Here is a 60948-nt window from a genome sequence, read left to right on the forward strand (position 1 = left end):
TTTCCCCTAGCTTTGGCTTCAAATAGTTGATAAGGCCATGCTCACTAACTGTACAGCAGAGTGATGAAAAATGAGGAAGGAAGAATTCTTTTGTTCATGAAGCCCCCTCAAAAATGTATATCCATGTGTAAAAACTAAAAATGTGTTCAGCATCTCCAAAATAGGGCAGTTCCCTAGGAAAGATGGAAGCAATGATAATAAGCAGTATAGAAGGAGGATTTCTGGGAGGTAATGTACAGTGAAATCAACAGGCAAAATATTAACTATCCCATCTTGGAACAGTCGCACCTTTTCACACCAACTGTAACTTCAACACAAGAACATGGTATCATCCAGTTTGCCTTTCATTTCTAAAGTTTCAGGCTTTCAAATACAGTTTATAAAAATGAGTTTCTAGTTGTCATGACAGTTTTCACTTAATATGAACAGTAAATTTGAGGGATCTGCCTGTTCAGGCTATCCATATTCCAGTAAACATTATGAAAGAGTTTAAGATTTATAAGTGGCAGCAGAAATCAAAGAGCCAGATGACAGCAGGAGGTGGTTAATTTTGGTGAATTGCAAAATAGGCATGAGGCTTTCTAAGTTGGTATTTCAAAGGTAAGGTGGGAGAAGAAATGTAAAGAAAATGTAGGAGGCATTTTAAACCAAACCAAAACAAAAAAGCCAGAAATAGCTCTGAAAATAAATCCAAATTCTTTTTGTCCAGTAAGAGATAAGATGTAACATGCTGTTACAAGGCAGACAAATAACATCTGCCTTGCTGTTGGAGAGGAATGGACTGAGGAAGAGGGTACATCCTCCCCTTTCTGCTGTTTGCAACTGCACTGTGCAGTTAAGGAGTGCATGGATGCATTCTGAGGATGACAGAGTTTTAACAGATCTTTGGTGCTGGTCATTAAGTCTGGTGGGTTTTGTCACTTAAAACATGACCAGCCTTCAGCACTAGGAGTAACGTTGGCTTATTGCTGGTTATTTTCTGATATTGCTTTGGAGGAGAGAGGAAGGTAAGTTCCCACATGGCCTCTTACGTACAGTGCAATTCAGTGGTCTGCATGTCTCAGGTTTGGTTTTGTATTTGGTTTTGTTTTTTTTTTTTTTTTAATATTGTTTACGAGCTGGATATGAGCACAGGAAACACCATGTTCTTAAAACACACTTCTGTGGAGCCTATCACTTGTAATCTGCTACCCTTACTTGTGCCCTTATATTCACAGAAAGATAAGGTGGCAGCAGGGAATACAACACTATTGGGTTCTGACCACTTGGTGTACAGTGTCTGTTCTGCAAGGAGGAGGCCTGGGATGTACTGTACTCTGCATAGTCGATAGCGACAAACCCCATCTCAAGGCAGAAAGGATGATTCAACCACTCTTGATTAAAGCAACTGTCTAACTTCCTGGGATGCAAACCAAGGTTCACAGTGGTGCGCTCTTTCTCTGCTTGTCTTATGTCTTCAGTGAAACTCCAACTTCGGTATTAATTTTAAGATTTTGAATCTGAGATTATCTTATCACCTTTACAATGCATGCAGCAGTGGAAGAAAAAAATCCAAGTGTTTTTTTCTGGAATATTACAGATGTGCCCTTCCATAGAGACCACTCAACTTTTTTTGCACTTGTTACTTGACAAGTGGCTGGCAGCTTGTCCACATGGCTCTTCTGTGGCTATGCAAATACAAGGATTGTTGCTTGCGGTGTGTACTTTAACTTCCTGGACTACTGTATCTCTACTGAAATCAAGACATCTTGGGTCTTACATGATAACAGATTTCTTAAAAAAAAATAGAGTAAAAATAAATATATTGCTGTATGATACAATAAACAGAATCTGAAAATCAGCTCAGAATATCTGTCTGGATTTCAAGCAAATAAAAAACTGGTAGCTCCATATGAGGAAAGGAGAAAGAAGGGACATTAGCTGTGCTTGATGGAGTTTTTCCACCATAGAAAGAGATGCCATAGTGCTATGATCTTTGTTGAAATAAGAAGCTTAGCCACAAGCAGCAAGTAAGTCTTGTACCTACTGCAAGCTTTTTAGGAGTACTTTTAGAATATTATTAAAAGTTAAGAGGATGGTCACTGTGACTCTCCCAACACCTGGAAAGCATTTAGGTTTGTATGGTAGGTGTTTCAAGAGACAGGAGTCTTAAGTCCTGATCAGAAGACTTGCTCATCGCTTCCGTTAATATAAGATGTTTGATTGCTTTTTTTTTTTTTTTTTAAATATTCTCAAGTTATGGCACGCTTGTATTATGGCCTTATAAAGCTGCTGTGTTGATCAGCATAATCAGAGAGACTGTGAGGATGATGACACACCTTCATTTGTACTTGCCTATTTGGCTTGTCAGCATGAATGAAAAGTTTCGTGGAGTGGCTGAGGTGGCCTGGTAGCTACTTTCATTTCCAGCCTGTCCTGGGCTGCTCAGTAACTTCCTCCTCCTCTGTGGCATCTCTGCTCCTTTACATCTACTCACTGCACGGGTAGATGATTTGTGTTACACAATCTTCATGCAGAGACTGGCCTTTCCAAGGCGAGAGGCAAGGCTTGTGTAAGGGAAGCAGCACGTGTCTTTGGATTGGTGGTGTGGGAATGTTCCTCTTGCTCAGTCATCATGTGAAACCATTCCCTAGAGAGTATTAACCTTTTCATGTAGAAGAACTTGAAGTTTTTCTGAGAGAAGAACTTGAAGTAATTCTGACAATATATTTGAGAGCCATTTGAGTGTCAGTGTTCATGTCAATCTTCAAGAAATGGCTTTCCAGAAAAGATTATTTGGATCTATTAATTAAGATTTTTGCACTAAGTAAAATATTAAAGAATATTAAAACACATTAGCTATATGCCTAGGTGGTTTCTGATACTGCAGTGAAGGAAATGAAAAAGTGTGTGTCATATCATGCATTCAGACTTGCTTTCTGAGATTTTTACTTGGAAGAGACTGAGGAAATATTAACAAGAAATGGGTAGAAAAGATGATGGGTATGGTTAGCCCTTAAATTACCTGAGAAAGAGTGGTATTTTTAAACCTCTTCTGGCTATTTAGGTAGAGACTAAAGCAGAATCTTAATATGCATATTGAGCAGGAGTTTTTTCGCTTCCATCTAGTGCTATCACTGTTGATGCTGCACTTTAAATTGCTTTACATGGCCTGCCAGTTTTTCTTTGCTCAGGAATGAAGCTGGTGCAAAACTTAATGAAGCCTGTGGAATACAGTATAAATCAATACTTAAATTAGAGCAGTGTCTATCAGCCCCACTCTGGTGAGTTTGTATGAAACATGAAGTGATTTAAACTGGCTGGTAGGATCTATGGCAAACGGCTTTCAAATGCACATAGTTGAGACTGACATTTTGGGGAGCGTAGGGAAGGTGCTCTAGCCACTAGCACAACTGCTTTACTTCTGCTTTATTAACAACTCAAATAATTTCAGCCTGTGTTTGCTTCACTTCTGAAATCCATGTAACTAACAGTGACAACGATTTTCACATTCTTCAATGAGCTTGTGTTGCATAGTGAAATGTCTTAATATCTTCACAAAGTCTGATTTCAGACATTTTGGTAACAGGTTGATCTGGCTGTGGTGACTGCAGATCTAGTGGTTTGTTTCTAAGCTGGAGCCTGTATTTCTAAAGCAAGTTGAAAGAGATTTCATAATAAAGCACTACATTATCTAGGATTTGAGAAAAGCATAGTCTCTTACCTTTTAATTTTTTTTGTTTTGTTTTTGTGTGTGTGTGTTAGTTGGTTTCTATTAGTGGAGGCAAACATAGTGGAGCTATCCTTCAGATGGAGATGCTGCTCATGGTGTATATTAGGTTACAGGGACCTTTTGAAAGAGCTTTAGTACAAACATGCACTTTCAAAAATGAAATCCCAGTATATAAAGCAGTGGTACATACAAAGGATATTGTCTGCTTGTGAGTGAGCAATTCACATGTGGCTTTCTTTTTTCCTTGTAGATCCTAGTGTTTCTGGGCACTGGAGAGCAGCACCTCAAACTGTATTACCAAAACTGTTCAGAAAAGATTGTCTTGGTTATGCAAAGTCTGACACCCTAAAGCTGTGGTGTGAACTTAAGCTACCTCAAAGCATAGGAAATCAGTTTACCACATGGTAAAATAAAAGCAGTGGATGCTTGAGGGCAATACTTCATATTTTCTGGGAAGATACTATAGTAACATTTTTGGTAAGTGGACTGCTTACTCCAAAACTGAAATGCTGAATTTGCTTAGGCTCAAAAATATATGTTCTCATTCTACTGTCGAATCTAAAGCTAGAGAAGTGAATATGGAGGATAAGGCTATGTATATGAATCACAGAATCATTTTGGTTGGAAGAGACCCTCAAAATCATCAGGTCCAGCCATTGACCTAACACTGGCACTAAACCATGTCCCTAAGAATCTCATCTATGCATCTTTTAAACACCTCCAGGGTTGCTGACTCCACTGCTTCCCTAGGCAGCCTGTTCCAATGCCTGACAACACTTTCCATGAAGAAATTTTTCCTAATATCCAATCTAAACCTCCCCTGGCACATCTTTAGGCCATTTCCTCTTGTCCTGTCACTTGTTCTTGGGAAAAGACACCCACCTCACTACAACTTCTTTTCAGGTAGTTGTAGAGAGCGGTAAGATATCCCCTCAGCCTCCTTTTCTCCAGGCTAAACAGCCCCAGTTCCTTCAGCTGCTCCTTATAAGACTTGTACTCCAGACCCTTCACCAGCTTCATTGCCCCCTGAACGTCCCTCATTGCCTCCCTCAGTGTCCTCTAGCCCCTCAATGTCTTTCTTGTAGTTAGGGGCAAATATAACCATGGGCAATATGCTTTGAACTGGACAGAATAAATACAAGTTACTTTGAGACACAGATCATAAAACAGGCCTGTTTTATTGGCAGCTCCTGATGGCAGCTGCCAAAGATCCCTCCTGTGTATTGCTGAGCCAGCAAAGTGAAATCACTCCCGAAGGGCTTTTCACTGGAACAGTTGGGAGTACCTGGAAATGGCAATGTGTGACCAGTGTTGGGCTGTGGTGCTGGAGCTGTGGGTGGTCTGGATCCCTGGGGCTGAGGGCAAACAGAGAAGCTGGGGTTGCCTGTTGCCAGTCCACCTGCAGTGGGACTAGAGGAAGAGGCCACTAGGAAAGGTGTTGCTATCTGCCTGGGTAGAGGAGCCTCAGTCAGCAATGGGGGTTCTCCTGTGCTGGTGAGGTCTAGCCCATGCTGAGCTGATTTAGCAAGAGCATGGCCAGCTAGTTGTTGTCCTCCATCGTGCTTGTGAGGCCACATCCAAAATGTTGTCCTGTTTTGCCCCTCTTCTGATGGAGAGGGGCCAGCAGAGAGTCACTAAGCTGTTTAAGGGCCATCCTGTGATATGTGGAGAGAGACTGGGCAAGGTGGCTTTACTTAGCTTGGGAGAGAGAAGGCTAAAGAGGGACTCTGGTGATGATCTTCAGTGGGGCTGCACAGAGGAGGTGCAGCCAGGCTCTTCTTTTTCCCAGGGTGGACATGGGGGTGAGGAGAAGAGCTTTCATGATTGACTTGAGCTGGTGAGGCCTGTGCAGCACTGGAAGGGGCTTATCCCCATCACCTGTGTGACCTTCGAAAGGAAGTGGCGGTGTTGCCAATGTCTTCCTTGTCACCAATTCTCATCTGAGGCTTGTCCCCTAACCTCAGGTGAACGTCCATGCTGGTGCTGGTCAGGGCATAGGAGTGGACCTCCTGGCAGTAGCGTAGGTTTGGATCATCCTACATTAACTGTGAAACCACATCCTTCCTCTTGTGTGTGCCTGCTCTGCCATGGTAGTGCAGCTGCTTGATGTGTGAGTTCAGCCCACCTGACTGCGCTTAGTTTCAGCACAGCAGTCCTGACCATTTCTATAAACATCTTAAAAACTGAAACTAGTCACTCTGGGCCCTCTTCTGTTGTTGAAGAGACACAAGTGTGTCTAAGGTGAGATTCATGTGACTATTTTAGATTGTGTCCTAGGTATCTAAATCTAATCTTTTGGCAGAGAAGTTGTAATTCATCCATTGCCTATTAAAAACAAAACAAAACCAAAACAAACCTAAAGTACCTACCTTAGATATAGATGTTACCTATTTGGTCAGGCGAATCTTGCATGTGATGGGAGGAGTGTGAACTTTAAACCTGTGGAATGCAAACAGGCTTCAGAACTTCAGATCAGACCTGCAGATGGTGAGAGGAGAAAGGGGATGGGGAAGAGCGCAACTTCAGCATTGGCTTCTAAAAATGTTCTTGCATCTGCTGCATGCAGTCTGTTACTAACCATTGAAGTACTAAACTCAGGGACTGATAAATACTGGAATCAGTAATTGCTCAGCTGTGTACTAAGTGTAAGATCTTCAGTTTTTCAGGTTAAAAACTGAGATAACAACAGACCTCCCTCGATCCTTGAAGGCAGCTGTAGTAATTCTAAAGTGTAAAATTCTGTGGAATTTGCCATTGAAACTTATCCAAGAGGAAAAGTGCTCCAAGCATACTCATGTTTCAAGGGGCTTTTCAGTGCTTTTCCCCACCCTACCTATTCCATATAAATGGATCACGTTTTAACTCGCTTATTAGAAGTCTAATGTCAGTGTTTCAAATGTAAAGGGTATTATAAACATAATTATTTAGGAGCTTAATGAGGCTCTAGTTGCAGGATGAATTAGAGTTGTGATATCATACTCAACCAATAAATTGCTATGTGATTTTTTTGCATTCAGTTTGCTTATACCACCTGCTTATTACTTTGTAGTCATAAATTCAGTCATGTCTCTTGAAAAATGCATCTTTCTTGCAAGCACGGTTTCACATTTGACTCAAGCAGGTTCAATGTAGTTCTGTGCCCTGTGTTGATTTGGCACTGGTAATGGATTATGTATGTGGCAAGGCTGGTTAGATAACCAGCTTTCCCAAGAAACAGCAATTTTCCTATCTCATCAGCTTCTTATGTATCTATAGAAACTTAACTGATGTCACAAGAGACAGCAATGACTTGGGGAAGGGCAGAAGAATCAGAATGGTTGGGGCACATTCTGATACTTGGGTATCACCATGTTCGTGATGGAAGAGACAGGGCTTTTTCTGCTGCAGTTGCCTCACAAAAAAATATGGAATAGCCTGAGTGGAGTCCTGGGAACCAACCAGGCACAGCACACAAATAAGGAATGCTGCTGGAGCCCTGAATTTCAACAGCAAAACTGTGAGGTGGTCTCATTCTGTGCTAGAGGAGAAACTTTAGTCAGCTGTACCATGTTCAACCACAAGCTCTGTAAGATTGGAACCAGTATGGCTAACTGTGACTTATTCATTTAGTGAATCTACTATATGAAAATGAAGCTGAGAAGTGAACGCCACTTCCCTGTAGAAAGCAGGGAGCAGAAGTGGCCATTGAACTTCCCAAAGAGTGGTTCTATTGTCAAAACTTGAAACAAGTGAAGGCTAGATTCTGTGGCTATAGGCACATTCTTCTTGGGTAGGTAGTAATCAAAATTAATGATTTGAGCTGTCAAATCTTCTTAAAGTTCATGTAAAGTTTAATATGATAGAAATTTATCTTTTCTTTTGCCGGAGGAGAGTGTTTTGCTCTTCATTTAGAGGAAATTTTGAGACTAAGGAGCCCATTATATTTGTGTAAGCTTTTTGTATACAAACTTCTAAATGGTGAAACTTATAAAATAGCCACCCAATAAAATAATTTGATAAATGAGTAAGATTGGCAAGAATTTTGTATTAGTTTAGCTTCTTCCTAACAAGTTGGGAGATACTGACTATTTGAAAAAAAAAAAAAAAAGTCTTGTCAAAATTTTGCAGTCTGAACAAGCAAGGAGTGTCTGTTTGTGGAGTTTTTGTCAGAAAGGTATGTTGTCTCATGGTGGCCTAGAGCTTAGTGTTCACCTCCACAAGATGGCAAAAAGCTATCAATCTGCCTGCCTCAAGCCTGTTCCTCTTTAAACTTCTTTCAAACTGTTTCCACAGCCGTTGCTGTGTCAACACTGTTCAGTTGTAATTGCCAACTCCAAAGCAGGCTGATCAATGGAAATGCTAAATAAAGCAGGAGAGCTCTTGCCTCAGAGGATGTGTAAAACCAGATTTGCCAGTAGAAGCATGCCTCTGCAGATGCCAGCAGAAACGTTATCTGTTACCTTCCAGTCCAACACCACTCCATCCATACCTTCCTGGCTCCTTTGCTAGTGGGCTGTCTTCAACTCTGTGTTTCTCAAATTTTCTTCCAGGTGAAGTTGCTTCTTAAGAAATGAACGCTCAAATGGGTTTAGCTTTTCTGAAACTGAAAACCAGCAGAATCCATAGGAATAAAAACTGTTGACTAGCTTGAACTGTACTTGTAATTTTTTTTTTTTTTTTTGACATGTGAATCATCAGGCTTATGGTACTTGTTAGTACTGTTAGAGTTGATCCTGCTGTTTTTGTCAGATACTAGACTTTGAGATATGACTGCTGGTTGGGAATCAGAAACAAAACATCAGCTCTGCTGGCCAGTGACATACATGTCAGTGAAAGCCTGAAGAAGTTCTTGGCGTGTTTTAAACTGACTGCATTACGTTTGCAGGCACAGCTCTTTTAGTGCTTTCTTACTAGGTATCTTTTCCACAGCTTATAAGTAAAATGATGTCTGTACTCCCTCTGCTGGCTCTGCAAAAACAGCTTTCATGAGTTTAAATAGTCGAGTAGCAACTCTTACAAATATGCCTGTGAGAAATTCTGAGATAAGAATAGTTTAATTAATGGAAGAAGGATTTTCCTGAAAAATGGGTCAACAAATAGTCACTGAAAGGTAATCAGGTGTCTCAGATGCTATCTCCTGCTATAATGGTAAACATTGGTGTTGTATATACCTTTGTAATTGTAGTCTGGGCTGTTTTAGTGTATCAACGATTGGATGGGCCTGTCCAAATTAAGATAACAAATACTTGTACATATAGTCATATGTCTGAGCCCTATTTTTATAGGTATTGTGTGCTATATGTACATAAAGAGGTATGATATCTGGAAATCTTCCATGGGGGAATAGAACTTATCTTTCTATAACTTGCAGTGCTCTGTGCATTTATTTGATTATTCTGAGACTACATGTTTCTTCCTTTGTGAAGCGATATTGAACATAAAAAATCTCAGCCAGAATGGAAGAAGTTCAGGTCTTGAATGAGGTCTTGGTATAGATAAGTATTATGTCGGTAATCAAAACAATTGCTCTGGAAAGTCAGCAGACATATCTACATGCTAATGCAGTTCATTGTGTTTCCTTGTTTTCTGATACTATTACTTGATTATGCACCTATTCTAGTTATTTTTGCTTTCTGAAATTTAGGAATGGCTTAACAGTTTTGGAGGACTGAGAGAATACCTTACCCTCCTATAATGAGTCTGAAGCTGGATAAGTGGTATAACAAGCCAAACTGCATTTTTAGCATTTACTAGTTCAGGATATCCCTGAACAAGAACCCCTGAGCCTTGTGATGTGGAAAGCCTGAGGATGTTCTCTGGCTTTTCATGCCCATAAGGTGCATTTCCTGGGAAGTGCAGTCTTTTGTCCAGATGTTTGCTTATAATTCATTTGACACTGTGTAATGAACGCATTTGACACTGTCCCTGCCACCGTTCACTGCAGGGCGACAATAAACCATGGCAGATGCTCTCTGTTAACCCCCTGCCCTCCCCACTAAGGAAATGGAATAGGAGGAAAAGGGAGAGAGGCTTGCAAGTTGGAGAAAGTTAAAAATGCTTTACTAATGCTACTAATAGAGAAAACAATACAAAATATACAAAACCAATCTTGAATTTCCCAGGGTAGCGCAGCACTGCCTGTGGTGGAGGTGGTGTGGCCCCAGCACCTGCAGGGCAGGCACCTGAAAGTCCTGGGCTGGACTCCACAGCAAACTGGAACTGGATTGAGGGATACAGGGTCTAGAACCAGGCCTCGGATCACAGGCATGACAGGCAGGATCCTCTTGAGATGCTGGCCATGGTTAAAGAGAGCGAGACCCTCGTGATCTCCCACTTTTATAGGGTGTATGATATGTATGGGATGGAATACTTAGTTGGTCCATTTTAGCCACCTGTTCTGTTCATCGCTTCTTGCAAATACGCCCCTCTCACTTATGGGATGTTCAAAATTTATCAGTAACCTTGGCTACCATAGCAATAAGTCTAAACCTGTGTCTCTTCTGTGTACCATTGCTACTGTTATCAGCTCCAGAGCTAACAGTATCTGAAAAACCATGCAGCCAAATTCAGAAAAGTACAGTTACTTAGAAGAGCTTAGCTGAAAGGAAAATTCACCAAAAGAGAAACTGGTCTTGTTTAAAAAAAAAAAAAACAAAACAAAACAGGACATTTTCACACAACATAATTGTCTCTAAATTGGAGAGACATGGATATTCAGCTAACCCACCACATGTATTCAGCGAATGCCAGCTGGTGTTTTTTGGGTGGGAGTGCTGATCTGCTGGAGGGTAGGAAGGTTCTACAGAAGAATCTGGACTGGCTGGATTGTTGGGCTGGGGCCAATTGTACGAAGTTCAACAAGGCCAAGTGCTGGGTCCTGCACTTGGGTCACAACAAGCCCAGGCAACGCTACGGGCTTGGGGAAGAGTGGCTGGAAAGCTGCCCGGCAGAAAAGGATCTGGGGGTGTTGATCATCAGCCAGCTGAACATGAGCCAGCAGTGTGCCCAGGTGGCCAAAAAGGCCAACGGCATACTGGTGTGTATCAGAATTGCGTGGCCAGCAGGACTAGGGAAGTGATCGTCCCCCTATACGCAGCACTGGTGAGGCTCCACCTCAAATACTGTGTTCAGTTTTGGGCCACTCACTACAAGAAAGACATTGAGGTGCTGGAGCATGTTCAGAGAAAGACAATGAAGCTGATGAAGGGTCTGGAGCACAAGTCTGATGAGGAGCAGCTAAGGGAACCGGAGCTGTGTAGCCTGGAGAAAAGGAAGCTGAACGGAGACCTTATTGCTCTCTACAACTACCTGAAAGGAGGTAAGTTGTGTAGTGAGGTGGGTGTTGGTCTCTTCTCCCAAGTAGCAAGTGATTGAATGAGAGGAAATGGCCTCAAGTTGCACCAGGGGAGGTTTAGATTGGATATTAGGAAAAATTTATTTATGTTGAGGGTTGTCAGGCATTAGAACAGGCTGCCCAGGGAAGTGGTGGAGTCACCACCCCTGGAAGTGTTTAAAAGACATATAGATGTGCTGTTTAGGGGCATGTTTTAGCGGTGAACTTGGCATTGTTAGGCTAACAGTTGGACTTGATGATCTCAAAAGGTTTCTTCCAACCTAAACGATTATATGATTCTAAAAGAAGCATGACCTGCTATGACCAGCAGGTCAAGAGAGGTGATTCTCCCCTATACTCCACTCTTGTGAGACACCACCTGCAGTACTGCACTCAGCTCTGGAGCCCCCAACATAAGGAGTACCTGGACCTGTTGGAGACAGTCCAGAGGAGGGCCACGAAGATGATCACAGGGCTGGAGCACCTCTCCTCTGAAGACAGGCTGAGACAGTTGGGGTTGCTCAGCCCGGAGAAGAGAAGATTCTAGGGGGACCTTATTGAGGCCTTTCAGTACCTAAAGGGGATCTACAAGAAAGCTGGAGAGGGACTTTTTAAAAGGGCATTTAGTGATAGGACCTGGAGTAACGGCTTTAAACTGAGAATAGATTTAGGTGAGATAGAATGAAGAAATTCTTCATCATGAGAGTGCTGAGGCACTGAAACAGGCTGCCCAGAGAAGCTATGGGTGCCCCATCCCTGAGAGTGTTCAAGCCCAGGCTGGATGGGGCTTTGAGCAACCTGGTCTAGTGGAAGATGTTCCTGCTCATGGCAGGGGCATTGAAACTAGGTGATCTTTAAGGTCCTTTCCAACCCAAACCATTCTGTGATTCTACAACTGTCAGATATTTCAGAACAGTAAGATTACTGTGTAAACTCAAATTAAGAATTTGATGCAGCCAAACACTCTGTGGTTTCTCCTGTTCAGTATCTCTTTGGTTATACCTGTGGCAGTCTGCAGAAGTCTTTAGGCATTACTGTACTGGAAAGGCACTGCTTGGCTGTATAAAAACAGCACTTGGCTGTATAAAAACAGCACTGCTTGGCTCCTGGGTTCTTTGGGTGTTGGTTGGTTAATTGTTAGTTGATTGGTTGTTAATTCGCTGTATCATGGAGACATTCCCTGTATCATGAAGACATTCAAAACCTGGCTGGATGCCTTTCTGTGTAACCTCATCTAGGTGTTCCTGCTCTGGCCAGGGGTTTGGACTAGATGATCTTTTGAGGTCCCTTCCAATCCCTAACATTCTGTGATTCTGTGAAAAACAGGCATTTGTCCAGGTATTCACACAAAGTTTAGAACAAGTCTTCCTCTCACAGTGAGTGTGTTTCCCCTACCAAATATCCTGCTCTTCCAGTTTTTCGCTTTGGGGCATGCTACTGTGGATTGAGGTCTTGAAGTTTAGCCCTGTGACTTGGATATCTCCCACTTACTATCAGAATTTATAGAGGTTTACTGCCATGCGCAATAATTTTTGTTTTAATGTCCAAAATTGTATTTTAATAACTTTCACATTAGTTGACAAGTAAACCAAAACTTGCTGACCTGCATAAAATTGGCCATAAAATTTAGCTTAGCAATGCATGCCTTTAACCATAATCTTGTCAAGAACAGCTGAGGATTCTCAGTGCACAGGGAAATGCATCTTTTTTCTAGGAAAGCCTGGTGTATTTTAGAAATGTCCAAGTTAAGGAGTCAGAGACTCCTAATCTTAAAATAGCTTAAAATAATAAAGTAGCTTAAAATAGCTTGGCTTAGGCTTTCTTTGAGCAATTTTGCTGTGAGGCAATTGTTTAAATACTTGAAAATATTTGCACAGTGAAAAATACTTTTTGCTAGCTAATGGCTCATTTTAATAATTGCTCAACAACAAGGTAATCTTTTTGTAAGTACCTACTTTTTGAGTTTTAAGGAAGAAAGGTATCTTGAAAGCTGTTTAGTGTTAATTATATGCATAAAGCACAATTCCTCAAACTAGATTGTGGTTTTGACAGACAGCTGTGTAACTGCCTGAAATTGTTTGATTCTGGATTATGACTGTATACTATTTGATCATATTATGGAGTTCTGTTAATTAGATAACTGGTCTAAACTGTGTTCAAAAACTAGATATTCCATCATTCCCACCCACGCCCCCAAAAAAACCCAAAACAAACAAACAAAACCCCTCCCACCAACTAAAACTAAACAAACACCTCCCCCCCTCAAAACACCACCACCAAACAAAAACCCCCACAAAACCCACCCTCCCCCCAAATGCCAACCAAACAAAACCATCACCACCCCAATTTCATGCTGTTCCTGTTACAGGGAAAGATTTCAGTAGGAATGGATACATGTGCAAAAATCTGATTCCTATAGAAGAAATGTAGCACACCAAGAGTCAACTTGTTATTAACAGTCTAGAGAAAGCTACTAGTTTCTAATATCAAGTCTACACCTGCAAAATGCAAAACTACACATAGAATTTTAAGCTGTGCTGCTGTACCTATGGATGTTAAACACATAAAGGCCATTCAGGATTTTGTTGGTATAAATTTGTGTCTATTTTAAAGCATTCCTTTCCCCCCAGAAAAGGAGGAAACAGAAAACAATGTTGTAAAATATTAGAAGTAGAATCAAACTAATTTAGAATTTAACTAAACATAGATTAGAGACCATGGTAGAACTTGGCTGTCAACCTGCTTGACATGATGTACAGACTTGATTATTGCACATAACTTAAATGAACCAAATTCATAACATAACTTTGAAATGAGATGAATGGTTATTTTTCAATGTGTAGGATTTCTCAGAAGTTTCACATCTTCCTAACCTAAATTATGAAGTCTGAAAGTGTGAAAAAACAAGTCTGCTACTTGTTACCAGCAGACTTCATGCTTGCACCAGTTTTTTCTGTCTTGTCTACTTCAGGTGGGTTTTTTGGAAACACTACTAAACTCATCCTTCATTAAGGTTTACAAATGGCTTCTTCCTGTACTTCCCTTGACAAACTAATTGAAAGAAGTCATTCTTAATGGGACTGAAATAATAAGCAGGTTTTTGGAGAGCAGTCCTAGCACAGTTGCTTCCTAGCAGTCTACTTCCTCTTTTTCATGAGTAATAGAGACAGACTGCTATATGCCTTTCTAGCTAAAGAGTCTATTGAAGGTGCTGAGAAACCAAGTGATGGTATCGTGGGAGGAAGACAGGGATACAGGAGGCTGCTTAGGAAACCGTGGAGCACTAGGAGGCAGAGGGGGAAACTTCTATGCATCTTCTAAAATTACCTTGAGAAAGACTCAGTCCCTAACCTGGAGTTTAGGTAATTCCCGTTATCTTCTGTTCCATGGTGCTGTGTCACTCTTGTTTCATGATACTCTGATGCTGTTCTCAGTCACTTCCCTCCAGTGGGAAAACAGTAATTTCGCTGAGTCTTGCTAGAGGAAGCTTTTGGCTTCTCTACTGTGCTTTACCTGTTTGCTGCATCAAGTGAACCTTGTGAGCTGCAAGGGTTAGATTAAAAAAATGTAATTAGCTTCTGACTTATCATGGCTGGTCTGTGAGCTGTGTGGGGAAAGAAACTCATGCTGAGCTGAGGTGTGCTACAGTCAGACATGCAATTGAAATGGCCCTTTAAGGAAGTTCATTGGAAACCATAAGATGAACATACAAATCTTGGTTCTTAAAAGAGTTTGTGCCTTTAGCAGTGGCCAGTTGGAGTTAGTCTAACATGCATAAATCAACAGTTTAGCAGGTTGCCTACAGTTTGTCATTTGAGTGGAGGAGCTGATACTTGGTGCCCTTCCCAATTCTTTTTCTTCAGAGATACTGTATGCTATTGCTAAAAACAACCTGATTGCAGAAGTTACAGTGCCACTGTGAAATAAACAAACACTTGTGGGAAGTAGCTTTATGTAGAAGGAACAGACTAGGTTTGATTTAGCTGAGTCAGAATGATGAACTGTAGTCTTCATGGATGGACAGACTCTTGTCTCCGAGAATCAGTTGCAGCTGAACTAATGGCAGTACGTTCCCAATTCAGATACTGTCTTTGGAAGGATTGATATTACTCTTATTGAACTAGCCACTAGGAATTGCTGCTGAGGATTCAGAGCTGCCTTAGCAGGAGACTTACACCTTACTGTGTATGCCAATGGTAGTTATGCTTTAGGCACCTGAGTGCCTACTGGGTCACAACATTATTGCTGAAAGCCTTGTGCTTCCATTGGGCAGGGCAGTGAGGGAAATAAGTATCTGACCCTCAGCACTGAATAGGTCCATCTGGTTGCTATGAAGATTTTCAAGGCATGGCCTTTCCCTACCTAGAAGAATAAGCATGATGCCAGAGATAATTGACACCTAGTTCACCTCTTCTTTTTTTTTTTTAACGCCTACTGTTTAGACTGAAAGCATGACCATCTACAAATTGCATTAGTATCCACTGATACTAGTTAAGAATTTTGTTTATGGGAAACTAGGAGAGGGATTTCCTTTACTGGGTGGAATAGGACTTTTAATATTGTCATGGATCCTGGCTGCATTTGCATTATTTTCCCCAGTTACTTTTTTCTAATGAATTAATCATGCAACTGATGTCTTTGTGCTCTCAGAAACCTAAAGAGTTATACACAGTACAGATCTTCACAGCTGAAGACTTGAGAAATGAAGACACAGCTGTTAATTATGCATGGCCAGTTTATACAGCAATTATTAAATAGCCTACCAAAACTGAGGAATGAATTAAGTTTACTAAATCTGCTTAAGCTTCTGTTGAATGGTCTGGTGAATTTGCTGTTCAACTCAAACAATGTCTGGCCTTGGCAGTGAAGCCATGTATCATGTGATTTGTTTGGTGGCATGTCACTTTACCTGAAATAACAGAGTGAAGATGAATCTTTCCTTGAATGGAGACTAATGTTATTTTTAAGGTGGCAGCAACATAGTTAAAGGATGAAGATGCTCCCAGCATTAGCTGAATGAGTGTTAGCACATCCACATTGTCTTTAAGATTTCTACAAATAAATCAGTTATTCTGGCAGCTTGTGGAAAAACTTCTGGGGAATCTGTTGTGATAACTTGTTCAGCCCATAGAAACCCTGATATTTAAATCTTTTGGCTTTATTTTGTGGTTGGGCAGGAAGAAATGCTTTTTTGATTACTGCCTTCTGCCAGGCTGCTGCGAGTAGCCCACTCTTAGACTGTAGAGAAGAGAACTGCATGGCTACGATCGCAGGTGGTGGGAGGGGGGAGGCTTGGGAACATGTGTGGTGTTTTCTGCCTCCTTGGATCTGGAGGGGCAGATAGTACTGCTGTAAAAAAAAAATTGTCTGTTCTTAAAGCTCATGGAAGTGCAGGGAGAAGGCAAGAGGAGTAGAAAAAGAATTAGTAAAGGAATGGGTGCTAAAACTGGCTGGAGTGCTGTGTGTCCCATGATAGACAGACATAGAACAGGACCCAAATTGAAGTGCGGTCTGTCTGTCAGTGGCTGAGGTGCTGTGAAAGCATAGTAAAAAAGCTCACAAGAAGTTACTGTTCTGAGCCCTGAGTTGCCTGTGTGCATGTTGCGACAATGGGCTTTCACATAGTCTATTACTTCATTAACATAGTTGCCAATTAATGTGGGTGGGTTTTCCCAGTGCAAAAGGATGAGGGTGGCAGGTGTAAGTTGCTGTGTTGTTAGAGTCAAATAATGAGACCTGCTTTGGGACCTCTGTGGATGGAAATCTTATGCCTCGACACTTTAGCACAGCCATACCTTTGGTTACCTGAGGATATGAGGATATAACAATGCTGCTTGCATTGTTAGACTTAGAAAATGCTATGATAGGAAGCTCAGCTTTGTGCATCCTATTTACTAGCAGTGCTTATACACTCCTTGTCTATGTCAAAGAAACAAACTGCAAAGAAAAGACTTTATTACCTTATATTGAATGGTGGACCAGGGATTGCCATGTTACTCATACTAATCACACAGCATTTAATTCAGCATCGTTCTGTGGGCTGCTACCAATAGCTATATTGCTTAAATGTATGTCAAAAAACCCCAAACCAGCAATCAACCCTGCATAAATGAGAAAGTTCTTTAAAAGGAGTAGCTAAAAGATCAGGACAGTGCAGGCAGTGTGAGAACTTAGCCTTTAATTGAGGGTCACACTTCAGGAAGATTAAAAAGTATAGTCACAAGGAAGGACCAGTTTTGAAACTGGAGATGTGCCTGAAGGATAAAGCAGCATGTAGCCTCACTAAATGGTAGAATGTACCAGAAAATACCTTGAGGCTCAGCTTCAGATGCTTCTTATGCCATACCTGAAAGAGGAGGCCCACTAGAATGGATTAGCAAGCTAAGCTCTCAAAATTTATCAGAGAGAGCTAAAGGTATGATCAGTATTATCAACTGTGTTTCTTGCAGAGCCATACAGTGGATTCTTAAATTCAAATATTGAGATTAAAAAGCAAACACACTCTAACAAAAAAACACCAAACCCTGAACCTCCTCTTGCCACCACCAGCAGGAACAGCAAACTTGTGCAGTATCTCTAAAAGACCTACTCAAGTATAGACTTGTTATGACATTTGAATTAAAACTTTGGCTGTTTAGAAATAGAAGGTAGCAAACAAAATTGCAAATTTTGAAATGGGTTTTCTCAGCATGACTCTTTAGCCGATTTACTTGGTGTATTTCTGGCAGACAGGGATTAATATGGCATGCAGGGCAAGCTAACATAGCTTTCAAACTACAAATTTTTCAAGAAGTAAAGCTTTTTAAGGGTTTGATGATAAGGATAAACTGTGTTCTTGTATTTCCAAAGAGCTTTTGAAAAATCTAAAGATTCTTAAACTGGCATGTTACAGGACAAGACAGAAGCTTCTTTGGTTACAAGAGAACAAAACAGATATCCAACGTAACATCATAGTGTATTCTTATTGAGATGGATGACCAGAGCTTGGGTTTTTGTTTTATCTTTTATATTCCAAACCATTGCTTGGCAGGGATGATGATTTTGAGGATCATAGATAGGTGAGTTATCACATAAATATTACTATTTATATATTATGTGTTTACAGCTCAATGAACAAACAGTATTTCCTAGTACCGTTTCAACATAGCAGTAAGATATTCCAAGGTAGCAAAAAAAAAAAAAGCCATTAAACTTACCCCACTAAGTTAATTTTATTGCCCTAATAGACAGGAGCCCGTCATATGCAGAGTGACTTCATGGAAGTAATTAGGCTTAATCTCATTAGGCATAAATATTTCCTAGTAGTTCTAAGACTAATTTTAAAATCCTTTCAAGGTTTCCTGAATAGGAGAATCAGGTAGGCATGGCCTTTTGCACTTTGCCTGAAGGCTCATAGCCTTCTTTGATATCAAGAAGAATGGTTACAGTCAAAAGCATACCACTCTGCTTAAGCGGATATTAATATGAAAGAATACTTTCTGGAAGAAAAAAGGAGGAGTGTCCAAATCAGGATGAGATAGTAAATGGATGGTTCTGGCTGAAGTGTTACATGCAGTTTAACTTGAACGTGTTTTAATTCAAATGGCTGCAGCATGTTCTGAATCAAGGTTTCTGGTGTTAAGAATTCTTGAAGTTGATTTGGAGCTTCAGAACAAAAAAAAAGTCCACTAATGCTACTTACTCTCTGACAATAAGGGAAGGCAGAAAATCATTGCTCAAAACTGACTAAAGCAATTTCAGTGCTCTGCGTGTATGGTATTGTGGGAACTGAAAAACGAAAGTAAAAATAGGTGAAATGTGTTGAGCTCAAAAGGTATTGGAAGCAGGGTTAAGGAGAAGCAGCAAAATTTGGAGGTTTTGTAAAAAAAAAAAAAAAAGGTAAAAAGATTTCTCAAGACAAGTAATGTAACTGTGAGAATAACTGTGGTGAGGAAGTGAGCTGCTGTTTTGCTCCAAGTCATAGTTGTCAGAACTGCCCAGCCGGATGCACTGCTTACAGGCACACACTAAGCTTCAAATGCAGCAAGTAACTGAAATCCAGGAATACAATTCCAGCTCTGTTGGATGAAATTTGGTACCATCTCACTTTCCCTTTACTTGAAACTTAGCTGCGTATAATGATGTCATATGCCTCATTTAACATAGGCCTGTCAGCTTTTGTGACTGGAATGCACCTTATAATTTGGAAATGCAAGTAAACTCCGTTGTAGTCTTATGAAGCATAATTTTAGTAAGTAGGATGCCATGCTACCATATCTCTCTTTTTTTTTTTAATGTTCAGCCTTTTGTATTGTAATTTTTGCCAATGTGGTTTTGATAAGTATTGATGAGAAAAGTGCAGTAAGTTGTTCCTGAACTTATTAATGTGAATATTTGACAACGGATAACTTTACTGCAAACACACAAAAAATTATATCTGTCTACTTTTAGGGTTAATATATTAAGTTATTAATATGACAGACCCTGTTAACAGAATTTCCTTTACAGCATAAGTATCCCAAATAAACAATTTTGGCCTGAACTGTGCAGGATTAAGAGACTTTAAATCCTCAGTCATCTTACTTTGGACTCAATGGATCTGAAGCAAAGGAAAATATGAATGGGCATCGGGCAAACTGTTGTTTGTTTTTTTTTTCCCCCTCCATTTTAAACACCAGTAGGTGGAGCTTTTTTGATATCCCAGGTTTGCCTTCAGCCAGCAGCTGCCTTCGTCCAGTTTTTGGCAGCTCCACTCATTTCAAGTTATCTGAGGAAGGTGACGCACACATTAAATGCATCTTAGGTACTTGAACACACTAGGAATGATGCCGAATGGGACAGAGTCATATCTAGAGGTTAAAACTTTTTTTCTTTTGGCATTGTAGTCTTCACCTAGTATTATAAGCAACCTTGTCAAATTTAGCCTTTTTGTGTTAGTTTACAAAGTCATTGGAGAGCAAAAAGTACATGAGCTTAGTAAAAAGAAGTACTGAGAAGGAAGCTTCAAGGCCTGTGGGTGGAGAAAAGACAAGCTGTTTGAGTGCTGGTCAGAGCTGTGGACCATGGGAGACCCATAAAGACGTTGTTCTGTTAATGGCTATCTGGAATTAGTAGCTTCTGCTTCCAGAAAAGCATTTGAAGTAAACTCAACTCTTCTGCATCGGTTTGTCTTAAAGTGTGTGGCTTCTTGTGGACAACTCAGCATTGTAATATGAAATAGAAGAGTATGAAAGCCAGGTATTTTAAATACACGAGACACTTAATGCTTTCTGTAATGATAATCACATTTGTTTTATTCTCTAGGACAGGGGTGTCAAAATCATTTTCACTGAGGACCACGTGTAACTGCTGCTACATTTATGCAGTCCTAAAATTACATTCAGCCCTTTGAAGGCAACTGTGAAGCTGACATGGCCCCCAGTGAAAATGGGCTTGACACCTCTGCTTGAGGGCTTTCTAGTAGGTCTCAAATTCTGATGTTCCTTGAAAGTGTTCAGAGGCTTTTCTGAAGCCCTGCTTGTTGGACCTGTCTCTTGTATCTATTTATAATAGTTCTCCTTCAAGTTTAAATACTTTAAATTCAGAAAGCTAATGATAAGTTTAAACTTCTGAGAAAATATATTTTCCTTCTCAGACTATTCTATACAGCAATTTCCAATCTTGTTTCTTAATCCAGTGTCAGTCAGAGTTGACTTGTTTCATGAGTGTGGAAAGACCATGTCTTGGGAAACTCAGGGCAGTAACAGACCTGCATGGTTGGTTCATGCTATAAGACAATGTCTGATTGCTTGCTGGGCTCCTTGCAGAGGCTGTGGGGTGAGCTGCTTCATAAGAGGTCTTGTTTTTCATGCTGTAATAGCTCACCTTCAAGACTGTTAGATTAAGTGTGGTAAATACCAGTGTTTATACCCACTGCAGTCTAGGAACAGCAGTCAGTTTTTATTTCAATGAAGTGAGTATGTCTGCCTCCCAAGAGTTTAAGCTTCAGAATGAAGTTAAAAGTTTTCTTTCTCAGCAAAACTCTTGACCTTTGATTAATTTACCATTTAGAACACAGGATTTGAAATAAGGAAAACTTGTCATTACAACACTGTTGAGCACATTTAAGGCTGAAGGTGATGTATTGAAAACTGTTTGTCTTCCACAATCGTGCTCTCTCCTTCTTAGCTGTTCAATGTAATTGTCTCTTCATCAGCCAGGCTCTCTGAGATGCTTGCACTGAAACAATAGCATGCTACTGAATGATTTAACTCCTAGTTGTTCAGTTAGGCACTTTTAAACATGAGGGATAGTGACCTGTAAGTGCATACTGTTCTGTATGAACGTTTTTGTTTTATTAGCATTCATTTGTATTTCTTGTGAAGCAGCTGGTGGTTTGCTGTAGCCTTTCAAGTAGGTGCAGAGGTCTGTGTCTTGAAGTAAGAAAAGTTACCCCCCCAGAGCAGTAGACCTCAGACTTTTTCAGTGTGATTTCCAGGTCACTTTCTCAGTTACCAATACTTTCCATTATAACAATGTTACAGACAACTTGATATTAGGAAAGCATTCTTCAGCCAGAAGGTGGTGGAGCACTGGAGCAGCTCCCCAGGAAGGCAGTCATGGCCCCAAACCTGACAGTGTTCAAGAAAAGACTGGACAACACCCTCAAACACATGGTGTGAACTGTGGGGTTTTCCTATGCAGGGACAGGAGTTGGACTTGATGGTCCTTGTGGGTCCCTTGCAACTCAGGACATTCTATGATTCTATGATACCCAGTGCTGCGGGTTTCAAACTGAAGTATGCAAAGGCATATTACATTTTTCAGTATCTTAAAAGCTGTTATTTGAAACAGATTAAAATGGCATGACAGCTGAAACATATGGGGACAGTTTTACCACTACAGCTTCTTGGTATGTAGATCTGTCCAGTCTTCACTGAACTAATTAGATTAAACAAAGGCTTTCCTGAGATAATCACTTTGCAAGCCTTTTCCTATGTTACAGCAACCAGCTTTAGTTGTTGTTGAAGGTCAAATGCTAGTAACAGCTAATGCTTAACATCTGAATGCAGAGTGTTCAAGCAGTTAGATAAATTGAACTGAATGACACAGGATATATAATGACTGGAGCTTTGACTCTTGAGGTGTGAGTTTGCTTAAGTGTTTTAATTTTCTTAATATTAACATGCATTTCCTGTAGGTTGGTGAAGCAAGTATTAAATGCAAATTCAATGACAGGAAAGGCTTGGATAGAGGTCTGAGGCATGCTAGGTCCTGTGCATATGGGCAATAGTAATTATGCCACTCTTAAACTCTGCTGTTATTTGGTTGTCAGTGTGTGGCCATTGCAAGCTATCACTTCAAGGTAACCTTAATTTTAATGAATGTAGAACACAGATTTCTTCCAAATAGAGGGAATTACTAAATTGCTAATTACTAAATACTTTCACCTGTGAAGGGCTATTTCTGGAGTCCTTTTTGAAGCACACTTAAGGTTCAGGGCAGGTGGAGGGGGGAGGAGAGAATTAAGATGGGTTTATATTTAAAGTGTTGTTACAAGAACACTTCAAGAAACATTTTACAATTTCTTCTAGCTTGGTCAAAGCAATATGTTCTGATTGCCCTAAATAAACCTGTAAATTATAGTCTGTTCATGCTTTGGTAAATATCTCTACATGTAATCTTTAGGGTTTGGCCTTTTTCCAGTCCAGCTACAGAGGCTACTGAGGCTTTTGAGCTTATAACACTGATAATCCATGAAACAGAGGTTAGATAATTTTATTATTTTGAATTATTGTCTTGGGTAACTAAGCACACTCAGCCAATCTGATTTGGTTAACTGATTTAAGATGCAGTACTCCTCATAGGCAGCCACGATGATCTTACATGTCAGTGATGATATTAGAGTCATAAAGCAGTAGGGGTTTTGCACAAATAGCTGAATTCTGCCTATGAGAGCGTGTGCTGCTACTGTAAGGTACCTCTACAGGATATTTAGTCACTTGAGTGTGACAGACTTTAACGTATGACAGCTTTAAAGTTGTCCCTAGTCTCAGTGATATGTAAACAATGGATTATCCAAAATGTAATGTGCCTAATGAAAGACAGATTTCTATTAATCTCTTACACAATCATAGAATCAGAGAATAGTTTGGGTTGGAAGACACCTTCAAAGGTCATCTTTCCCAACCCCCCTGCAATGAGCAGGGACATCTTCAACTAGATCAGGTTGCTCAGAGCCCCATCGAGCCTGATCTTGAATGTCTCCAGGGATGGGGCATCTACCACCTCTCTACACAACCTGTGCTAGAGTTTTACCACCTTCATTGTAAAAAATTTCTTCCTTCTGTCTAGCCTGAATCTCCCCTCTTTTAGTTTAGAACCATTGCCCCTTGTCTTATCACAACAGGCCCTGCTAAAAAGTCTGTCCACATCTTTCTTATAGTCCCCTTTTAAGCACTGAAAGGTCACAATAAGGTCTTCCTGGAGCCTTCTCTTCTCCAGGCTGAATTACCACAACTCTCTCAGTCTGTCCTCACAGGAGAGGTGTTCCATTCCTCTGATCATTTTTGTGGCCTCCTCTGGATCCTCCAACAGTTTCATCTCTTTCCTGTACTGAGGGCTCCAGAGCTGGACACAGGACTCCAGGTGGGGTCTCACCAGAGCGGAGCAGAATCACCTCCCTCGACCTGCTGGCCACGCTCCTTCTGATGCAGCCCAAGATACAATTGGCTTTCTGGGCTGCAAGTGCACATTGTCGGCTCATGTCCAATATCTCATCCACCATCTTGTGTGCAGTTTGTTTAAGCTGGACACTAACATAACTTCAGCTGAATTCAACTTTAAATAAGCTGGAACTTTAGTAGAGGTGTATATGTTACCTTAAGCTATAACTATTTCTTGAATTGAAAAAAATTGAGGTATAAGCAGATTGGAAGTTTGAGGCAAGTTGCTTTTAACTATAATGCTTCAGAGCTCATGTTATTTCAATAACAGATTTCAAATGGCTGCTGCATGAATTGAGATGAGAACTGGAACACTGGTCAAAACAAATAAAATATTCCACTAGTTGAAGAGATTAATATTAGATGATCCATGTTGCTCAAAAATATGCTTTCTTATATGATACTTGAATGTCACTGTTTATAGTTATGTTATGCATCACCACTTTGTTACAAAAGTGGACTGTTGGAACTTGCTGTAACAGGAAGCAATTGAATGTTGCAAAGTTTGTCATCAGAACTGCTTTAAGGATACTTGTTAAAGAAATTGTAGCAAGATTTTCCTGTAGTAATCAGCGAAGAAACTCTGTTAAGATAAGTGCATTCTGTTCTTCTGTGCCGAAAGGATTTTGTACTGTCCATTGTAATGCTCGGTAAAAACGGGCTGCTGGAGCAGGTTCTTTCTAGTCTGATTTGGTGTAACAATTGCTAATGCTTAACCAAGGTTTTAAAATTTAGAGCAAAACTGTTCTTGCTCAGTATTCAGAATTTGAAGAATCTTCACACTGTTCTTCTCATTTTTCCAGAGCTATTTCTTAACATGGATGTGCCAAATAGTCTGTAACTACCTGAGCTGATCTGCAGAACCACGCTGCTCTTGTAGCGTTAATTTAAGCTCATTGAACTAGTCTGTGAACCCTAAGGGTCCTTTGGTGTGTAAGGACACCACTGAGGTACTTAAAACATCTATGAATCCCTTCCAGTATAAAGTAATAGTAATAACTAATCCCTGGACTATTACGTCTTAATGAAAATAAATCTAGATGCATCGAGATGATGGAACTGGAGTGCAAAGCACAGTATGAGCTATGATTAAGCAATGTTATTGCTCTTACGATGACTTGCACGTGAAAGCAAGTCTTGCCCTGGCCCTAGTATTCAGCCTCAAAGCCTTTCAGTGCCGAGTGAGCAGTGATGAGAGCTACTGTAGCTTTTCCTAACCTCTGTACTTGGATTTGGGTGTATTTGGGCCTCAAGTGCAGGGCTCCTGCTAAGAGGCTTGAATAGAGCTTTTCTTAATTAAATTTGAATCAAGTTTGATGTAATTAGTTGTGATGCATTCTACTTGGTCTATTTTTTGCCTAGTTAGCTGCTGCAGAGTGTTCTCCATAGCTATACAATCTCATTTATGTGACCTGCTCCTTGTTATACTGTCATAGCTTGTGATCAGATGCCAATTGATAAATCCTTCTAGGTTACTAGTTGGGCAACAGCATCCAGCTTTTGATAATTAGAAAAAGATGCAGTGTGGCTTTAGCACTCTTTTGTACATGATTTGGATGAATTTCTTCACTTACAGGATATTCTATCAGAACATGTTATAATCAGCTGAAGAACGTGTGTTAATGAAAACTGCATCCTAGCATGCAAGTTAGCTCCATCATCATGAACTCTTCAACCCCTGTAATATTTTTTTTTGCAAGTAACAAAGAAAACAATGAAGATTTAAAATAAATTTCTAGCCTTGTTGATGTTATAGGATGTTGAAGTTTTATGCATATGAATAGTGATTGCTTATATTGCTTATGCCTTTTGTCACTCTTCAGAAAAGAGCCATAGACAGTTGTTTTCTCAGAATATCCTAGTGATATGAAGAGAAGAGCAGTCATGGTTCTGCTGGAGGTGAGACTGCCACTTGTGGTTGTGTCACATCACTTCAGGGTCTTTCAGTATTAGTGGTTGTCTTCAGTGCAAGTGCAGTACTGTGGCACGGTGCTGAAAACTGTACATTAACTGTAGCTGAAGCTGCTGGTTTCCAAGGCAGAGAACTGAGACTTTTCTGGAACCAAGGCCTTTTAATTTCTGGCAATGAGGTGCTTACACCTGGACCTCAACATAGACATGATGGTTCACCCAAAGCATCCTCTAACCTGACAGGGCAATAGCCAGAAATCTTTTATTTTCTGTTTGACTCTTCCTTCATAAAGCAATGCAGACAGTGGTGACTGTTTGCCTTTGCTGGGAATTTGACACCTGAGGGTCTTTGTGACCTGGAAGTGTCCAAGTTATTGTTCACCTGAGCCTAACAGTCATAATGATTCATAGGGAGGTTATATTGTTACTTGTGCTCACTGTGCCCCATTGATAAAGCTGACTTACACGATCAGACCTCTGTCTTCTGCACACAGTAGATCTTTTATAGGCATTAAGTGTTTGTTCATTCACACACATGTGTACATGCAAGTTGTGTCAGCTGAGCGGGAATTAAATGTAGAGTGCCTGTTCAGGTTAGGAATCCTGTGGGTAGATGTTAGTTTCTCAGCTATGGTGCTCTGATAATTAGTTGGAAGAGCTACTTTTAGTATCCCTATCCCTTCTGTAGAAAGACAGTTTTGTGCAAGTTTCCCTGTCTTCAAAGAATTAAATGCAGATACTGTGGGAGGATTGAGTTATGATTAAATGGGCTGAAGGGAGGCTAAAAATGTTTGGACATGAAAATGTGTTAAGACATAGGTCTACCTGAAGATAAACTTCTACTTACGCTACAAAAATACTTCAGGTGTGAGCTAACTTACTGTTGAAACTGCTTTCCTTGAGGTTTGCACAAATGAATTCATAGGAATGCACAAAAGCTTGCTCATCCCACACTCTGAGGTGAAAGCTTCTGTGAAAAGTTGGGATTTTTAACTTCAGCAGGTTCTTACCCTATGTGACATCAGTGGTGGATGCTCCAAACTCCATTTCCCTGGAAATGGATTTACTTCTAGGTGTTTTTAAAGGTTTCCTCTTGATGATTATCCAGATGGATATACCAACCAAAATGCAAGACTTAAAGAAAACAGCTGTTTAAGGAAGTTAATGCAAGATTACTTTGGGATGGGAAACATCCATTTTATGCCTTGTCATTCTTGCCAGTTAAATGCTAATTAAAAATACCATAGGAAATAGGAAGAAATTTTCCTTGAGCAGAAATCTGTTCTGTAACCTCAATAGAAAAACTGGGATTGTCTTACAATGTATTCATTATAGCTGTTACGTAACTGAATATATATTTATTCTTTCCCTAGACTGTACATGCCATTTGGCTTGGGGAACAGAACGCGCCATGGGACAACCTCAAAGATATCTCTCCAGACGGGGTCTCTTACTTGGGTGATGTGTCTGCTCTCCTGACTGTCTTCATACCCAAAGGATTTATTTTTCTTTTGGAAATATTTTAAGTTGAAATCTTGTTTCTTACTGGAAACTGTCTACGCTAAAGACTGCACACATCATGGGTGATATGGCAAACAACTCGGTTGCATATAGCGGTGTAAAAAATGCTGTAAAAGAAGCTAATCATGGAGATTTTGGAGTTACTCTTGCAGAGCTCCGTTCTCTTATGGAACTTCGAGCTACAGATGCACTGCATAAAATACAAGAATGTTATGGAGATGTACACGGCATCTGTACAAAATTGAAAACTTCACCAAATGAAGGTAAGTTGATTTTGGCACTGTCATTGAGGAAACTCCATTTAGAAAAAACCTTAGTCAAGGAAACTGCTTCTTTTTTCAATATAACTAATTTTATAAAAGTATTTCAGTTACCATAATGCTTCTTAGTCCTCTAAGAGTTATTCAATAGTAATAAGTAAGCAAGAGCTTTTCCAATTGGTCTAACTGCATGTGAGATGTTTGGTTAGTGGTGAAGTTGCACTTTGGAATAAAGTTCACGGATGTAGGCATCCACATATGAAACAGCAATGCAACATAGCGATATTTAACTCACTGTGGAAGTCTAAGTTTTGTGAGCAGCTTATATGATCTATAGTTCACAACTGAGATCATCCTGTTGTAGAACATGAGTTTTTAATAGTCTAATGCAGAGCTTATTAATGCTTCTGTATTGCTACCTAGCTCTTGCGTTTCCTAATGCAACAATTTTTGAAACTGGGGACATCTGTTTTCTCTTTCTACTACATTAAATTCCTAGTAGCAGGATGTAGTTTTTAAACCTGTAATATTTCTGCAGATTTCATTTGATCTATACAAAGCAACTAACAATACAACTTTGGACACTAAAGGTACTGTCACTATTAGCAGAAGATTTGCGAAGTGATCACACAATCTGATTCTCTAGAAATAAGCATCTTTAAATGAGTCTTTGCTACGTTGCACTTGATGGCGTTCTGTGAAGTGTGGCTACCCGATGCTTTTACTCTCTAGAGTTATTACTTCAAGATTGACTGTACAAATATAAAGAAGCAAATATCAAGTCTCCTTCCTGAGAGCTTCTCAGAAGTTAACCTTAAGATCCAGGCCTCTTTTACTGCCGTCTTCCAATGTAAATGAAATTTATTAGCTTTAATTTGTGAAAGAAAGATGCAAGTCATATAGATTAAAATATGTAAATGGTAGTATCCTGTAGAAATATTTTTACATACTTTTATCTAACATTAACTCGATCTTAGCAGGAAGTCCTGCTGTTGATAGTGATGGAGAAGTACTAAAATCAATATTTTGGCTAAGTGTGGTGTCTCAGCATCTGAGCACTTGCATAGCTTTTTAACCAATGGGGTGTCACGCTGGTGACAGCAAAGTACGTGCTGCCTTAATCCTGGAAAGCTGTTGCTTTTGGTTCTTCAGGAAATGTTATGGAAAGATTTGTCTCCTTGGATCATGAACATTCTACTAATGTCATTAGGCAGGAGGAGCAAACTCCCTTTCACCAGGGGCCACATCAACCTCACGATTGCCTTCAAAGGGCCGAATGTAATTTTAGGACTGTATAAATGTAGAAGGAGTTACATTTATACAGTAGGAGGAGTTACATTTATACAGTAGGAGGAGTTACATTTATACAGTAGGAGGAGATACATTTATACAGTAGGAGGAGATACATTTATACAGTAGGAGGAGATACATTTATACAGTAGGAGGAGATACATTTATACAGTAGGAGGAGTTACATTTATACAGTAGGAGGAGTTACATTTATACAGTAGGAGGAGATACATTTATACAGTAGGAGGAGATACATTTATACAGTAGGAGGAGATACATTTATACAGTAGGAGGAGATACATTTATACAGTAGGAGGAGATACATTTATACAGTCCTAAAATTACATTCAGCCCTTTGAAGGCAACCATGAGGTTGATGTGGCCCCCGGTGAAAGGGAGTTTGCTCCTCCTGCCATACAGTATCTCTGGGTACATCTGCATTTAGCTTGTTTTGGCTTGATCAGCTTTTGAAGACAGACTTCTGATTTCTAGACACCTGAAATTATTTCAGTACATGAGCTGGATTTCTCTTATCGAACTGAAGTAACCGGCTCTCATGTCTGACCTTTCAGGGAATGGGTGTAGACTAGTATTTGGCTGAAACATCAGGACTGCAAACTTCTTCTTTAGAATTGCAGAGTAGTGCCTGTGTGTGAAGCACTACTGTGTACAAGCGGTGTAGCACCTCTTAAGAAGGCAGGAGCAGCAGTCTCTTGTTACCCTGTTAACCTCTTGCATAGTGCTGAAAGACAGTTTTCTTTCTCGGTGAAAAGGGCTGTAGCTTTTCACAGTTGGGAACTGAACTGAAGGCTGTTTATTTTTGTAATATTTTGCTGTAATCTGCAAGGTTTAAGGCCCATTCTTACTGCAGGCTAGGTGGGCATATGACTGTAGATGGCCAGATAGCACTAAGCACCAAATACCTGGTGCGCTGCAGGGTTCACTTTGTGTCCCTTAATGTAACAAGCAGGTTCACGCATGGGAATTTTGAGTGTCAGCATGCTATAACTAGAAAGGGCTAGATGCCCTTTCCTTCAGATTGATTCTGCTGTACTGAGGACTGTGTGATCAGGTCCTTTCCCTTTGAAAAGGGTTTGACATTTAGATGTGCTGTCCTGCAATCATTTAAATACAATCACTAACTTGATAAAAGGGCGCCATCTTTTTTTGAAGTGTGAGAGCAGCTCATAAACACAGCAAGGTCTCAACAGTCGAATGTGATAATTAGTTTAGAAAAGGTTAAGTAAGATGAGTTAGAGCAGTGTCCTCTATAAAGGTGTCGTTTTGCCTATAAATCACTACATGAACCTTTAGAGAACCAGGCTACTTGTCAAGTAAGCTGCTATAAATTTGTCAGAGGTAACACTTGTAGAAGTAGAACTAGGTCTTCTTTTGTCAAATTCAAGTTGTAAGTATAGAAATGGAGACATTTCTTGTGAAGAAAATCTAGGCAAGATGTTTGCAGAAAGCTGCTCTGTTTACACTAGTTCTAACTCTTTAAAATTTTGAGTGAACACCTACAAGGCCCTATGACACTTCTCTATATTCAGAGGCTTTCTCTGTGATATGAAGTATACTGACATGCATAATTACCAGTGGCTTCACAGCAAAAGTACAGGTAGTTCAGAAATACTACATAGTGAATGAGTTCAGCTTGTATAACTTCTTGAAGTTGTTGACAATATTAGGCAATGTCTATTTTCAGGCAAACTGTGGATCAGGTCTACCTGATTTGAAATGAGAAATGGGAACTATCCTTTGCCGGTATTAAACAAACAAACAAACAAACAAAACCAACAAACTAAGCAGAATTTACTGCTTCGTATTTAATGTTTATTACGTCCATGTACACATGTACAAATGTATACAAATGTGAATAAACAAATGTTTGACATATCTGTAATAGCAAAAGTCCTTCTATTCTGGAGAGAGGGACCACGATCTATATTTCCACAGGTCTACATAATTTTGATGTCTAGTAGTCTCTACTTTCTAATAAAATTTGATATGAAGCTTTAACTATTCCCTTGCCTAATATTTTTCAAACTTAACCCCAAATAACAGAAACTATCCTAGTTAAGATACATAAAGAACAATACACTGGCATTAGTTTCAACCTCAGGACTGTAAATTGTGAACTATGAAATAGCAAGCCAGGTGGTAAATGTAGCAAGCTCAGTGATGATGTATTACGGCAGATACTAAAAACACAAATGCTTTTTGTCTTTGCTAAGCTTATTTACTAATCTTCATTAAGTGGTTCTGATAGTAGCTTGAGTTTTTATAGCCTTGTTGGAAAGCACTTTTCATTCTTCAAAGACCATTGCTGTACACTTCTGATGTTCTGCACACCGGTACCCTGAGAAGGGAGGAGCAAAGTGGTGCCACTGACATTATATAAATAATCTTCCAAACTCTGTCATGATAAAAGGATGAGAGAAATGGTATCTGTTGCAAAATAGCTAGACGTTCCAGACTTTTGGAATGGCCAAGCTGTCCTGAGTTTCTCTAGTTCTTCTCATATAGCTTGATTTTCAGAATGATCTTGCAGTGCTCTTTGAGAGTGAAAGTAAGTAAAGCTTGTTATGGCTTAGCAGTAAAATTGCTCCTTTGCATTAAACCTCCAAAGCCATGAATTCCAGGTGGATCTATGAGTGTTAGAATAAATCTATTATATATGCTGAGAGTATGTTTAATTCATTTCACTCTTGGAAAGACCTGCATATAATATTTTTCTTTTCAGTTAAGTGATTCTGTAGCAGTTGGTAGCATTTAAAACTGAACTTTGCAGTTCAGTAGTCTTTACTAAGCATCTTGGAATATCATGTGATGGTTCTAGGAAATGTCTGTTAGTTGTGTTAAATATCCCACTTATTACGAAAGCTAGTTGCAGTGGTTGCTGTTCTTATTGATCACCTAGCATGTTTGCAGTGCCTTGATATCACTAAGCAGCTGGGTTAACTGATAAAAAAAAAAAATCTGCTACTAGGAAAACTGTTGTCTTTAGGCAGGCACTTATCATAACCTTGGGGACAAAATGGTTGAAGTATCCAGACCTTTGCTCTGAATACAGCTGGACATTTGACATTTTTGCCTTGAAAAAATGAGCTGGCTGCTTAAATTCTGAATGGTGGGTTAGGCAGCTGGAATCTGTTGAAGGAGTAAACTTACAGAAGACCTTGAGGGCATGACCTTGCATTGAATATACTTGGTATTCCTTTATTTTTAAGGACTTAGTTAACTCTAGAAGTGCACTTGTCCTAGTGAAGGCCTCTCAGTCTTGCCTGCTAGTGTCCCTTAAGGATGGTACAAGAGTTGAGACAGAGGACTCTGAAAGACATATGTCATATAAGAAAGAAGAGAGGAGCAAAGCTGAGGTGACAGACCCTGCACAGTGCTAAATACAGACTCTGTCTATGAGAGAGGAGATAGAAAGTAAAGCTTCAGAAGAACAAACAACTGCTGTGCAGGCAAAAGCAGCATCGCTAAGTGATTGCCTCCCTCCACATGATACCTGGAGAATGTCACCGGCTTTTTATAGTATTTTATTTAATAATTAAATAATATACAAATACAATATTTATAGTATTTTATATTATTTTTAAAATATTTCATTATAAATATTGCATGTATAAATGTAAGATCTTAGAATGATATCTCTGAATACAGAATCCCTACAGTGATAACCAGAGCTGGCTTCACAGGTGCTGGTCTTGATTAAGCTGCATGATGCTATTCAGTCTTGATAGTAGTAACTCTGCTCATGGTCTTGTCTTGTAAACTTGTTTACTTTGTACAAAGGTATGTCAGTCACTGTTATTCTGTTCATATGTCATATTAAGTGCAATTAGGTAGACCATCAGGTTACTTTATATTACAGAGTCACAGAATGGTTGAGGTTCGATGGGACAACATCTGAATGATAAAATATAGCTTGTTTTCTACAGTAGTTGATTTAAGGATAATACTTATGTAATTATATTTGACATGGCTTTTCAGTATTGTTACTGAAACGTGGACTGGGACTTGACTCCATGAATGAGAAGCTTCAGTTGCTTCTAAGGTTAGGATGAAATGTAAATAAGTGTCACTAATTTTGTCTTATTATTAAATAGGTTTAAGTGGAAATCCAGCAGATATAGAAAGGAGAGAAGCAGTTTTTGGGAAGAACTTTATACCTCCTAAAAAGCCAAAAACATTTCTTCAGTTAGTATGGGAAGCACTACAGGACGTTACACTAATTATATTAGAAATTGCAGCTGTAGTATCCTTGGGCCTTTCTTTTTACCAGCCTCCAGGAGGAAATGAATCATGTAAGTAAACTTTTTATGAACTATGTATCTACCTGTATTATACTACTGACTTTTCCTGGTACAACATGCCTATATTGTAAATCTGATGGGAGACAGTAAGTCAGTGGAAAAGCAGCTTATTGTTTGTTATTGAGAGAACATGACTAAAACTCTAGCTTGCCTTAAAAGGACAAAATGAGATTTTCCCTGGTCACGGTCTGGTATGACACTGACCAAAATAATGCCAAAGGTCAAGTGCAAGAAGCGGGAACAAGGACTTGTCTTAGATCCAGTCATGTTTATGTGCAAGTATTTTTTTTCAGCTCTGCTTCAAATATTTATGCATTTTAGAATTTGCGTTCATGTGATTTCTTTGGGGAGCGAGCAAGTCTTTTACTTGATTTTGAATATGACACCGGTAACTTTCCAATTTAAGAAATGAAGCTATATTTATACTTCTACATGGAAGATGAAGCGATCTGGCCTTAATTGAACTCAATTTTTGCAGTCATAACTGGCTTGTTAAGATAAAGTGGGAAATGTTGAGAAAACAGAAGGTGGTTAACTAATTGTCTAGTCTGGCACTTTTATGTTATCCTTTAACAAGATAATAAGGACAAGTAAATTTCTATATCAACTTCTTTTGTGTTCAGATAAGCAGAGATGTAAATTTTAGGTGGTTTAACTTCCTTGAGATGCTCTAGCTTTCAGGTTCTTCAGCTTCTAAATCTAAACTTGCAAAGAAGGCTAGCATGGAAAATGTTTAGCAACTAGTAGTAGTTTCTTCGGTTTGACAAAACTTTTCTGTTGTTGTCGAAATAACTATCTGCGTGAACTTTCTTAAATCTAAAACCTGTTTTCTACAGTATGTGGATCAGTAAATGTTGGTGAAGAAGAGGAGGAATCTGAAGCAGGTTGGATTGAAGGAGCAGCAATCCTCCTATCTGTAGTTTGTGTGGTATTAGTAACAGCTTTCAATGACTGGAGTAAAGAGAAACAATTTCGGGGATTGCAGAGCCGTATTGAACAAGAACAGAAATTCACAGTCATCAGAGGTGGCCAAGTCATCCAAATACCAGTAGCTGACATAATTGTTGGAGATATTGCACAAGTGAAATATGGTAAACATATTTTTAAAGCTGAACTTTCTTTTATTTTTGAAAAAGGAACTGCAGTCAACATACCCAGTGATCTCTCGTAGGTGATCTTTTACCGGCTGATGGTGTCCTCATTCAAGGAAATGACCTCAAAATTGATGAAAGCTCACTGACTGGAGAATCTGATCATGTTAAGAAGTCTCTGGACAGAGATCCCATGCTGCTGTCAGGTGTGTAACTTTTGACAATTCTTGAAGAAAGTGGTTTGCTTGTGGGGATAAACTGGTTATTTAAAATTTTGAGGTTAAAATCTGTCAAACTGGACCTGAGCTAGGCTGACTCCTAAAAATATCCAAAACCAGTGCAACTAGTACAAAACTTTGTCAAACTGACAACATTTTATGTAGTTGCTTATGGTTTCATTTTCCCGATAGTTTTGGCATTGGAAGCTCCAGGGGAACACAGTGGTATCTGAACAAATCTTATGGTTTTGTCAGTGTGAAGTCAGAGAACTCATTTCCTTTGTGCTCTGCCATATAACTGTTTAAGTCTCAGTGGAAAACCTGATTCAATCTTTCAGGTACACATGTGATGGAAGGCTCTGGAAGAATGGTAGTCACTGCTGTAGGTGTGAACTCTCAGACTGGAATCATCTTTACCTTACTTGGGGCTGGAGGAGATGAAGAGGAGAAGGAGAAAGAAAAAGAGAAGAAGGACAAGAAAAGTAGGCACAATATTCTTAAATCACTGGGGAGGGGGGGGTTGAACTCCTGAATGTTACTGAATAAAAACATGTTCTAATCATCTGAAGCCAGAAATCTTTTTTATAAACCTCATACTTTCAGTAAGTTTCACAGAAAAAAAAAAAAAAAAACAACACAAAACCTCAGGTCCAGTTACCTGAGAGTACACCACTACTACTAACTCTTGTCACATGGATTTTTTAATTAAACTTCAGATTTTCATTGATCAATTAGAGACTGGAAAGTTTATAACTCCTAACCAGCCATACCATGTATAAATTGTTCCTGTGTAACTTCAAAATACATTCATGTCTAATAGCAAACAGGTTGCTACCAGTAGCTCAACCTGATAAGTATCTAGTTCTGCTTTTGATAGACAGAAAATGTCCCATATAGAAAGCTTTTGTATGACACTTGAAAGGGAAAAGCTTGTATCATTGGTACTGCTGAGTTTGTGGATATCTTAAACATATGTAAGACTTGATTTTGATAAAGGTGAGCAGACATCTTCTTCAGAGAGAGACACAGGACAAATCCCTACTGGCGCTTTTCTGTAAACTTCTTTTAGAGGGATAAGGGGCTGGTAACCCAAAGCATTTTGGAGTGCTTCTGCGAAGTGTGAAATGAGCTGTCTTTCTTATTTTGAAGGACTTGCTCAGTAGCTAGAATTATAAGGTCACTTATCTAAGCCTTTATCCTGAGAATCAAAGCTAAGGAATGTTAACCAGTCATGTTTTGATACTAGCTCTCACAAGGCATGTCAGCACTGAGCTTCACCAAAGCAAAAATTTTTATAGAAACTGTTGTGAAGTCGACTGCATGGGATTGAGTGTGAGGATTCTTGGCAGAAAAATGTAATTTTCTGTCAGAGGAATATGAAACAGTAGTGGAAAGCTGTAAATGGAAAGCCATACAGAAATGTGTTTAGGAATCCTGGTGCCTTCAAACTAAAGAGGCCATTGTTGAAAAGCGTGCTTTGTGCCGCAACTAGGATTGAACGGTACTTGTTGTCTGCTTGTCCTAATCCACAAATACTTAGAGTTCTGACCTTTCTTGAAACTTAAATTAGTAGTTTCTTCAGAAGTAAGTTACAAGAATTGTTACAAGAATTGAAAGTTCAAAATTAGTTTCAAGCTCAAACGTGGTAACAAACAGTAAAAGTTGACCTGCAACACTTACAGGGATTAGTGTGAAACAGTGTCCATCCTTTGCTCTTTCTGTTGCAGAGGAAGGATAACGAAGCAAGCAACAGCACCAGCTGCCATAGGAGATACAGAGAAGATTATAGCTTTTGTTAATATTCTGCCAGTGTGTATTATTCTGTAAGCAGAAGTCTTTTTGGCAAGTCATATTTTGGTATATTCTAGGGCATGAACGCCTGTGGGTTATTTGTCTTCCAAGACAGACAGCTTCCTCTTTCCTTTAAGTTAGGTGCCTGATAAGATTCTCCTTGGTAAAACTCAGGTTAAACTAAATTAGCTTCTCTGTGACTGTTAAGAAGATTAAAGTGGCTATTTTTAGTTGGCTGTGGATGGCTTCGTTCAGGCCGACAGCAAATGTATGTGCAAGGAGTTAGAAGTAACTGAAGTGTAGAACTTTGCTCTTGTAAGAGGGAAAGAAGAAGTACTAAATTAGGAGACAATGATGAGCTCTTAAGAAGTCTGAAGTGGCATCTTCTGGAGAAGGTGAACATGTTGGGGTTTTTTTTTCGTTCCTCAGCTGTATTGAGGATGCCTGGAGGGAGCAATCATGTGCATAGAAGTCAGACTGTGTCTACAGTAATAAGGCAGTGGAGGTATTAAATGTCATGCCAGACAGGCTGCTTCACAATTTGATTTTCTTGTACTTGAGTACTCTCATACATTTCAGTCTGCTTAAACTAAGGCTGAGTATTTAACAAATTACCAGTGAGACTGAAAAATTCTGGGTTTTGTTCTAAGTCCATCAATTTTGTGTTTTCATTTCAGGTTATTGCAAATAGTAATCATAACCCTTGCTTTCTCTATTTAGGAGAAATGTTTGTCACTTCTAAAGGTAGTACCTAAACCTTTTTACTCAAAAATCCAAATAAAAATAGGTAGGGTGACACCTTGACCCCAGTAAGCTGCATGTGATGGTCTTGTAGTTACCTTTGAGGTTTCACTCATTAATTTATTTCATTATTTCACTGTCCTTCTTTATGATCTCTTGTTGAACTCAATTTCTGAACAGAGGTAGGAGCTGTATTTTGTTATGAACTTGAACTATTCTCTTAGCGGTGTTATACTGGTATGTTGCCAACAGATTATGTTCATGCTTGCGTAAATAGGGTTAGCATAGATCCAGTAATCCAGTGATGTACATCCATTAAGCTTTGGTGTGGATTTATAAATATTTCATACTACAGTAGCTTCTGCAATGTTGTACAAAAGCAATAATTCTGGAAGTGAGATCCTACAGTTCGTTTACAGTAGCAGTCAGATATAGTTGCCAAGGGCCGGAAGAAGAGAGAGCAAGACTGAGGCCACCAGAATCACTTTAATGTCACCAATTTCTTTCCTAAGAAAATATTTAAGCAAGCCTTTTAAAAGCTTTCGTCACAAGTAATACATGTCTGTATTTTGTAATTTGTAATTTGTGCAAACGTAATTATGGTAGCATAACACTGCAGCAGTCTTGTATGGGAAAAGTAAAGTCCAAAAGACTGACACGAGCTGTTTCTGAGAGCTGACTTATGCTTTTCAAGCCTCAGTTATGTCAGCCCTCTGTCTCCAGTTTGTTCTACACTGTCTTTTAAAGCTGCAGTTCCTTGTTTCAGCGTATGGTAATGTAAGAGCTGAAATGAACTCTGCACAGCAAATTTAAAACACAACTTGTTCCCCTCTCTGACAGGTAAAAAGCAAGATGGAGCTGTTGAAAACCGAAACAAAGGTAAATGCAGGTTCTCTGATCCTTTCTTTTAAGTTCCTTTTGTTCTGGGAGTGTATGTAATGAATGCATACTTTCCTATGAAAAAGCATATTGAATACTTAGATCCAAAGTGCTTATGCTAAACATGGTATAAGTGAATCTGCCCAAAACAAATGTTCAAATTAATTTGGTAGTCTCAACATAGCTAGTAAACTTCACCAATGACTTTCAAGCTGTCTTGTTGAGGTGAGTTGCTTGGCTGGCTGTCAGATGCCCACCCAGCTGCTTGCTCACTCCCTCTCCTCAGCAAGATGGGGCAGAAAACAGGAGAAGCTTGTGGGTTCTTCACAAGCAGAACAGACTCAATGTGCAGAAGAATAATTTATTGCCAAATAAAATGGAGTGGGATGGTGAGAAACAAAATTAACTAAAAACATCTTCCCCCCATTTACGCCTTCCAGGCTTAACTTCACTCCCAACTGCTCTATTTTCTCCCTCTGAGGAGTGCAGGGGGAAGGGGAACAGGGTTTTTGGTCAGTTTGTGACACTTGTCTATGCTGTTCCTTCATCCTCATGCTCTTTAGTGTTCCATCATGAGGTCCCGCCCATGGGATACAGTCTTTCATTAACTTCTCCAATATGAGCCTGTCCCACGTGGTACAGTGCTTCAGGAACAGATTACACAAGAGTGGGTCTCCCACATGGGCTACAGCTCCTGCCAGGAGCCTGCTCTGACACAGGCCCTTGACAGGCTGCAGCTTCCTTTAGGGCACATCTGACTGCTGTGGCATGGAGTCCTCTGTGGGCTGCAGTGTGGATCTCTGCTCCTCTGTGGTTCCCAGTGGGCTGCAGGGGGACAACCTGCCCCACTATGGTCTTATCCACAGGCTACAGCTCCCCTGCTCCCAGCACCTGGGCACCTGCACCCAATACACTTGTTTTAACATTCACATGTAGTGTGGCATCTCTGGACACAAGGTACTACACAGTATTGGTGTTTAGTGGTGCCTGGTGTTGTGAAGCTTTTGAAGTATCATTGTTTTGTGAGACTCCTCAATGGCTAAATTTTGTTTCATCTTCTAGCTAAAGCTCAGGATGGTGCAGCCATGGAAATGCAGCCACTGAAGAGTGAGGATGGTGGGGATGGAGATGAGAAAGACAAGAAGAGAGCAAACTTGCCAAAGAAAGAGAAGTCGGTTCTTCAAGGGAAACTCACAAAGCTCGCAGTTCAGATTGGCAAAGCAGGTATGATGTATCAGTACCTTCCTTATGTTGATATCTTACATTTGAATATTTGAATAAAGTTGGAACACGCATAGTTTGTGAGGGGATAACTTAAGTAGTTAGCCTTGAGTGGTTTGATTAGTTTAAGTGCCAAATTCCAATGCATGCAAGTATGCCATCGTCCCAAGCGTGCTGATGACTTCTCAGATTGTCATGTGGATGACTTTTATTTTTACTTGATATGAATATATTCAGACTTTAGAGTGTCAGCTCCTGGGAGAGAAAATTCCAGCTTCATAACATTGGACAAGTGTTACGAAAGATGTTTTAGATAAGGTATGGCATTTAGTGATGTACCTAAAGAACTATGAATTTAATGAAGTCTGAAAGATGTGGTAGGGTCAACCAGGTTATCTCTGGTACTTCCAGAGGCTTAGGAGTTTCCACTTAATATATGCCTTGCTGATACATAACATTATTATTGACTTTCTACTATCCTTTAGCTTCTGTTACTCTTCTCTCAGCTAGGATTCAGCTGTCTTGTGAAAACATTTGATAAACTGTTACTTCTTGAAAGTAGACTAAAACAACAATGAAGTTCAGTGTAAATTTTAGGGTATATTTTCTAGTATATAGAGCTTTAATTCAAGTATCTCAGGATTTATTTAGGTCCATGTAGAACTGTTGAAATATTCAGGCTAGAAGGAACGTCTAGAAGTCTTGTAGCCCAGCCCACAGCTCAAAAGGGGCCAACTTCATAAGACAGTTATGGTGTTAAGGACAATGCAGTTAAACTTTTAGCTTTAGCACTCCATAGTTATGTGTAGCAATGTTAAGTTTTCAGGGAAACTTGTACTAACAAGTGTTGAATAAAGCTTCCATGGTATGTGAAATATTGTTATTATCTAGCAGTTCTTTTACATCTTTCATAAGTAAGAGCTCTTGTTTTCCTTTATGCACCTTTTGACCTGCTGTAATTCCCCACATGCCCTTAATTGCTCATCTGCTTCATATATGTGCTTTTATGTCCTGTTGCTTTGGGACAGTGTACATGCTGAAGCTTTTTTCTGTAAAGAGCTGACACTTCAGTGACTTCTGTTCCTTTATTCCAGGCAGCTCCATTTACCTTCACTGTTTTCATGCGGTGCCTTAACTGTGCTGCTTGGCTTGCTAACAGGAGTTCTGATTTTTCTTCCCAGTTACTCCCAGTTCACTGAACACTGAGCTTAGCTGCCGTATTTAATCCCACCTTCAGCATGAAGCAGGGTACAGACTGTCAGCAGCTTTCTCTACTGAATAAGTCAGCAGTACAGTCACTGAAGGCCTGCTGAATTATTTTGGTTCTTATTCTGCTTAGCCAATTGACTTTACGTATTGGTCTTTGCTCTTCATAATTAGATCTACACTTTTCAATTAAATGGGAGGGAAAAAAAAAATATTTTAGAAGTTTCTAGGTGAAATATATGAGGAAATACTTGCATTGGAATTTGGAACACCTTTGAGCATGACGCAAATATTTCCTGACTTGCTTGTTTAAAATCTTAATTATAAACTAACTTCTATAAAGGGAGAAGTCTTTTCACTTGGCTTATCGCCACACATTTGAGATAATTTCTGAAAGCTGTTTGTTCTCTTTCTCACAAGGTTTGTTGATGTCTGCAATCACAGTCATTATCCTTGTGTTATATTTTGTAATTGATACCTTTTGGGTTCAGAAGAGACCTTGGCTTGCTGAATGTACACCGATTTATATTCAGTATTTTGTGAAGTTCTTCATTATTGGAGTTACAGTCTTGGTGGTGGCAGTACCAGAAGGTCTTCCACTTGCAGTCACTATATCTCTGGCTTACTCTGTTAAGGTAAGTGGACAGATGCGGAACAGATTTTAAAGGTAGGCGGGTGTATTCAACAGGTGTAAAATCTCTGTTTTTTGGGATATGCTGCATCACATAGATGTAACAGACTGGGGAGAAGCATTTCTTGTTTCCCTGAACTGCACAAGAAATCTGCTGCAGAATTTTTCTTAACTGATGAATGCACACAAACATGAACAGTGAGCAGTGACAGCCTGTTGTCACCAAGTAAAGACGAATGGGTTTAGCTCATAACATTGTAGCATTTACTTATAATAAATAGATACATTAGATTTTTTAAATAACAAACTCTTCCATAAACCTGAACTTCTACCTAACTGAAGTGTTAAGCAACTACTGCCTTTTGTAGGTAGGTTTCCAGGTAGGTTCTTCTTGAGGACTGAATGTTGAACATGTAGCTTTCTATTTATTATACAACATGTTTTTCAACTCACGCTCTATATTCTCTTAATTTCTTATTGCTTCACAATGCTGGGACTGGATATATATCTGAAAATCTAACTGTAAAGACAATGGATGTTTAGGCTGTGTTCTAGAACTTAGTAACTTACAGCACTAACTAGTAGTGGCCTTAGTGTAGTATCATTTGAAGTTACTATGCCTCTTTAAAGTTAAAATACTATCCAAACCTGTTAAATAAAGAATTTAAAGTGATATTTTGATGTATGAAACTTGTATAGTACTCACTGTCTTAGTTCAAATATTACTGTTCTTGTTTTATTTGATTCTAAGTCTGACTCTAGCATCTTTGAAATATATATCATCTGATGTTTGGGTGAGTCTGTCACATAGTTTACTTGATCTTTCTTGTAAGCAGAAAGACTTTTTTAGTGTTGTATCTAGTAAAGCTCAATCTGTACCTTTCCTGTTTCTAAATATCATAAACTATTTGCTTATAACAGTCTGAACAGCATCAGTGTGACATGCAGATACAGGAGGTTAAGACTGTATTTATGAACCTTGTTCAAAATTAAGTTTACTGTGACATAATAGACTTAAAAGAATTCCTGCAGAATGTGGCAACTACAAATTCCTCTCCTGTAAGTTGCCAGATAACTTAGTCTGAGTGTCTTCTGAAACTGATGTGTAAGACAGGACACCCTAAATGTGAATTTCTGAAATGTGAAGTAGTGGTCATGGATAGCTGTTGACTGCTTTTATTTTCTTAGAAAATGATGAAAGATAATAACTTGGTGAGACATCTGGATGCATGTGAAACAATGGGCAATGCAACAGCTATTTGCTCAGATAAAACGGGAACATTGACCATGAACAGAATGACAGTGGTCCAAGCCTACATCAATGAAAAACATTATAAAAAAATTCCAGAACCAGAAGCTATTCCAGAGAAAACTATGGCTTACCTTGTGACAGGAATTTCTGTTAATTGTGCTTATACTTCCAAAATACTGGTAAGTGGATTTCTTCATTCTAATCAAGGTAACTAAACAACTTCTGCAAAAGATGCAAATCATCTGGTGGCCACGTGATAGGCAGTTAAGTGTAAGTTTGTGGCAAAATGCAGTGTAAGATATTCCGTACCTGCAGTAAATTGTTCAACTGTTCAGTTGAGACTAATATTCAAAAATAGCTTATTTCAGTTAGAACTGATAATACAGGTTTTGAACTGATAATTCAAAGATACAATCTCAGGAAGATAACTTCCTTTAAGTTCACAATTGTGCCTAAATTTGTTTTTGTAAGTGGGGCTGTTTACCTTACTTGAAAAGCATCTTGGCTCAATTTGAGTACTACTTCAAAGTAAATATGTAAAAGCTTGGTTGGACTCACTGCTGGATGTCCATGTCTCTTCTACTCAGACCTAGACATCTGAAACTGCACATTAAAGTGAACATTTTGAAAGTGTGAGTATTTAGTAGAGCCAAACCCAAGATCTTGCAGCTCTGAGTAACAAGAATGGATCACCGACTTACAATCAATATAGTTCAGGCCTAGCTGCTTGAGGCATCTCAGGCTGAGAAATTGCTTCTGCCTTTTTTGCTACAAAATATATTGCAATGTTATAGCTATATAACCTCAGAAATATCTTGAAATGTTGTACTTATAGCACTACTATGTGCATATTCCGCATTGCTGACATAAGAAACTTGTTCTGCTATTAAGAGGTTGGAAACTTGTTTCTGAACTCTTTTCAGATAAATAGGCCGTGGCCTGGAAAACGGAACTTGTAGTGAGACTTAAGAAGATTAAAGACTTAGCTTGTTCAGTAGAAGGCTAACAGGTGATGTGATTGTAGTCTAAGTCATTGAGGAAGAGTTATTACAGGAGAGGATACTTTAATTTTGCAGAAATGATGCAATTTAGCTTGCTTAAATTGGTTTAAGTAAACTTATCTGCACTTCCAAAATGCAAAATAATTATTCAGGGACTACACTCAATTGATTAGGTAGACATTCCAAGCAATGGAAAATGTGTTTTTAGAAATGTCATGTGGGGATTCGATACAAACTTAATGAGTGATATTTGGGTCTGAGAAAGGGACTGAAAAATCCTAAACAGGTACAGAAGAAGTCACTTACAAAAGCCAGCAGTATGACTTTGGCTCGTGGCTCACAGGAATTTGTAGACTCATCATTGCAAAAGTAAAAATTCCCCATCTCAGAGCTAAGCTTGCTCTTAGCTTCCTTGATTTCTAGATACTTTACTTCAGTGATTCATACATTAACCTTCTAATAAGTGAAGGTTCTTGTTCTTCTTGCAGCCTCCTGAAAAAGAAGGTGGCCTACCCCGTCATGTTGGAAATAAAACTGAATGTGCCTTGCTGGGATTGCTCTTGGATTTAAAACGTGATTATCAGGACGTAAGAAATGAGATACCAGAAGAGGATTTGTACAAAGTGTACACCTTCAACTCTGTTAGAAAATCTATGAGTACTGTGTTAAAAAACTCTGATGGCAGTTTCCGGATATTCAGTAAAGGTGCCTCTGAGATAGTTCTCAAAAAGTAAGAAAAACTACTATTGTCATTCAGCACTTAAATTTGTCTAAATGCTATGATAGATAAGGAGACTGAAATGCTAAACATACTTGTGCCATAGTCTGTGAAATATTTTTGTCACCCTATTGACAAACAAATGCTGCAGTCCTATATATACCCTTGTGATTGCAGCCAGCTTCCCAGCTTGTCTACCTCAATTGTTTGGCTTTCTACTGTAAGACGGGCAATCAGCATTTCAGTTACTTTAATTCTCACACCTCAGCCTGATCCCCAGAAAAAGAGCTGGTTGTCATTAATTTTAACTTGTGAACTTTGCTCTGATACAGGAAAGCATTTGATCTGTTCTCTAGTTAAACTGTTTTCATTTTAGATGTGGTTGGTCAAAATACTCACTCATCTTCCAGTAAAGGCCCAACAGCTGATATGCCTAAATTCCAGGAAGGGCTTGTGCTTTTTAAAAGTGATTACTTTTAACTTTAAAAGACTGTGCAAGTTGGTGTCTAAGTTGATCATTTTAACAGGAGATTGAACTTGACCAATTGAGAAACTTGAGGGTTTTTAATGTGAGAAAGCAAAATACTTCCTTATCCATGAGATTAGACTATTAGTGAGAGCTAAGTCCCCGCTGGGACAAACCTCTAGGTATGAAGAAAGCTCTGGTAACTCCTCACTAGGTGAGAAGTCAAACATGTGTGCATCATGTTCCCCAGGAACACCAGTTGTAACTAATCTGGTTTTGGTTCCAACATCACCCTATTTCTAGACTGAGCAGCATATACATTTTTGCTTGCTACTAGCCCCCCAACTCATTATCTAGGAAAATACTAATGCACTAAAGAAAAATGATTAAATCTGCCTTCTCCTCAACTTAGTGCTGACAACAAAAGGTCAATTTTTAAAGGACTCTTGTTCATTTTGATACAGACCTTAAATATATGTGGGAATTTTTTCATAGCCAGTTTTTAAGCCAAGTCTCATAGATGAATATATTTGAATTACTTCTACTTTCAGAAGTGTTTTGTACCTTACTATCTTATTGAGCAGTTGAACTGTAGAAGTTGCCAGAACTCACTTAGCTCATTAGAACTCATTTTAACTCATGTGGTCCACTTGGCTTCATAACTGAGATAAGAAAATATATAATAAGGACATTCAACAAAGAACAAGAAAACCTAGACTGATTTGGATACTACTGGAATAGTTGTAATTCCAAGACTATTTGAGAGTATGCACCAACTAGGAAAAAGTCTTATGATAAGCCACTTTCTCTACCCGCTACCTGTGCAGTTCCATAAAATTAATCTCAGAGCTTGTAACCTGGTTTGTCAATTGTGTTGCTCATTCCTTATTATACTGTGTATGACTATTCTTGGGCATTGAAAGATTAAACATTAATATTTATAAGATGCAAATGAGTCACTAAAAAGTGTAGAAGTCAGTGCCCATTCTGAACTTGATTTTTTAAAAAAAGTCATAAATTATATTGTTTCAGTGCCACATTATTACTGATTTGTAAAACAAGTGCTTGTAGCATTGTTTTGTGACAAAACTTTGCTAAGGATGCAGATGAACCTAATATTTTGTAGTGTTATATTCATGGCATTAATATTGGTAAAGTACGTATGCTCTCTGTGAAAGCAGTGGCATCCTTGGGATGAAGGAGCACAACTAAAAGAGCATGTGTTCAAGTGCCAGAGTACATAGTGATGAATCTAGTCTCTTACACAAACAGTTAAATAATTTAAGTATTTGTTTGCAATTTAATACTTCATATTAAGGACTCTATGCCAGGTGCTCTCTGGATTCTCTGTACTTGGAGTGGGTGGTGGAGGAGAGCAAACCTGAACAGTTTTAAGGATAGCAGTACCAGAGTTTGCTTTTAGTGTTGCAAGTTGAGTACAGAGCTGTTCTATGTTCTGGAAGCGTGCTGTACTTCTGAGACTTGTATAACTGTTAACAAGGAGGGATTCTTTTGTTGAACTTGAAACTGTATTGACTGACTCAACCAGTGTGGACACCAGTCCATTTAATACAATGGAGAAATGAGATACTTCTGGGAGGTAACTAATGTTCCTGTTCTAAATTCATTAGACATTATTTTCATCCTAGGATGACTGACTTAGTTAACTTTCTACAGCTGGTAGAAGGCGTGTGGACATTACCTTAGAGATGCTGCTACTGGCTTTTTTGTGTGTATGTGAGTGTAGTGAAAATAAAGCTTGTGGAAACTTAATGGAATTGACTAATAGGCCATTGAATGTGCTGAACTCTGGTTAAAATTTGGTAACTCTTTAAACTTTCCTTTTCAGGTGCTTCAAAATACTGAGTGCTAATGGAGAACCAAAGGTATTTAGACCTAGGGACCGCGATGATATAGTGAAAACTGTAATTGAGCCAATGGCTTCTGAAGGGCTCAGAACCATCTGCCTGGCATTCAGAGACTTCCCAGCAGGGGAACCCGAGCCGGAATGGGACAATGAAAATGATATTGTTACTGGTCTGACGTGCATTGCTGTTGTTGGGATTGAAGATCCTGTGAGACCTGAGGTAGGGTCACTGACTGAACTGCAGTGATTCTGTTACAATGGATCTGTATTCATGTTGTTTGTCATGCAGAGAGTACAAGAAAATGAATTGCTATTGTATGCCTTAAGCATAGTTATAAATTAAAATCTAATTTTATTGGTGGGAAAGTTAATGGAGCTTTAAAAGCAGATTAAAATTTCTTAATGCCACTTATGCTGTGTTATTGGGGCTCTGTACAAAATAATGACTTAAAGCGCTTACTGTGCAGAGTCCCAGTAGGTGGAATAACTTGTGTTTATTTTTTTTTTCACCACTTGGGATATTAGGAGTATTGTTTAGGATAATAGTACCCATTGTGCTTTTTGACAGCTTCTTATGGGGAATAATGGAGAGGGGGGTTTGTCACCTAAGAACTGAGGCAAGGAGTCTGGCTTGTGGTTGAGGTCTAAGGAGGACAGTATTTTTCAATAGTGAAAGCTTTTATGCCACATGTAAGTGGAACTCCAGTCTCATCTAAACTATCATCACTTCACAGTAAGAGTCATGGGTGAAGTAGTGGAGTGTGAGTTGTAGTTTATTTCATGTCATCATAAATGAAAAGCCAGTACTTCCATACCTTTGAGTACTACAGCCTAGTATGTCATGAGGGTTTTTGTGATATTTTGGAATACTGCAGTACTTGAAAAATGAAGAGGGCAAAGAAGGCACATGACATAATAACAACGACAAAGCCCCTCTGCCAAAATGGACATTTTTGTCTTTTTCAGGAAAATAATTATGGTAAGCTACTTAATTTTTTTGAATGTTCCATAACAACAGTCTTGATTTTAAAATAAGAGTTATCCTTTCACTTACATGTCTAGATTTATTCAGCTAATGTACAATCTCTGAGCCCCTGTGAATCTTTTCTTACAGGTACCCGATGCAATAAAAAAATGTCAACGTGCAGGCATAACTGTACGTATGGTGACTGGCGATAACATTAACACTGCTCGTGCTATTGCATTAAAATGTGGTATTCTGAATCCTGGTGAAGATTTCCTGTGTTTAGAGGGCAAAGACTTTAACAGGAGAATACGCAATGAAAAAGGAGAGGTAAGCACACTGACCATGTAAAGTAGCTCAGCAGATATTTCAAGTGTCCTAACTGTGAAATATAACCAATGTTCCTTTTGCAGATAGAGCAAGAGAGAATAGATAAAATTTGGCCAAAGCTTCGTGTTCTTGCAAGATCTTCTCCCACTGACAAACACACTCTAGTAAAAGGTAACTAAAAACTATCTGAGCTTCTAAGTAAAGCTAGATTTTTTTTTTTGTTCCTACTTCTAGAAAAAACTCTAAGATTGAGCAGTGGGAAGTGCCTATGAGGGTGTCTTGATTTACCAACTGTATTTTTTTCTCTGCTTGAGAAATAGAGCCAACTACAACTATCTGTTTTGACTTTTTTTTTTTTTTTTTGATTCTGAGGAAGACAAAACTGGGATTCTCTTTCGGATTTAATTTGCGCTGTGTTGTCAATTTTGAACAGTAACATCAAGATGTCATTTTATTTTAGGTATAATTGACAGCACTGTCTTTGAACAGAGGCAAGTTGTAGCAGTAACTGGTGATGGTACCAATGATGGTCCAGCTCTGAAGAAGGCAGACGTTGGATTTGCTATGGTATGATTTTTTTTTTTTTTTAATCTTCAGTATTTTTGAAATCTATTTTGATAAAATAGCCTATCAAATCACTTAAAAGAAGATTAAACAATGTTGCTTGTTTCATGAGCCTAATATACAACTAAGTTAATGGATTCAACATTTCTTACCCTTACTACTAGTTACTTTTTCCTCCTTCCTCAGTCTTCCAAATTAACCATGTTTTTATTTGATGGAAAATGCCCTTGTGGCATTTGCCATTGAATAAAACTTAAAAACTGGAGATCCCTGGTCACTTGCAGATCAAAACCTTTTTACACAAAGGCTTGTTGCAAAATGTAGGAGCAAAATTACTAATACTGAAGGTTTCTCAAATGAGATTTGTTCAACATACGGCAAAATGATTTCAGGTGGTAAATAGCATACTATGTTGACTTTCAGTAAAGCTTATACACACTATGGAATGAGCTTATTCATCTCTTTTCCATGAATTATGCATAGGAATAGGGAGACTGTAAGGCGAAGACTGCCAGTTGATGTTTAATATGGCTTTTGAAGCTATACTAAGAGACATTTCTAATGAAACTGAAGTAAGAGCATTTTATGGCAATCTAGGATCTGCATTTGTATGGATGGTTCCTTAGATTACTTGGCTTTTTCAATTTAAATTCTCAAACACTCTTTTAAATAGTAGTCAAACTAAGCCTTGCACAGAACCCATGAATATTAACTGCTGGGGGCAGAACTGCTTAGCCTAGATTTACCTTGCATTAAGGACTAATTTATTGCAGGCTCTAAAACAAACTTTTCTTCAAGTGTTAACACTAGATATGCTCATGACTTAATAGGTTTCAGCTTGCTTCTGTCTCTTTCAAAACACTGTAAGATAGATTCCTCAAGCTTCCTCTTGCCTCAAGATTCCTCCTCAGTCTTGAGCTGAAAAGGTACAGTTTGGTACTAGTAGGTCACTTTAGCCTTTAAAAATTCATTATTGAGCATTTGAAGGAAAAAATAGGACCATATTCTTCCTATACCACATGCAGATGCACTGACTCAGATGCTAATCTTGAAGAAAAAAAAAAAAACAACAAGAAGAGCTTTCATGTCATTTTCAAGGAGCATTTTGCAAAAGCATAACTTACAAATTTGACAGCTACACATGAAATGTTCTCTAGACTGTAACAGTCTTGTTTTAATGAGTATCTGTTTTCTGCTATTGGATCACTGCTGTAGTTGGCACTGTCAGGTGGATTTATTTTCATCTCCCATTTCCCATAACCTAAATGTTTCCTGCAGTTCCCATCTATGTACATCTGTGTAAGGAACTAGTTTCTGTAACTGTTTATCTAAATAGCACTTAAAATATACCATCTACTGCATGATATTCAAAGATACCCTTTAAAGTGAACACATAGCTGTGCAGGTGACTCATTTCCTTTGCAAAATAATAGATCAAGAATAAGGATCATTAAATTTGCTATTGAGTTTGTGGGTTTGAAATGCCAAAAGCAAGATAAATATCCTTGAAGTAGGTATTACATAGAACTTGCTGTTTAGATATGTTAGGAGACTCCAGGCATTTAAAATTTAAGAATGATGTTGCATATTCTAGTGTTTAATGTCAATGCTTCTCTGCAAAAGGTTTTTGGTAATGTGTATCATTCTGCTGTGTTGTGGACACATGTCTTGTACTACTGCTGGAATCCATATAGTAAACTCATTAGGACATAGACTAAACTGTAGTACTGCACCATCTGGTGGCCTTAAATTTGAACAGGGTTCAGTAACACTTCTTTAGGAGAAACTTAAACAGTGTCTTTTTCATCAACTTGAGGATTTTTGTTATTAAGGTCTGTCTTTTAAAGACGTTACCTTTTTTTGTTTACATTTTCCCATACTTGAGAGGAACTTGCAAGCAGAACTTGATTCAGTAGAACTTTATGTGCTTACATTAAAATAGTCTTTCAGACATGGTGCATCAAAGAGAATGCTGACTGAGAATATAATAATATATTCTATTAGTGTAATATATATAGTAATAATATATTCTATTAGTGCATCCTGTTATATTTCATAGTGGTTTTATTTTTCTTCCAGGGAATTGCTGGAACAGATGTCGCGAAAGAAGCTTCTGATATTATCCTTACAGATGACAACTTCACAAGTATTGTTAAAGCAGTTATGTGGGGACGAAACGTGTATGACAGCATCTCCAAATTTCTTCAGTTCCAGCTTACTGTCAATGTAGTAGCAGTAATTGTTGCTTTTACAGGAGCATGCATAACGCAAGTACGTACGGTGGATTGTTTCAGCTTATAAAGGTTGAAAATGTCTTGACTCTTGAATTCAAACTTTCAGTTAAACACTAGTCTGAAGAACATAATGTTCTTCAGAACATGCCCATGTTGTGTAATAAATGCCTTTAACAGCTGCAATTTGTTCACTTATATTGGAGGGTTTATGTATCTATCTTTATAGGATTCTCCGCTTAAAGCTGTGCAGATGCTGTGGGTAAATCTCATAATGGACACATTAGCTTCTCTTGCCCTGGCAACAGAACCACCCACTGAAGCTCTTCTGTTGCGAAAGCCTTATGGTAGAAACAAACCTCTGATTTCTCGTACAATGATGAAGAACATTTTGGGTCATGCATTCTACCAGCTCGTAGTGGTCTTCACACTCCTGTTTGCTGGTAAGAATACTGAGGCTTTACAAAGTTATCATAAAAGTTGTACAGAGATGTGCTCTTAAAACTAGTGTTTTACTGTAGTGCATGTGTAAAGACACCAATTAAGCTGCTGATAAATGCCTTTTGTACACAGGTGAGAAAATTTTCGATATCGATAGTGGAAGAAATGCACCTCTGCATGCTCCTCCTTCAGAGCATTATACTATTGTATTTAATACATTTGTGATGATGCAACTTTTTAATGAAATTAATGCCCGAAAAATTCATGGTGAAAGAAACGTTTTTGAAGGCATCTTTAACAATGCCATCTTCTGTTCTATTGTTCTGGGGACATTTGTTGTGCAGGTAAGTAACTTCTTGGAGGGTGCGGGGGGGAAATGCACTTAGTATATTGATGTACTCGCTCACCTTGTAAATGCTGATCAGGTAGTGCCAGGCATTTCATTCCTGCAATGTGTAAAACCTTCAGTGTCAAACATGCTATAAACTAAACTTAGAAGTGGTGCTTGACAGTGTTTTTGGGAAAGACCTCTTAGAAATTGGCCAAACTGGAATGTAGAAGTACTTGTATTTAACTTTTGAATTTTCTGGTCCTTCAATTTGATCTTTGCTAGTATTTTGACAAAAAGTGAAGAAGTTGTATGTTCCTCCCACTAGTCAGAATTCTTAATATCTGCCTGTGCATCTGAACAAAACCCCATTTACACAACTATAAGAAAGTTACAACTCCTGGTATCTTCTTAATGAGATTAGGACATGAATAAGCTCTAGGAACTTAAGTATCAGTTTTTATCTTTCTGATGCAGAAATTGGTTATCTGTATAGATGCTGGTTTAGATGTTATTTTAATGTGAAAAACACTGATGTCTATGGACCTTCTGTTGGGGCATCTAAACAGATCCGTAAAAGCCAGTTAGTTAACTCAGTATATGCGAACCAATTAAACAGCATTATCTGAAATCGACTTGATTAACACACTGGTGTTGAAACACCAGGTCAAAATTGAGTCTAAAGAAAATAGTTGACAAGAAATAATTTCACCTTTTAAATGACCTTAACTTTTAATTCATCAGAAAAACTAACCAACAAATCAGTAAACTGCTACTTTTTTTTTCATTTTGGCTTAAGTTATTTTGGACTTGAGATGTAACCCATACCTTAAGCTTCTCCTTAGACTTGGGATTCCACGAAGCTGACTGAATTCATAGCGGTTTAAACAATGCAAATGTATGTACCTCTGCGGCACATGAAGTTAGTTCACTTATTGTCCCAGGTTTAGGGTTTTTTAGATGACACTTTTTCAGAAGCTGCTCTTATTTTTAGGGTTGCAAATGCAGCATACTGACTGTTATTATGCAACAAAGCCAAATATGTAGAAATTACTCCTGACTGTAACTGTGTTCCCTTTATAAAATGACAGACTGAATGCCTTCCCAAATAAGTAACTCCTGAGTTGTTGCCTCAGTGTTTTATTCTGTGTTAATAAAAGAAGATACTCTTGGGCTTTTCAGCTGTCAGGTGTCCTACTTAATGGTCAATACTATCTCCTTTTCATGCCTGCCCTGCTACTTGAATTGTTGATTCTCCAGGGCAGACTTTCATGCATTTAATTCCTATGCAGAGGGATACCTTGCTCATTAGGGCCTGTACAGCTTGTCATAATGGGTAAGTCAATAGGAGCTCATTTAATTTAGCTTTTGAGATCTCTGTCCCCTCCTTCCAGGCCTTACTACATAGATGTCATACTGTGATGATTTCAAGTCTGACATTTAACTCTTGACAGGATACGTAGTAATATTCTGTTGAATTATTTCTGAAATACTTCATGGCTTGTGGATCTATGACTTGTGTTAATAGAAGTTTATTAATCAGCTTGGTCCTGGGCTGGGTGTTCATATGATAAATAATAACTGTAAATTTGTAGCATTGAATTCGTACTATAATTCTGAAATGAAGGGAAAGAAATGCAAGCAAAGAGAAGTAGTCATTAGGTTTTTCTGAGTGTGACCTGAAGAAAAAATAAATGGGTAGTTCTTGAAATACTGAAAACCGTAAGAGGATGGCTTAGCTTTGGAAACTTTCTCAAACTGCTGAGACAGTGGAAGTGTATGCTTAATAAGATGGAAAATACTATGTCCTAATGCAGAGCTGTCTGTAGTGATCTTGAAGCATTAGGGTATTTTCTAGTAACAAGTCTCTGGTAGGTGTTGTGTAATGATGTTGCTCTTCACAGATAATTATTGTGCAGTTTGGTGGGAAGCCTTTCAGTTGCTCAGAACTCTCGATTGAACAGTGGCTGTGGTCCATTTTCCTGGGCATGGGAACACTACTCTGGGGCCAGGTAAACTGTCTTTTTCAAAATGCCAAATATCCATCCGTAGTAGAATATATGGAAAATGCAATTACACTATCTTAAACGTTCAGATCTTTCAAGTGGACTATATGAATATGTGGAGATGAACAGTAAATACCAATTAAAATAGACTAGTTCAATAGCTAGAAGTTCTTAGTTGGATATTCCTTCTGCTGACTTGGTCAATCAGTTACATTTCGTAACTAGATGCTATGGCTGGTTTATGTTAAGTAACTTTTAACTAGAAACCCCTGTAGCTAAATATGGACTTATATCTTTTGCCAGATAAGTACTGGAAGAAGCTCTGTAAGAATACAGATGCCTTTAACATGTTAATGTTGAAGATTATTTAACTTAGTGTTGAATAGTTTTCTTGAAAAATCAGAATTGTTAAACTTGCTAGTATTTTGTTGATTTAAAAACTTCCTGGAGTAGCAAGAAATACAGCAAAGCTCAGAACTGTTTTTCTCTTTAATCTTCATTTGCATAATTATGAAATAATAGGAAACTTCTCCCACCTATTAAGCTGTTGCATTTTGATTTGTATTTCTTTTTCCTCCCTTAGGGTTTCATTACTATTGCATGCACAACAGTGCTTGTAAGCAGCAAGCTTATTTACATGAAACTTTAGAGCTATGGAGTTTTCCATTATTTAATGACATAGTTGTCTAAACTTTTCATACCACATGCAGAGTTTTCCGTTACAGTTTCTTTCCTTCCATTTTGTAAAGGACACTTCAGCTTTCAATATAAAATTGGTAGGGTGAATTTTAGTTGCAAATGCATACATAGATGCATATTCCTAAAGTGGGTATAAGCTTTTTAATAAGGATCTGTGGAAAATTAATTATTAAAAAAATCAAATAGAGTCACTCTGAGGTTTAAAAGTAGCCTAGAAGAGAACTGAGATGGCTCATAATACCTTTGACCCAAAGTGTCTTGCAAGGGCAAAGCTTGCCTGCTGCAGTTTGTGCTGCTCTAGCATCTCATTAAAGTCAAAGAGCTTTTGACTTTCTGAGAACAGTAGAAACTGAAATGTGATCTGGGAACACTCATAGTAGCAATTTCAGCATGAAGGGCTGTTTATCTTGCTTTTGGAGCAGTCTTTTTCCTCTGCAGCTGCTGAAACTCTTCTAGGTTTGTGATGATCAAGGAAAGCAGCCTTGGAACTGATCTGGTTCTGCTAGATGGGATGTATCAAAAGATTACTCCCCCTAACTACCTAGTTCAACAGAATAGCCCTGAAGGTGGGGATGAAAAGGACAACTGGAACAACCATACGTAACTTTTGTTTCATTTAAGATAGATGAACTAAGTAGCAAAGTAACAACTTGGAATAAGGGTTTTGGAAACATCACTCACCTTGCAAACGGATTGATACCTCCTAGGTCACAAAAGAATGCGTGTCTGTTCTGTATTTCTGAATTAACTGTGGCTACTTTAATTATATGATGTAGCTCTCATTTGGGGTAAAAAATCATGCTTATCAAACTGATGGAGCTCCGAAAGCTCTAGATACAACCACAGTCTATGGAATTAATGGCTCTTGCGGATTCAGTACTGCTCCTTCCTGGCATAGTCAAGTAAAGTTAAAGGGGAATTCTTTGTCCCTCGTAAGGATGCTTTGTTTCCTAGATTTGTAGTCCAAGTGTAATTTCACACCTCAGCTGAGGTGATAAGGATATTCACAGTTTTGCAGCTATTCAGCTGGAGTGATTGCCCTGCATTGATGCACTCATCCCACTTACAAAATTTGTTTTTTCAACTTTGCTAATTGTATGCAGGATATAATGTTAAGCCTTAAGTCTAGTATTACACTTATTATTAAAAAAAATCCTGATTCATATTTTTCATTCACTGTTAGTTGATTTCAACAATTCCAACCAGCCGTCTGAAATTCCTTAAAGAAGCTGGTCATGGAACACAAAAAGAAGAGATTCCTGAAGAAGAACTAGCAGAGGATGTAGAGGAGATCGATCATGCTGAGAGAGAATTGCGTCGTGGTCAGATCTTGTGGTTTAGGGGACTAAACAGGATACAAACTCAGGTATGGTCTTGAAAAAGGTACGGCGCTGTGGGTGTTATGAGGGAAATATCTCTTCTCCATCTCCAGTCCTTTGACTAAGCTGGCATTTCTAGCTGGTGTGACTGAGACTGTCAAAAGGGGGTGCGGATGGATGTGTAATCCCACAGGGTCCTCTGTTTTCTTCAGCTCTAAATGCAACTCTTGCCTGTGTATCTGCTCTATGAAAAAAAGTGCCTTTTTTCTTTACTTTTTGTGTGTTATAGATGAGATGGTCCTTTCTCTTGTTCTCTCTCTCTCTCTCTCTCTTGCTGAGCAAGCTGTCACAATCTCTGATTCCTTGCAGATGGATGTAGTGAATGCTTTCCAGAGTGGAAGTACCATTCAGGGGGCTCTAAGGCGGCAACCCTCCATCGCCAGCCAGCACCATGATGTAACAAATATTTCTACCCCTACACATGTAGTGTTTTCCTCTACTACTGCTTCTACTACTGTGGGGTGTGAGTGTGTGTTCCTAAAGTGCATGAAATTAACATTTCCTAACTCACGTACCTAACGTTTCTCATTTTCTCCTTAGTACTTAAAATCATCGTTCAGGCTTTTATAGAGCTCTTCCACAAAGTGGAGTCCTCAAGACTTTTTTTTCTTAGAGGGCTGAGAACAGGTGGAACAGTTTCAACAAAAGACTTTAATGTGAAAGCTGTGAGCCTGCACATCCTGTGCCTTCATCCATTTGTGTACAGAGGGATGTTTAAGATAAAATGGGAAAACTGTTGTAAATTTTCGAGTATATGCCTCTTAGGGTGACTTACATTGAATAAATGAATTACCTGTATAATCATGGACCCAGGTCAACAAAAAGACATGCCCTGTACTGCAGCACAAATGATACTTAAGGTAAAGAAGCTGATGGGAAAAGCAAATGGTATGCTAAAAATATTAATGTAGTTAGAACATGGACCACTACGTGCATTTTCTTTGTAGCTTGTAAGGAACTTCTGAATCATCTGCTTTTGTTGGACCTTTTTTTACTGAATAACACAACTTTCTCAACATCATGATTCAGGTGGTGAAACAAGGCTTCTAAAAGGCATACAAGTCAGAAGAAACATTTAATTAGCTAATATAAGAAGGAAAAAAAGGGTTTAAGCATTGAGTGGTGAAAGTTTCAAATCTGAAGGGTTTTTTTTCCTCTCTAGGTTCTTCTGGCAGCAGTTTGCAAGCCATCAGTGAAAGTAAAGTTTGTCTCACCTTAATTCTGCCCTCTTTATATTGTGACTTAAGTGGCATTTTGGTTTCAGCCTTCCTCTCTGTAGAGGCTAGAGATTTAATTACTCGTGTACGTAGGCTTAAACTCTGGAGCCCGAAGATGCATAACAGTTGTAGTTGAATACTAATAGCAGTATCTATTGTTAAGAGTTTTCTATCTTAATTATATATTACATGTTTAACTTTCTTCTCTAACTTCCTAGGGACTGGTTAAATAAGTGGTTTTTAAAATAACTCTGAAAGGGCTTCTTTCCCCCCCTTGCTTTTTAAACTTTCAGATTACCAGATGGATGAAGACCCTTAATTTCAGGAGCTGTTTTAAATGAAATGTTCTCTCCTGATTTTTTTTTTTTTTTTCTTTTTGGCTTGGCCAGAATTGCTGTGTGAGCCTACACAAGTATTCACCTCTGTACTTGTTCTCCATTGGTGAGAAAGGTATTTCCCTACCTTGCAGCAGTATTGAGAAGCTCAGCTCACAAATTTGCATGCCTGAAGAAGATGAAATGAAAAGTACATTTAACAGTAAGGATGCACAGGATTGCATCTCCTAGTTAAAATGCTAATTAGTAACTTGTATCGCTAACTGCACTCAAGAACATTAATTAGACATTCAGTATTCTCTAGAGAGCAACTTCATGCCGTGCTGCCATTTGAGCAGAATCTAATGGGCACTGCAGCATCTTATTGCATCGAATGACCAATGCAGATACAGAGCTACAATAGCAGAGAACAAGTTTTTGATCCTCATTAAGTAGTACAGCCTTCTGCTACACCCTCGAGGAGAACAACTTTTGATAACTAATATGTATTAATGGGAAGCAGATGTGTTATTTCATTTTATCTCTCTTTTGGAGCTGTTTGTTGGAAAATAGTTCAGCTGTTCCTATGAAGTGAGGTTGTAACTCTTAAGCAGCCATCTGGCTAGGAGGATTTGGAGTGCTTACTGCATTCCTTGCTATTCTGGTACAAGAGGAGGAAGACCCGATGACAGTATAAATTACACATAACAAATTGTCTTGTTTGCTCCTTACTTATGCGATTTATTTATAGTTACCTCTCGTGTCTAATTATCTTGAGCAGTTGAAAAGAAAGCCTTCAAAACACTAGATTTTCCCTTTTTAAGTATAACTTAAAATGCTCGTACTCTGATTTTTGCCTTCATGGCTGGACTCTTTAAGGGTCCTGGGTTCATAGGAGTGTCTAGACCATTTGTTTAGTATTCATTCTGGATGGGAACCAAGCCTTTATTGTGGGTATTCTTATCTTCCCATGATAATTAACAGCTGTGTCCTCTTAAGCCAAAAATTGTTTTCCATTACTGCTTATGTTCTAACTTAACATCTGTAAGCAATGAAAAACCAGTCCCATGAGGCAGTCATATTTCATTTTGCCACATAAATCAGTGGCACAGTGGGATGCAACAGGCCAAATAAAGGCATTGCAAACTTTCAGTCTGGCACTGTCACCACTGATTTTCTTGGTAAGTGCCAAGACAGTTTCTACAGCTTGCTGGACTTTTTAAAAGCTCATGTAACATGCCAACTCCTTAACAGCGTGCTCATTTGGTTTTTGTGTATGATGAACAGTAAAAAGTACCAGCTGCTGTTGTAATCTTTCACTTCTCAGGCACATTCACACTATTCCTGTCCTCCCTTTATTGGTGGTTGTGGCCTCCTCCTTGAGTGTATTCCTCCCTTCTGAGATTCCCATGGTTAATGGGACTCAGCTCTGTACCTGTAGTATAAAAATGTGGACTTGATAGCTTTTGAGTAAAATTCTTTGTGTCAAGTGCTCTGAAGGGGTAAGGGTGGGGGAACAATGCTACTACTAGAAGTCAAAGAACATGATCAGGACCTAAGACTTCATCATGTCCAGTGATTCTGTGGTAATAAAGTTGATAACACATTGCTTTTGGGGAGCCCTTCTCTGTTTACAGCGAGGTTCTTTGGTGTATTGAAGCTGTTTCGAAGTCAGTGCTCTTGATCTGCTTGATCTTCCAGCTTCATTCCTTCACCTGGAAGTCACTTTAATTTTTCTATCAGGGAATGCTATGGGAGCACAAAGTCATGACTTCTCAGCTTAAAACAAGTCATCTTGGATGTGCTTAAAAAACACATTTAAATTGGAGTTAGTGTTTTGTAACAGTACATTCTTGTTTAATACAGAGTTGCTCTGCTTCTTACTATACAACAGGTGCTTTGGGATTGAAACTGCTTAGCTGGAGATTTACTGAGGTTACTTAAAGTGGCGATGTTGAGAATTGAATAGGGTGCTACCAGAAGGGGGAAACTGTATCTTGATGAAAATGTTGGACAAAGGGGTCATTGACTTCTGCCTAACATTACTTGTTTTATCAGTTCAAGAGTGAATCCTGATTTCCTGTAGTTTGGTTAAAGAAACTTGTGGGGTGTGGGAGAAGAAGGGAGGTGTGGGCAATTGGTTCTATCATTCAAATTACCATTTGAAAAGCTTAAATTCAAGTCAACCTGGACATGCACAATTTGCAAAATGAGTTTGTACTTTATTCTGTCTAATTTCACTCTGAAATGTTTATTTATGAATTCTGTAAACTTGAAATAATAGTCAGCCTGGAAACTTTGTCCATGAATTCAATGTAAATTGAAGACTCACGGAAAGGCTGATCACCTGCTTATACTTTGTGCTACTTGAATAGTCTCCTCAAAGATACAACCTGCCATGGCTACTTAATTGTACAATATGATATTCGATTTCCTAGTTCTGGCTTTAAGTTTCTAAATCACTATTCAGTAAAGAACTTTCTCTAGTGTGGTAACTGGCTATATACTCGAATATTTACAGCTGTTACAGCGGGATCCTTTTTTGCATGACTCTTCGTAAATGTCCGGTCATTGTGACATTGGCTTACACTTGCTTGGCTTTTTCATAGTCAGTTGACATCCTAATTCCTAGCATGAGAATTAGTAACCCTTTTATCCTTTAACTTATTTTCAGCCTCTCCCCTCCTTACCCTCCCTGCCCCGCCCACCCCACCTCCCCCAAGTATTCAATAAAACACTCCTTGAGATTCAATTTGTGAATAAGTAGTTGGCCTCACTTCTGGGAAATGCTTAACCCATGTTAAATCATTGAACAATTCTAGTGCCATGTCTGAATTTTTAGGCCCTTCACCTTTTTGCAGTACTTTTACAATTTTTATTCCTACTGTGTAGACTGGCAGTGCTCTACTGAAATGCTCTTCATTTTTTACAGTTTATTGCAAGTTCCACTGCATCACATGCAAACTCGATTCACTCATGTCTAGCTGTTTGTGGATTCAAACTCATAAGAACCATGCCATTACCAGTAAACCCGCAGCGTTTTAACAGCCTTTTTTCTTTGTTTACAGATCCGAGTGGTGAATGCATTTCGTAGCTCCTTGTACGAGGGGCTAGAGAAACCTGAGACACGAAGTTCAATTCACAATTTTATGACGCATCCTGAGTTTAGAATAGAAGACTCCGAGCCGCATATTCCCCTTATTGATGATACTGATGCTGAAGATGATGCTCCAACAAAACGCAACTCCACTCCCCCACCCTCTCCTAATAAAAATAACAATGCGGTTGACAGTGGAATTCACCTTACAACAGACATGAACAAGTCTGCTACCTCTTCATCCCCAGGGAGCCCGCTACATAGTTTGGAAACATCACTCTGATTGTAAGCTGAATGTTAACACACTAGCTGCATTGTAAAGAAATTGAAACTGGGTCTCTTCACACGTTATGATGGACAAGATGACATTCTTGTCTTGGACTTCATCAGAAGACACACTTGTACGAATGTAGATTTATTTTTTTAAAAAAAAAGCTTTCTGCCAGACTGGAGGGTGCTTTTCTGGGGGTGGGAGTAATAATGAACTCTGACAGATAAACAGTAACTTGGCATAAGTGACCTGTGGATCATCTGTTGTACTTAAGAATGGTCCTGAACAGTGTGTTAGCAGAGCTTTAGTTAATCATGATCCTTTTCTGAGAGGAAGGCTGGGAAGGGCAAGGAGGCCCTGGATCATTGAATTGATACTTTAATTTCTGCTGTTGGCTGTTAATAATTTGGATTATTTATGTTTATAAATGATACAGATCTGTTTACAAGGTTTGTAGATACTTTTTTTGTTCCTGTTCATAGATGGGAAGCTTCCTTATAAATGATGCAGAGAAAAAAAAATTAAAAAAATAAAAAAAACTAGTCCTTCAAATACTGCTGTATTTTCAAGAAAAGGGTGTTTCTATTGAAACTGTACTAAATTTTGCCTGCAATTTACCTTGTTAAATATTGTAGATAAATTGCTAATACTAATAGCCAAATAGATAACACTAATGCTTTGTAAAAACATGAGCAGTGGTGTTCTAATGAAGTTATGGCCTCTGTCCTAATTAGTTTCTTAAATACATTTACTACTTAATGGTTTTGAAACAACTGTTTAATTTTTAAAAATTTTGAGAAACTTACAGAATAACTTTTGTTCAGAACTTAGTAGGATTGTTTAATGCAGGACATCAATATGTGATGGAACTTGCTTGAAATATTTCTGTTATCTCGGGCAAAATGGATTAAATCAAAATACATCAGAATCTTAGTCCTTTGTTTTTGTCTAAACATGTTAGTTTAGTGCTGTCTTGGTGAACTGTGAGTGGAACTGTGATTTTTTTCTAATCTA

The 60948-nt window shown here is 38.8% G+C and overlaps 1 protein-coding gene across 1 annotated transcript; it reads left to right on the plus strand.

Moving 5' to 3' along the window:
* Positions 1-27197: 27197 nt before the first annotated feature.
* Positions 27198-60002, plus strand: ATP2B1 (ATPase plasma membrane Ca2+ transporting 1; the record flags this gene model as incomplete). The annotated part of the gene is given in 22 exon segments (XM_080360204.1): positions 27198-27402; positions 32805-33002; positions 33848-34102; positions 34183-34308; positions 34659-34802; positions 37693-37731; positions 38794-38955; positions 40579-40793; positions 41978-42220; positions 43531-43772; positions 46076-46313; positions 47208-47387; positions 47471-47558; positions 47848-47954; positions 50031-50222; positions 50412-50625; positions 50756-50967; positions 52856-52963; positions 54840-55022; positions 55265-55288; positions 55291-55431; positions 59635-60002. Coding segments are annotated over 22 exon segments (3828 nt in total). The 3' UTR covers positions 59947-60002.
* Between the last annotated feature and the right edge of the window lie 946 nt (positions 60003-60948).

This window comes from Nesoenas mayeri (genome assembly GCF_963082525.1).
Source record: "Nesoenas mayeri genome assembly, chromosome: 1".
NCBI lineage: Eukaryota > Metazoa > Chordata > Aves > Columbiformes > Columbidae > Nesoenas > Nesoenas mayeri.